General features: G+C 42.8%; 3 protein-coding genes and 1 pseudogene across 4 annotated transcripts; 2 read left to right on the top strand and 2 right to left on the bottom strand.

The window, feature by feature from the left end:
* Positions 1-4,763: 4,763 nt before the first annotated feature.
* Positions 4,764-9,671, top strand: LOC136544603 (sugar transporter ERD6-like 7). Of its 2 annotated transcripts, XM_066536708.1 has the most exons (18): positions 4,764-5,147; positions 5,283-5,345; positions 5,768-5,857; positions 5,946-6,005; positions 6,095-6,160; positions 6,330-6,395; positions 6,482-6,557; positions 6,631-6,695; positions 7,139-7,231; positions 7,309-7,389; positions 7,547-7,631; positions 7,701-7,744; positions 7,819-7,881; positions 7,953-8,012; positions 8,637-8,690; positions 8,897-8,956; positions 9,075-9,189; positions 9,365-9,671. In XM_066536708.1, the coding sequence occupies exons 1-18, from the start codon at positions 4,806-4,808 to the stop codon at positions 9,481-9,483; spliced, it is 1,602 nt and encodes a 533-aa protein (XP_066392805.1). In that variant the 5' UTR covers positions 4,764-4,805; the 3' UTR covers positions 9,484-9,671. The 2 variants fall into 2 exon arrangements, with proteins under 2 accessions (XP_066392805.1, XP_066392808.1); XM_066536711.1 differs by lacking the exons at positions 7,139-7,231; positions 7,309-7,389.
* Positions 9,672-18,064: 8,393 nt separating this feature from the next.
* On the bottom strand, positions 18,065-19,644 carry LOC136498861 (uncharacterized). The gene is made up of 4 exons (XM_066494578.1): positions 19,134-19,644; positions 18,894-18,972; positions 18,705-18,792; positions 18,065-18,615 (listed from the first exon to the last, which is right to left on the bottom strand). Exons 1-4 carry the CDS (start codon positions 19,614-19,616, stop codon positions 18,486-18,488), a joined length of 780 nt encoding a protein of 259 aa, XP_066350675.1. The 5' UTR covers positions 19,617-19,644; the 3' UTR covers positions 18,065-18,485.
* A 26,332-nt stretch (positions 19,645-45,976) lies between these two features.
* Positions 45,977-47,194, top strand: LOC136498868 (universal stress protein PHOS34-like). Its single transcript, XM_066494585.1, has 3 exons — positions 45,977-46,348; positions 46,438-46,544; positions 46,685-47,194. The coding sequence occupies exons 1-3, from the start codon at positions 46,126-46,128 to the stop codon at positions 46,925-46,927; spliced, it is 573 nt and encodes a 190-aa protein (XP_066350682.1). The 5' UTR covers positions 45,977-46,125; the 3' UTR covers positions 46,928-47,194.
* Positions 47,195-48,986: 1,792 nt separating this feature from the next.
* Positions 48,987-57,991, bottom strand: LOC136498878 (uncharacterized; annotated as a pseudogene).
* Between the last annotated feature and the right edge of the window lie 14,098 nt (positions 57,992-72,089).

The raw sequence follows: 72,089 nt of genomic DNA on the forward strand, positions 1-72,089 counted from the left end.
CATCTCCATCATTGATCCATCATCATTGTGAGATTGGGAGAGAATCCAAGTGCATTGCTTGAGTGATTGCATCTAGAGGCACTTGGTATTCGTGTTGCGCTGTGGATTTTGCTTGTTTCTCTTGGTGGTTGCTACCACCTAGACGGTTGGAGCAGCGGTGGAGGATTGGTACGAGTTGGTGATTGTTCGTGGCCGCCTTCGGTGATTGTGAGGGGAGTTGTACCTTCTCCGACGGAGTGCCGAAAGGTAACTCTAGTAAATTACTCGTGTCATTGAGTTACCTCACTTTTGGGTCGGTTCTTGCGGTGTCCTATCGTGTGGACGAGTTTTGTGAAACACCTCTTAGCCGCTAAACCACCAAGTGTTGGTCGACACAACGGGGACGTAACGTGTTGGCAAGCACGTGAACCTCAGGAGAAAATCGATTGTCTCTTGTCATTTGCATTCTCCCGGTGATTGGTTTGATCTTTATCTTGTGATTGGTTCATCCCCTACACGGCGGTATAATCACCCTACTTACTTGATTATATTCTTACAAACTAGTTGATACAAGCTCTTTAGTGTAACTAAAATTGAGAGCTTGCTTGATTATTTACATTCATCTAGTTGAGCTCTTTAGAGTAGCAAGTTTGTGTGCCTAAGTAATCATTGCAACTAGAATTGTTGGATAGGTGGCTTGCAACCCTTGTAGAGCTAGAGCAAGTTTGTATTACGCTATTTGTCATACTAATCAAATTGCTCTAGTTGATTTATAGATTTTTAAATAGGCTATTCACCCCTCTAGCCATACTAGGACCTTTCAAGGAGTAAAATCACAATTTTAATATAAAACAGGGATAAAAACGCAAGAGCCCTAAAAAAGAAACAATACAATTTTCACCTCCTCCCGCTTCCCCTCCCCTTCTCTCCTGCCCACCTCCGTGTAAGTGTAATATGTAGTGTACTCTGTGTAGGTTAAGGAATGCACATTGAGATTATGTAATATTATGTACCATGTTCCTCCAGCAGTCTATTCGTTTGGGTGTGGCTTGTCATAAATGATCGTAAATTTTCAGCCAAAACAGTATTTTTCTATCACACAAACCAGCCTGCGGTACTTTTTCACGAATCAACAATGATACGAACCAGCCAACCGAACAGGCTGCAGATTGTCCGAGCTTGAGCAGCAGCTGAACCGACATTGTGTACCATGTCCCTCTAGATTAATCAGCTGTACATTTTTATATTCATGATCAACATTTATGTATCATATGTCCCTCCAGATCAATCAGCGATGCATTTTTATATTCATGATCAGCAGATACGACTGTGGTTTTATAAGGTGGTGTTGTATTACCATGGCAGCTACATATCGTTGTCCTGTTGAAAATCAAATTTGGCCCACGGCAAAATTTTATTGAACAACAAATAATACTTTTTTTATAACCATGATCAGCATATATAATTTTGTTTTTATAGTTGTGTTACCATGGCAACTTCATATCATTTATTGAAAGGTGGCAACTTAATATCATTGTCCTGTTAAAATTCGAAATTATCCATAAAGCAACAATTGTAGTTTAGGCCCTGTTTAGTTGAGCTGTAGTTTTTAAAAAAGCTACTGTAAGCAGTGGACAGTGGAAAAACAGTTGTGGGAAAAGCTAAAGGCCGTTTGGTTAGAGCAGCCGTGAAACTGTAGCTTCTGTAAGAAATACATGTAATACCCCTGAGGGCCTGAGGATTATTTATATGCAAATTGCTCCTTAAAAACTATTTTGTTCACTTATTCATACTAAATGACTAATTTAGAAAGGAAATACCACATAAATAAAACAAATACTGCTGCTCCGGCCGTGAGTTGGAGATGGCCAAGCATCACATCCAGCACTCCAGCGAGTATAAATCAAAACCACTAGAGAACCAAAACAACTATTTTAAATGAAAAAGGGTCTTTTTAAGCTTGTTTTTTCAGCCGAAACAGTGTATTCTCTCCCAACAAATCAGCCAGAAGAGTGTTTTGTCTTGTTTTTACAGCGAAGCGAACGGGGCCGAACACTGCAAAACCAAACCAAATCATTACTGCTATATTGCCTCACAATTACCATGAGGTGTTCAAATTAGCATAGTCCCCTGTTATCTCTCACACGCACGTGAGTTGGAGATGGCCAAGCATCACATCCAGCACTCCAGCGCGTACGTCGCTTGCTGCTGCTCCGGCCTCCGGGCGATGCAGTTCGAAGCTCGTGTCCCTCGTTGGCATTTCGTCAAACATGCTCCGAGCGGACATGAGATCACCAGCGCTGACGCAGAGAAACGGGACTCACCGAAGCGTTGCGGGCATGCGTGCAGAGAAACGGGACCTGGGTCATGAGTGCAGATGCGTCCGCAGTAGTTTCCTCGCGAGCGGTTGGGAGCACCGGGCATGGCAACGCCGCTGCACTCGCGTCCGCGCACGCCGGTGGTGGAGGACCAGCTCCCTCGCAGAGCTCGCCGGGGGTGGAGGACCAGCTGCACTCGCGTCCACGCGCGCCGATGGTGGAGGACCAGCTCGAGCCCGCGGCGACGGAGCTCGCCCGTGACGGCGCTCCGAGGAGGAGGCAGAGCACACCCGCGACGGTGCTTGGCCGTGCCTGCTGCTCGACGGGGTAGCCGGAGAGGGAGGGGACGCGGGGTCGCCGGAGCCGAGCGCGGGAGGGGCCGCGGGGTTGCCGGATCGTCGCCACCGCCCGGAGAGGGAGGAGCGGCGCCGCCTAGACGCTAGACGGGAGGCGCTCGCGACGGTAAGATGTCGCAGAGGGGGAAGAAAGGAACGAACGAACCACCAGTGCCAGCTGGGTAATTTTCTGCCTCAAAACTCAAAAGCAGCTCAAAGCAAGAGAAGAGGTGGTTTCAGTTTTATCATGGAGCAAAAGCTGCTTTTACCTAAAAAAACAGTTGTAACTTTTCAACCCTTTAGTTGACTTTTAGTTTTTACAAAAACAAAAACAGAAAAAAAAAAACCCAACCAAACATGGCCTTAATTTTATTCACTGCATGATGGAAAGAGGAGCGGCAGATTGTCGTGATGGAAGGAGGAGCCACGGCCATCAGTTTTTTTTTTCGACCGTGCCTGGACACATATTTTATTAAGAGAGTGTAGAGAAACAAACAATACAAAAATTCCAAGGCCAAGCCTACTGAACGGTAACCCCAAGATTGTCAATCAACTACTCTGCAAATTACACATAAAGCACTACGGCCATCAGTTTTCCGAGCAATCCGCGATGGAAGGAGACAAGGAGTGGCAGATGTTTCACGGCCATCAGTTTTCTGAAATATATTTATGGCCCAGTACCACGTGAAATGATATGCGTAGTATATTTTCTATACTTTTATTCTCATTTCACGTAAAAGGTTAATATAGAGGTACTATATTTAGAGAGCCAAAAAATGAGCTGACTCAAACCTATTTAAATAATTAAGATGAAACTAATTCCATCGAAACAGAACACGCGGACCACACTAGCTGACCTATAACACTAATGGGCCTGAGCATTATTATATATATATTTTTTTGCAGGGATAGGCATTATATAGCTCACGACAGTATCCGGATTATGTTTAACATGCGGCGCCATCACACACACCCTCTCTGTATAAAAAAACGAGACCTAACCTAGCTTTTTTTTTTGAGAAACCTGATTTATATTTCACATATAAATCTTAATGTTTACATTCTAGCTCTTACAAAGACACCCTTGAAGGAAAGAAAAATCCCACTTAGTTCTTGCAAGATCCTCTCAGTCATTTTCGCCGCCGGCGGTCGGAGCAGCCACACCACGTGCTCCCGTCGCACCAAAAGATTGAAGAGACACACCGCACTTGCAACTTGAAGCCGACCTCCACAATGAAGAAACATCACAATTTTTCGTTGCCACCAAGAGCAGCACACCGAACACATTGACATGCTCTATAGTCATCAGACAACGACACAATCCAAAGGGGAACTAAACCACCAGAACAGGTGGGAAACAAAAGCCAACCTGATTTCTCGGCATGTTGGTAGACATACCTCCCAAGGCTCTCGTCGGGGAAGCCAGCATCAGTGCAAATGCCGACGGAGATGAGGGAAAGAAGAGAACCCGACGAGATCTAGAGCAGCCAGGTCCCTAGATCCGGCGAGCTCATACCTCTGCAGCTCTTCGCTGGCACCGAAGCACGCACCAGCAAGGTGGAGAAGGAGCTGGAGAACCTTATTCCATGGATGCAGTGTTGCCTCCACCTTGAGAGCACCACCTGGACCTACTAATCTTCGCGCCGCCGTCAACGAAACGAAGAACCCTAACCTAAATTAGCTAATAAGGCTAAGGATATGTACACTGGCCATCGATCCCATGGCTCCTCTCCACTTCCGGCACTGGAACGGTCGCTGGACGTGAGGAGGAGCCGATGAGATCAACGCCAGGAGGGAATCCCCACGTGCCCTTCTAAACTTGTAGCAAGGGGAGACGAGAGGAGTTGGAAGGGTCACGTCCTCATATTTGGTGCTGGACACTGTCCGTTGTTATGTTCGCTTGGCTGATAAGCTATGACTAAAAATATATATTGTTAGCTAATTTATTATGAGAAAAAAATACTGTTCGCAAGCCGAGCGAACATGGCGCTTGCGAATGGCCGGAGCACCCAGCCCGGTCAGCCCGATATTACTTGCAGAATAGTCCGGTTGATTGCGAATTTACACCTAGATGTTTTTTATTAAAAAAGAAAAATAGGCACCTAAATTTCTAAGAGAGGGCACCTGACAACGAGGTGTAGCTACTCCTCACACCCTCTCTGTTCCGCCAGGTATGGCTGCAACGCACCCTTTATCCGGCGCAGCATCGCCGCTGCTGCTCCACTGCAACGCCGCCCCTTCCGTCTCTTTCCGCCACCGCAGGCGTTGGCAGCGGCCGACTGCCACACGGCACGACGGCCGCGGCGCGCAGCAGCTGCCGCTGCTGGTCGCGCGGTCCCTGCCGGCAGCAGTGCCTCCGGGAGCCAATGGCGCGTGCGGAGCCATTGCGGCGTCGGGGCCAGGTGCGGCGGCTTGGAAGGCGCCGTACAGGGGAAGCGAGGGGCAAGGGTCGCTGTGGATGGTCTTCCTCGCCACCGCGGTGGTCGTGTGTGGCTCCTTCGAGTTCGGCACCTGTGTGAGGACTATGTTTTTATAAGTATAATACTTCATTTTCTTTATAAAAATCTAGAAAAAAAATCCTTCGGTCTTAAAGAAAATCCTGGGGAAGCATGCTCTTGATTCGATTCAAATATAGAGCACTGGTATGCAGGTGGGGTATTCTGCGCCGGCTCAAGCTGGAATTGTGAGCGACATTGGGTTGTCCAACTCCGAGGTTGGTTGGCACTTGACATTGGAGTATATACATATACAAATTATTCTTCTAGTGCATGGGTACTAATTATCTTATCTCTTTTGGCTGTGGATCAAATGAACTTTTGCGCCAACTAATGGTAGGTGGTAGCAGGCTAGATGCAGAGCAGCAAAAATCATTTTATTTGATCAAAGCAGAATATTAATTAACTGTGACTGTTTCACAAAAGTTTAGTTGGTCAAGTAGATAACTAGATACTATGATCTAAAATGTAACCAAGCTCATTCGCCAAAAAAAAAATGTAACCAAGCTACTGATTTCACCCTTTGATCTTGTTTTTTTTCTCTCTCTCGAAATTCAGTTCTTCGTTTACAAAATGTAATGTTGTACAGAAGGCCCCTGTTAGTTTTGACAAGAAATCATTTTGATTCATGTCCTTGTAGTATGGTGTCTTTGGATCTGTCTTGACAATTGGAGCAATGCTTGGTGCCGTGACTAGTGGCCGCCTGGCAGACATTCTTGGACGCAAAATGGTTAAGTAATTCAACTGCAGCAATTGATAAGTAAAATGGTTACCCTTATTCATCTTCACGACGTTTCTTCCATTTCCATTTATCACAGACCATTCGATTTGCAGCAGTTGTAGGCATTTTTGGCTGGCTTACTGTATATTTTGCCAAGGTATGCTCCTCCATCAGCCTATTTTCTTGCTTCATCTGCCGACTGCCATTTTGTAGCTGTAATACTGTCCTTCCTCTAATGACATGAAGGATGCTATGGTGCTCTATGCTGGAAGAGTTTTGCTGGGATATTGTACTGGAGTTCTTTCCTATGTGGTGAACATCTATAGTTCTTAATATGTACCTAAAATCTTCATTCTTATGTTTCTAAACCTTTTGTTTAAGAAATGGAAACATGTCCCACCCTCAAACGTTCTTAAAAAAAGTTCTATTTATCAACACCACACTCTATGCACTAACAATTCCTGGGGTTATAATAACACAGGTGCCTGTGTTTATATCTGAAATAGCACCAAAGGGTATCCGAGGAGGCCTAGCAACCTCAAACCAGGTCAGAGAAGTTGGAGCTGAAGTGCCTCTTATTATTTTTATGTAGTGAATTCTTAATAATTAATATGGGCTCTTTTGAATATGCAGTTATTCATCTGTTCAGGGTGTTCAGCTGCTTACATTATTGGAGCACTTGTTTCATGGCGCTCTTTGGTTCTAGTAGGTAATCACTAATATATTTACATGTATGTTGACAAATCGAGCATCAAGAGAAACTAATGTAGCATTTCATGCAGGATTAGTACCTTGTGCTGTCCTACTTGTGGGGCTTTTCTTCATTCCAGAGTCTCCAAGGTGGCTGGTGAGATGGTAACTGACTCTGCGTGTAGCATGGTTGTGTTGTGAAGTATTGTTTTTAATAATTTGATATATTGTTATAGGAAAATAAAACCATTTTCTGCTGCCCATCATTTTTCATATATTGTTAGAGGAAATATTTTTTCCATTTGATTTGTTGTTATAGGAAAATAATTTCATATATTGTTGTGACGGATGATTATTCTAAACCGTTTTGTTTCATAGGATACATGAATTACACATTCTGCACTCCTTGATTTTACCTTACAACAACAACATTATGTTACATTCATGACTTATTTCTGATTTCCACACATGGTTATCTATATCAAGATAATAGTGATGAAAATATGAAATATAACCTTTTTTGTGCACAGAAAACCTTGACTAAAATTGTAACTTCTAATTGTACACTTACTTCTAAAACTCAGTTTGATAATATGACAGGCCAACATAGGGAAAGAGAGAGAATTCCATGCTTCATTACAGGAGTTTAGGGGGGAAGATTCTGACATTTCTGAAGAGGCTACTGAGATCAAAGTTATTTATTCCGAACATAACTTCCATTTATCAAACAATGTAGATCATAAGATATTCAAACTAAACATTCTATCCAGGATTATATAGAATCAATTCGCCGATTGCCTAAGGCCAGGATTCAAGATTTATTTCAGAGCAAAAATATGTATGCAGTCACAGTAAGAATTTTATTCACTTAATTTATTTTCTTAGAAATACCTTATTTTTTTCTTGTAAGATAACAAAAATCCAGAAATTAATGGTGCCAGTCTGCCAGTTATTGTTTTCTGAAAAAGTCTGAAAGAAGTTCACTAATTCTGTGACTTTGATATTCAGGTGGGTGTTGGCCTGATGATTTTTCAGCAACTGGGAGGAATAAATGCCTTAGGTTTCTATACAAGCTATATTTTTTCCTCTGCAGGTATCCAAGCTAGATAATTTTTGTCCTCTTAAAAAATGAGGTATCTACAGCTATTTCTAAAAACTTCAGGGTTTTCTGGAAAACTTGGGATCACCTTGATTGGCATTATTCAGGTTCAGGTTTAGCCATTTTTTCAATAAAAGCTACTGGTCATAGGATTTTTCTATAATTGTTTTTTTTTTTTCAGATTCCAATCACATTCTTTGGGGCCCTTCTGATGGATAGGAGTGGAAGAAGAGCCCTTCTTTTGGTATGAACACTCTAAATCTGAGTTGATGTACAGAAAAGAAAAGCAGTGTTCTATGTGTCTTTGGTTTTCAGGTCTCTTCATCTGGAACATTTCTTGGCTGCTTTCTGACTGGACTATCATTCTATTTTAAGGTAACATGAGCATTTTAGCTCGTGAATTTACAGTATAGTTTAATGTCTGAGCTTAACAATCAAATGGTATAAATATTTATGAAAAAATATGATTAACTACTGAACTTTTAAAACATGATCTAGTTTGGCTCTGCCTATTGTTTCATTCGACTGAATTGATTTTGATTCCTTTTGTCAATTTTTGTTATCTGAGAGTACTAGTGTCTGCTCGCAAACTACAAAGTAGCTGCAGTTGTGAACATTGGACACTTCGAATTGCTGAAGCCCTGTTAATAAAGGAGGAATTCCCAGGAAGTGGTTTCCTCGGGGATTAGAAAACTTTTTTTTCCGAAATCCAACTGGAACATCAGATTTTATGCATCTTATATCTGATGATGATGAGATAAATGGTACAAGGACACTCTAACACGTGTGAGGTTCCACTGAATAACTGGATGGAAGTCTGGAAACATCAACAAAATGAAACTGACCGAATCAACATAACCAAATGATTCAAAAATCTGAAGTATATACTTGTTTGTTGAATTCTATGGCATATCAATGTATCTCTTTCTGAAAATAATGTAGTAAAATGAGTATTTACTGTTCCTCTTTTGTTTTTCTCTCTGTTCCATGATTTTACAGGCACAAGGACTGTGCACACAGCTGGTCCCTACTTTGGCTCTTTGTGGCATACTGGTATAGAAATTGCAATAATTGAAATTCCTACAATCGTGTAATTTTAAATGTAAATTCGTTACATATTCCATGACTATAAGCTAAATTTGTTATTAGTCTCTTGAAAGCTGATTGAGATCAACCCAATACATTTTGAAATGGATTCTTTCTGACAACACTGAACTTTTGGAGATTTTATTACATTGTAATCCTGCTTCCTAAAACAGGTATACTATGCGGCGTACTCAGTTGGAATGGGCCCAGTTCCTTGGGTTATCATGTCCGAGGTAAGAAAGTATCCTGTGAAGTTACTTTAATGATGATCATTTGTTTAGGGGTCTGTAAAAGGGGGCTCATGATATCTCCTGACCTACTGCCATGATATCTCCTGACCTACTGCCACAGATATTCTCGATCGACATGAAAGCAATAGCTGGAGGGTTCGTAACCCTGGCCAGCTGGATCGGTTCCTTTGCAATATCATACTCATTCAACTTCCTCATGGATTGGAACCCCGCAGGTAAAGTTCTTTACCATTGTTAGAATTGGGGAGTGAGGCGAGAAATAGGACAGTTATTGGCTGTTCAAGGACCAGTTAACTAATAACAGACGTTTCGAAAGGAAATCTTTTTAGTATAGCTAATAATTTAGCGTCAAGAAGTATCTGATTCGAAGCTATCTTCTTCTGTATGCAGGTACATTCTTTCTGTTCTCTGCAGCGAGCTTGGTCACTGTGCTGTTCGTGGCAAAGCTAGTACCAGAAACTAAAGGAAGAACACTAGAAGAGATCCAAAGGTTGCTCAAAGCCACATGAGTGGCTGGCATTCGCTCAGTAGGTAACAATTCATTCAAAGAATTGCTGTAAATATTCACATCTTGTAAATTCTTGTGCACAGCAGATGAATGATTTCGCCTCTTGTAAATTTTCTCCTGTATTTCACTCTCTTTGATGTGCTGTTTAGGACATAGATATGGTCTGCAACATATGCTCATCTTTGACTATTTCATTTTCTCTAAGTCCCAGGGACGAACTTCTAGTCCAGATATTGTTCCAGGTACGAGTTATTTTCACAAAAATACTTAGCTCTTAGTTCCTTCGCTGTGAAAAGTTCAACCAGCTTGTTGAAAACCTTCTCGATTGTGCCATGCCAGACCCACACGAGTTCACATCTGGTCAGGCCTAGGCACGGCTCATGTTCCACCTCTACTCATATGTTCTAGAAATGAAGGGTGAAAGGGCCTCTTGCTGAGTTGAGTTGGTTAGTTGCTGATTGTGGAGTTTTAGGATTTTCTCGTCAATGTCGAGATGGACAGAGGAGCATTTTTTTTTCACCATGAATGATGAGCATTATCCTTCTTCAAAACAACGCCATACATTCTGCTAATCCTGTTTTTTTTTTTCAGTAAAAACATAGAAACAACCACCTAAAAGGAGGGTGATTTGCAAAACTGGGACTCGAAATATCGGTTGTTTGCAGATTTGACACTAGATCCACATTCATAGACACAGATGAATCCACTGGTCATCCATCCGAGTGTTGTCATAATTAAGAGTCAATCTTTCCCGAGTGTCATTTTTTCAAAATTTTCCTAAAAGAAAGAGCACAAAAACAAAGATGATTTCTTTTTTTTTTTTTAGCAATCTCCTGAATCCTGATCGCGTCCAAGCTCCACCCGTTGAAATCTCTGGAGCCAATACGATTCGACTCCGTCTCCAAATCTCACTCTGCAAGTTTTGTCCATATATATCGTGTGGCCGTGCGGGTTTCGATTTGAAATTTTCGTCGTAGATTGATATATTCGATTCGACTAGACAACGACCTACCGTCGAGCAGGAATCCAGGAAGGTGATGACTGGTGAGGAGATGGCATTCGGACGGTGTCGCACCCTTGGCCGCCGGGGATCGCATTCGACGTGAGCACACAAGAGCAGTCAGTGATGAAGGTGCCGGCTGGGTAAACCCCTCTGCCTTGGCTACTTTTACTTTACCGAAGACTGGTCCGTTCCCAACAAAGGTTCAGCACTTATGTGCTTTCTCTTACACCGACTGACCATCAGGTCCTACTTGACATACTCAAATTGGAAAACGTAAATAGATGTTTACGCCAACCGCTTACAAGACACAGCTTCTATGGTCTTACATGTCGCCCAGCACGACATCTCCCCCCCTTGAGCTGCCGCTTGTCCCCAAGCTGGCGCATCTGGAAATCTCTTCTTGATAACATGGTAGTCTTCCCATGTCGTAGCTGATGTTGGCAGACTGGTCCAGGTGACCTTGACTTGAGGAATCGCCGTATTGCCTTTCTTCACCAATCGACGTTCCAGAATGGCTTGAGGTTTTGCCGCTGCTGCTTCCAAGTCTGTAGTCACTGGAAGTGTGTCATACACAGGAGTATAGTCTGCAATGAAAGGTTTCAGTTGAGAAATGTGAAAAACAGGATGAATTAGAGATCCTTCTGGCAATTGAAGCCGGTAGGCCACATTTCCAATTCGCTCTTGTACTGTATATGGTCCAAAGTACTTGTAAGCGAGCTTTGGAAAGGGTCTGTTAGCCACTGAGGATTGTGTGTATGGCTGAAGTTTGAGCAACACTGGATCGCCAACAGAGAAATGATAGTCCTGCCTTTTCTGATCAGCCAGCAACTTCATACGGTTTTGTGCCTTAGCTAGATTAGCCTTTAGGGCTTGTAAGTGCACTTCCCTGTCTGCAATGATCTCAGCGACAGTACTTGAGGTTGAGTCTGGGACAGTAGGAACCGCCCCAACATTTGGCTCATAGCCATACAGAGCCTTGAAAGGTGAGCATCCCAGGGAAGTGTGATAGGATGAATTGTACCACAGCTCAGCTAATGACAGCCACTGAGTCCAGGCTTTTGGGGAATCTTGCACAGAGCACCGGAGATATATTTCCAAACATTGGTTGACTCTTTCAGTCTGACCATCTGTTTGTGGATGGTAGGCAGTGCTTAGTTGGAGATTGACTTTATAGAGCTTAAAGAGTTCTTTCCAAAAGTGACTGAGAAAAACAGTGTCCCTGTCAGTGACTATTGTGCTTGGTAATCCATGTAGTTTGACTACATTGTCCATGAAAAGCTGGGCAATAGTTGCTGCAGTGTATGGATGTTTGACTGGCAGAAAATGTGCAAACTTGGTAAGCCTGTCTACCACCACCAAAATGACACTGAAGCCTTGGGATTTGGGTAATCCTTCTATAAAGTCCATGGACAAATCCCTCCATACACCCTCTGGAATTGGTAGGGGCTGGAGTAAGCCCAATAGATGATGGTTTGAGTGTTTGGACTGTTGGCAGACAGAGCATTGTTTGATAAAGGATTCCACATCTTGTTTCATACCTTTCCAAGCAAAGTGCCGTTTAAGTCTTTGGTAAGTAGCAGCAATACCTGAGTGTCCTCCAAGAGCACTGGAATGACAAGCAGCAATTATTTTGGTCTGTAGTGCTGCATTCTAAGCAATCCAAACTTTGCCCTGATGCCTTATCAATCCTCTGTCAAAACTGTAACCCTGGGCATCAGGACTGGAGATGGCTAACTTTGTCAGGAGTTGCTGGGCTTGAGTGTCTGTAGTATAAGAATTCAGGACTCTGTATCCAAGCCGGTTGTACTGAAGACACACTGACACAGCTTGTAATGCCATAAGATGTGCTACTCTAGAGAGAGCATCAGCAGCCACATTTTCTTTGCCTTGTCTGTATACAATTTTGAAATGCAGTCCCATGAGCCTTGTCATTGCTTTCCTCTGCATCTCAGAGTGTAGATTTTGTTCATTGAGATAGGCTAGGAATTTGTGATCTGTCACTATGATGAACTCTTGTCTTTGCAAATAAGCTCTCCACCTTTCCACTGCCATGATCAAAGCCAAGAACTCCTTTTCATATATGGATAAGGCTTTATGTTTCTCTCCCAATGCTTTACTAAGATAAGCAATGGGTTGACCTTTTTGCATCAACACAGCCCCAATACCATCCTGACAAGCATTTGTCTCAATGGTAAAGGATTCTTGGAAGTTGGGCAGTGCCAGGACAGGTGTTCTTGTCATTGCCACTTTAACACTGTCAAATGCTGACTGGGCTGCAGGAGACCAACCGAACTGTTTCAGTCTCAACAAGTTGGTTAGTGGTTTGGTGAGGACTCCATAACCTTTGACAAACCGTCTATAATAACCTGTAAGACCCAGGAATGCTCTAAGTTCTGTGAAGGAAGTAGGAGTTGGCCAATGGAGCATAGCTGACACCCCTGCTGCTGAGATAATATGGCCTAAATATTCCAAACTTGACTGTGCAAAAGAACATTTGCTCTCTTTGAGGAAGAGTTTGTGGTTTCTCAATTCAGCTAATACTTGCTGCAAATGATGTTTGTGGTCTGCCATAGTGGCACTAAAGATGAGTATGTCATCTAAGAAGACCAACACAAACTTCCTGAGAAATGGCTGCAAAACTTGGTTCATGATGCACTGGAAAGTAGCAGGTGCATTAGTGAGTCCAAATGGCATCACCTTGAACTGATAGTGGTCGTGATGAGTTTTAAATGCAGTTTTGTACTCATCTTCTGGATGCATTCTCACTTGATGATACCCTAACCTCATATCAAGCTTGGTAAAGAACTTAGCTCCATGTAATTCATCTAAAATCTCTTCAATGACTGGCATGGGAAACCTGTTTTTGATTGTGATGTCATTCAATTTTCTGTAGTCCACACAAAATCTCCATGTACCATCCTTCTTTTTGACCAAAAGGACCGGTGAGGCAAAAGGACTATGGCTATGAGCTATTAGGCCAGCTTGCAGAAGCTCCTGAACTTGTCTCTATCTCAGTTTTGTGCAATGGTGAATAGTGATAAGGTTTAGAATTAATGGGGATAGATCCAGGCAACAGTGGAATGGTATGGTCATAGGCTCTTTGTGGTGGTAAGGTTTTGGGATCAGTGAATACATCACTATAGGCTGAGAGAATGGCAAGAATTTCAGATGGTGGGGAAGTTGCACTTGGTTGGGTTGGATTGGTGGCTGGAACATAGTCGAGTAGAACAAAAGCCCAAATGTCATTGCCCTTTGTGGAGTTGAATACCTTAGTGGCTGAGATAGAGTGAAGTTGTAGAGGAGGGTCTGTGATTCCTTTCAGCTTTACAGGCTTGCCCTGGACCCAAAATTCCAGTGTTTTGTGGTGCCAGTCACACTGCATGGGACTATTGGATTGGAGCCAATCAAAACCAAGGATGGCATCATATGGATGCATATCCAAGACCACCATATCAGTAGATAGTGTATGGCCTTGACAATACCAGGACAATCCTTGTACCTTGCTGTTGGTGGTCATCCATTCACCATTTGCTAGCTTGACTTTTTTTTTCTTGAGTGGACACTGTAGGTAACTTTGTCAAAGCAACAAACTGAGAGCTAATGAAGCTATGGGAGCTACCATTGTCCACAAGGATGAGCATCACCTTATCCTGGACTCTGGCTTTCAGCTTGATACAGTTTGTGTTGTCCACACTGGAAATGGCATGCAGTGACAACTGACAAAAGTCTTCATGAAGTGTGTCTTCAGCTGCTAGTTGGTTGAGAACCTCATCAGATAGTTCTCTGTCAAGATCATTGATGACCAATGCATTGACTTGAGGCTTGTTTCTCTTAGGACATACTTCTAGGCGGCCAGGTACAAATTTGTCACCACAGTTGAAACAAAGTCCATTTGCCTTCTTGTAGTCCCTTAATTGCCTATCCTTCCACAGAGAAGTGAGTGGAGTGGCTGGCTTGGGTTCAACTCTTGGTGGCATGTATGGTTTTGGTTGACCGACATTTTTTTGATATCTACTCTTGCTTCTGTCATAGACCCCCTGTTGAATTTTAGCAATGATGGCAGCCTGATGCACTGTTGTGGGCATTTGACTCTCTACTGTTCCCCTGATTTCCTCCTTTAGGCCTCTGATGTAATGAGGTGTGAAGAACATGTCATCATAATGAGGGTTGTGCATGGTGACCGCGAACTGCAATGCTTGGAACTGAGTAGTGTACTCTGTCACTGTCCCAGTTTGCTTGAGATCCAATAAATCATTCATGGCTGTTCAATAGTCATCGGCTCCAAACTCCTCTTCCACGACAGCACAAAAATGATCCCAATCCCTGAAAGTATGGTTGAGCTTGTAAGCTTGGTACCACTTAGCAGCATTACCCTCAAAATGCAAATGAGCAGCTGTAATCCACATGCCCTCTGGCAGCTAATACAAATCAAAGTAACTTTGACAATTATCCTTCCAAATCTTAGGATTTGTACCATCAAACTTGGGAAACTGCATTTTGGGCATAGCAGGGCTGGGCAAAGTGTCTCTTTTCCCAGTTCGGTGTGAGTGTCTTCTGATCTTTAAAGTCTCTGCCTTAACTGTTTCTTTATCTCTGGCAAAGACATTTTGAAAGGATGCCTTGTCTCCAAACAACATGGATGCCCCATCATCATCCTCATAGGCAGCCTCTTGATCAAACTGTCTCATTGTCAACTGGGCCACCGCTGCCCCATTGGCTTTGACTTGTTGAGCAATCATGTGTTGTTCAGCAGAATAGTTATCCATGGCTGCTCCCCTGATATCCATCTGGGCTTTCATCTGCTGTTGAAGTTCCCCAATATCATTGACCCTGGTGAATAACAGATCGAATTGCTCCATGACCTGGTCCATGAACTGCTTCTCGTCGTCCACACTTCTGGCCATGGTGTCCAACAGAATTTGGGTTTGTTTCGATGGTTTAAGTGGAGCCGTGGTGACAGATGGACCGGATCCGAACCACGATGTGTAAGCAGAGAAGGATTTGGTGGAGGTGATGGAATTTTTGGAAGAGTGGAGAGGGGAAGGAGAAGGTAGCCGACACCCAAAACCGTCACTGACCCAACTCAACCCAAAGGAGGGACCTCTGGGATCTCGCGTCGAACACCCTGCGGGCGTGACAGAGATCAACCTGCCCACCGGAATTACGAGTTGTAGATCGAAGTAACGGGATCGAGACGGTACCGGGGAGGGAAGAACAGATGTGGAGCAGAAACGGCGGACGACGGTGATGGAGGAGGTGGGGAGGTGGTAGGACGTCGTACTGGTAGGACGCCGGTGAATGCGTCGGATGTGCGGATAAGAGGCGATGAGGAAGAGCGTTGCGCCCGTCACCCACGCCGAGGATAGAGTGTCTCTAATACCACTTGTCGCACCCTTGGCCACCGGCGATCGCCGTCGACGTGAGCACACAAGAGCAGTCAGTGACGAAGGTGTCGGCAGGGTAAACCCCTCTGCCTTGGCTACTTTTACTTTAGTGAAGACTGGTCCGTTCCCAACAAAGGTTCAACACTTATGTGCTTTCTCTTACACCGACTGACCATCAGGTCCCACTTGACAGACTCAAATTGGAAAACGTAAATAGATGTTTACGCCAACCGCTTACAAGACACAGCTTCTATGGTCTTACATGTCGCCCAGCACGACAGACGGGGACTGCCGGACGATCTGACCACCAACATCCTGCGCCGCCTCCCGCCGCGCAGCCTGGCCGTCTCCTGGTGCGTCTGCCGTGGGTGGCGTGACCTCGTCGACGCCCGCCGGCTGCTGCGCGCGGACCTGCTCCCGCGCTCCATGGGCGGCATCTTCATGCACTACTGCGCGCTCTACTCCCCGGAGTTCTTGGCCCGCCCCACGACGGGATGATCCTCCATCTCCGGCTCTTTAGCAAAACGTATTGCGGGAATACGTCATGGACTGCGGGTTAATTTGCCAAAATATACACGGGCTCTTTAGCAAAAAGAACAGCGAAGGGGTATATTTTAATCTGGGCCATAGATCTTAGATTGGACGGCTCAGCATGATATATATATGGCTAGCAGAAGGGGCTTACGTGGCACACGGCCGGAAAAAAAGAAAACGAAGGGGAAACAGTAATACGGTGGCTGATTGATACAAACAATGATGCTAAGATGTAGAGAACGAAGAGAGATACCTTGTGAAGGCAGTGGCGTGCGGCGGCGATGGCGAGGGAAGGAGGAAAAAATATAATTTACTACACGAGAGATTTTTCAAACTAGGGGCTCCCCATACGGTAGTTTTGGTGTGCTTTAACCAAGGGGTTGGTTGATATATATAGGAAGAAAAACTCCCCCCATCCACGTCAACTAGCGATATGGTACTAATTAATGTTACCCCCTCCACATTTACTAATGAGCCTAAATAATCATTAAAGCCTATTAGTAAATAAATGCATGGGCCTTTAGGATTTATTAGGATTATTGCACATGGACTTTGAGCTTTGGAAAAAATGAGAGATTTATTATTTTCGGAATTAATTAATTTTATGGATAAAATAATTCTAGAAAAGTCCAGAATTAATATTTAAGCCACGAAAAATACTCCGAGACCTTCGAAAAATTAGGGAAAATTCTCAGAGACAATTTGGAACATGATGAACCCAAATAAAGTATTTGGAGCTCATAAAAATATTGTTGGAAACTTGGAACATAAAAATTAAGGTGAAGGAGGTAGGAATTAAATTCTAGAAAGAAGCTAAAAAATTCCTAGAGATAGATATTCGTCTCCTAAACGTATAAAAAACACACATTTTGCACATAGAAACACGAGGTGCGACCGGCATGTATGCAACAAACACGTTTCTACCTTATGATAAATTTTAAATTAATGGAATTTTTTATTTTCCTATGTTTTCATGTGCACAAAAATTCACAAATAAATCATTTTAACTCTATTTTCAAAAGTGGCAAATTTTGGGGTGTTATAGTTGACCAGCACATTGTTGAAAAGGCATTCAAGATGATATTTTTATATCTGATGCTGTGCTTAATATATGGTCAGTCCTTGTTTTGAAATCATGTAGTTACCATCCTGGAAGTACTCCTAACATCCGAAATTGGTAGGAATATGTATTGCTATCTGTCTTACAATTGGGTCATATTGTCCCATATTTGGTACGCATAATGGTATCCAACCAAAATGTTATACTTCAGTTAACTATGATCCAAATTAGATATCCCTAATGATTAGATTTACCAAGATCACATTCCAGTATGCCAATGTATAAGCCCAGTTTTGTGTCATTATTTCAGCAATATCACCAAGAAGTCAACAACACTGTTTAATACAGAAATCAAAACTAATTCTCCACTATGACCATGTCTCCAGTGCCAGTGTTACTGAAAAACTGCGTACAATTCTATCTAGTGCGTGTGAAGATGACATTGGCATGCAAATGCAACTATGTATCAAATCCCTGAACATTGGCATGCAAATGCAACTATGTATCGAACCCAGAAGTCCGAGGTTGTTGGAAACAGTAGTAACGAGCACTAATTTGTGCATGAAAAAGTTAATATCAGGTATGAATTGCACAAATTGAAGGAACCATGAATCTAAAATTGCTAATAATTAATAGGTAACATCTGGAAAAATTGAAAAAAAAATGCAAGGTGAAACATTATGGTTATGTATGTATACCACAATGGAATAGCACAGTGCAGGAGATGTGAAAACTAAAGATCTAATATTGACTAACCAGCAGATCATATAAATTACCAATTATTACTAGAAGGAAAAGGATAACTGGGGTAAAAGTAAAACTCATGTTAATAGACATGATAAAACTTTATTGTCTGTTCATTTCTCAGGAAAGGATATTCAGTCATTTAACAAGATAACCAAATTCCATCATTGGTGAAGCTGGCAACCAAAGGGACTCTAGAAAATATTGAAACTGACAAAATCTGACCTACAAATGTAATGTGACGTGCTGTAGATTTTATTGCAGATCCATGCCAGGATCTATGTATCCAACAATTTATCTTGGTTCTGGCTTTCCATCTTGTTACTTTCCTCCCTTATCACACGCTTGAAATTACTGAGCTCAGCAGAGTCATCACCATACACCATCTTGATGTTATCCACACAAGCACTGAAGACAAAACTCCCAGATAAACCGAATCACCATTTTGAACTTGAAGAAAGACATGCAGATACGTAAACCAGGGCAGAATAGCAGACCTGCAAGCTTCCCGGTCAAATCTGCTGCGTGGCACACCAAAGAACTCATCAAAAACCTTTGGTTCCACCCTGCAGAAGGAAGGTCGGTCTACAATCGCAAGGCATCGGTCAGAATGGCATCCGCTGAAATTTGCATCACACAAAGTTTGTGGTACAAGCAGCATTATGAAGCCGTTAACAAGCACCTACCTTGGTAGATGTTACAGGTGCGGGTGGCCTTGTCGTAGTTGATGCACCATCCATCAGAGCCGATCATACTCCTGTACAGCTGCACGTATGATCAACATATTAACATAGTTGGTTGGTTAAGGCACAATAACGAATTCTACACTCTAATTAACCGCAATATCGCTTTTTTTTTTTTTTATCAAGAAACGCACCCTTTGTTCCCTGATACTGCAAAACGCTGCAGGTTGTGAACGGTGCTACCTGGAGGTCATCCTGATGGTCGGCAAAGATCTCGTCGGGAGTGGGGAAGTCGGGGCCCTTGTCTAGCTTGCAACACGCGCCGCACCCGCTCGCGCACTTCCACCGCACCAGCCTCTTCACCTTCGCCTTCTCCTGCAGCTGCTGCTGCGTATTCCCCTTCCTCGCCTCGCCGCCCTCCGGCCTCCGCGGGCCGCGCTCTTCTTCCAGCTCCACCGGGCGATTCTTCTTGGCCTCGCCCGACGGCCTCGGGCCTGACTTCTTCTTGCTGCTCGGGGTCTTGCTCTGCCGAGGCAGGGGCTGCGGCGGGCTCGGAGGCTTGGCCTCGCCCCGCCGCTGGCCCTTCCTCTTCCTTCCGCCCGAGGACAATGCGGCGACGGGGGTCAGCTGAATGGATATGGACCTGCCGCCGCTGGCGCCTGCGGCCACCGCGGTGGATGCCGCCCACGCCGACGCCGCCGCCCTGGCGCCGCGTAGCAGGAGCATCTTCGGTTTCCCCCTCCTACCTCGCTTATCCCCCGCTCTGCTTCCGCGCAAAGGCAAGCCCGATGACGCCTCAAACAGTGCTCGCAGTATCCCAATTCAGCCCAAGACAAACATTGTAGGCCCAAATGTGTGGATGTTATCAGAGGCCCGTAATAGAATGGCCAGCAACTGGAATTTTGTTTGCAAATATACCAAAATTATTACTTCATTTTATCCCAAGTCAAACCTTTTTATAGCTACAACTAAGTTAACTACACATAATTCATGATGGATTTTAATGACACTAGTTTGATCTTATAAATGTTGTTGGATTTTGTTGAAGTTAGAACAGCATAGTAGTAGTATAAACTAGAAGATATCTCCCACCTTGCTGCGGAAATCTCTTAAAAATAAAACCGTGGCATATACGAGTTAAATCATCTGTATATCTGTCTATATCTCTTAGAGTTGAAAGTGTAATCAAGCCTTAATTATGGGTTTTGGTGATAATGATCACGCAATTAGAGAACTAATGAGATTTATCGAGATGACAAGTAGGAAATTTTATATTCGAGGATGCTACACGAAACGGAGGAGCCCCCAATTATACATATAGATGCCTTCAAACTCAAAGGAGATTTAAATTCTTTTATATATTGAATTTGAGTATAGAAAAAGCCGTACTATAAAGGGGGCACAATGCTTAAGCTAATATGTGCTACCAAGTGCTCAAACAGCCACAAGCATCCTCAGATTCACAGCCAAGACAGTCTACACTTCACTATTACCCTTGTTGTCTTGCGAGATGTGAGCTCCGACTCTCCCGGCCCCTTGGGTGCGAGCTCCGACTTGCTCGACCTCTTGGGCGCGGGCTCTGACTCGCTCGACCCTTGGGTCACGGACTTCGTCTCGTCTGATCCTAGGGTCGCGGGCTCTGGCTCGCCCGACCCTTTGATCGCGGGCTCTGGCTCGCCCGATCCTTTGGTCACGGGCTTCGTCTCGCCCGACCCCAAGGTCGTAGGCTCCAGCTCGCCCGATCCTTTGATCGCAGGCTCTATCTCGCCCGACCCCAAGGTTGCGGGCTCCGGCTCGCCCGACCCTTTAGTCACAGGCTCTGTCTCGCTTGACCCTAAGGTTGTGGGCTTCGGCTCGCCCGACCCTTTGGTCGTGGCCTCATCTCGCCCGACCTCTTAGGTGCAGTGACCGTTGGGGGCTGGGGGTATATATACCTTTCCTTTTCCTTCCCAACGGTAACCAACGGGATCTCTTCTTCCTCACTTCAGCACACCCAAAATAGAGTAGAAGCTCTCTCCTTCTCTCACTCCATTGTTGACCTCAAGTCCCCAAGCAAATCCATTGATTTCCTATCAATCCTTGAGGAAAGAGGGTCCAAATTGATTTGAGAGTAGCTCCATTGATTTCCAAACTCTCAAGAGGACTTGGTTCACATTTTATCCGGCGGTTGTGTTTGTTACTTTTAGAGCTTAGCTTCTAGCTGGCTAGAGCGTCGCCCGTAGAGCTTGCCAACTTGTGTGGTAGGCTCGGGAGGTTTGTAACAACTTCTTGCAGCGAGTAAAATCACCTCTCATCTCAAGAGTTCACTCTCTTAACTTGAGAACGAGGTAGGGTTGCAAACCCCTAAGCCTTAGTGGTATACCTCAACAACATGGACATAGGCAAGCCTTCGTGGCGAGCTAAACCACGAGATAAATCCTTGTATCATCTTGTACTTGTGTTGCTACACTTGTGTTCTTATTGTTGTTGAGGTAATTTCTAGGATTGAGGCCGATCTACTTATGTGTGGTGTTCCCATCATTTTCAGCTGTCGATCTGTGATCTACTATCCTGTAGGAAGCTAAGAAATTTACCCGATCTAAATTTCGTTGGGTAGATTTTGAACTGTGAACTAATCTCTCCTGCAGGTACGACAGTGCTGCGCTCATGGAGCGGCAGTGCCGTGGGTGAATTTGACTTCGATTTGAGTTGAATTTTTACAGGCCCATTCACCCCCTGTAGGCGTTCCAGAGATCCTACAAGTGGTATCAGAGCGAGGTTACTTCATGTGCGCTTCACCACGTGAGGTATGGAGCCTGGGAGAGGATCTGGTGTTTGGAAGCCCATCAACGTCGATCCGAAGGACGTTGGGCTGCATGACACCGACAACAGTGAGCTTAGCGCCTCTACAACAAGCAACTCCATGCTCCTACAGCTAGAGGCAACCGATGTCGAAAAAGCTCAAAATGAAGAAGAAATAATAATAAGAAGAAGGGCAGCTATAAAAGAGAAAAGAGAAACAAGAGAGAAGAAGAAGAAGGAGCAGTAGCAGTTAGAAGAGAAGAAAGCAAGAAAAGAAGAAAGAAGACTCAAGAGAGAAGCTAGAAGAAAAAGAAGAGAAGCAATAAAGGAGAAGGAACAAGAAGCAAAAGCCTCCAATGCATCTTCAAGTGAGCTATCTAGTAGCTCCAAAGATGGTGATGATGATGAGTCCTACCAAGTGCATAGCAAGAAGGACAAGAAAGGAAATGGCTGGAAGAATGACGATAACAAATATGCTGCCGTATCCTTTAACTATTCTTCTATGTCTATGACTAACCATGATCGCAAGTCTTTCATCAATGTGCCTGCGAGCAAGTTACGTCATTTCAATGGAACTAACTTTGCCAAGTGAAAGCACTTGATGAGAGCCTATCTTATAGGTCTTCATCCTAGCATTTGGGAGCTTGTTTGTAATGGATTTGAGCCACCAGTTGATCCCAAGAATCCAACCTTGGAAGAAATGAGAATCATCCACCTCAATGGTCAAGCTACTAGTGTGCTACTTAGTGCCTTGGATGGTGATGAGTACAATAGAGTGATTGGTGTGGATGTTGCCAAGCAAATTTAGGATACTTTGCATCTTACACATGAAGGGGTTGATAAAGTGAGAAAGGCAAGAATTGATTTGTTGATGTCCAAGCTTAACCGATTTGTTATCTTGGATGGAGAAGGGCCACAAGAGATGTTTAATAGGTTGATGACAATGGTGGGCAAGATTAGAGGCTATGGTTGTGATGAGCTAGATGATCATAAAATTGTAAAGATTATGTTGGAAGCTTATTCACCTAGAAATGAGATCGTAGTCACTCTAATTAGAGACAAGAAGAAGTTTAAGTACTTCACACCAAATGATATACTTGGGAGGATCTTGACCTTTGACATGCAAAGAGAAGAAGCAAATGAGAGGAAGAAACTTGAATAATTGCAAGCAAAGTTAGAGGGCATCAAGATCAAAGATGTAGCTCTCAAGGCCAACAAATCAAGCAAACAAGGCTCTACAAGCAAGTCCAAGATCAACCAACAAGCTTCAACTAGCAAGGCCAAAGCAAGCAAGCAAGTTCAAGAAAGAGTAGAGACCACATCATCTTCAAGTGAAAGTGAAAATGATGATGATCAATATGAGAAAGTTGACGATGTTGCTCTCTTTATGAAGAGGTATCACAAGGGGCTAAAGAAGCAAGGCTACAAGGTAGTGAAGAGAAGCTTCCCAAACAATGAAAAGGAGGACATGCTACAATTGTGGAAGCACCGATCACTTCATCGCCAAGTGTCCATATGAGATCAAGGACAACAAATACAAGAAGGACAAGAAAGAGGAGAACGCTGACAGTAGAAAGAGTAAGAAGTATATGGAAGAGGTTCATATTGGGCATGAATGGGACTCAACTAAAGAAAAGCACAAGTGAAGAGGATGAGAAGGTTACAACTATTAAGGTCAAATGAAAAATGAATTTATACTGCTTGAGTTGATCTCTTTCGAATGGATGCCGTCTCTTTTAATCTTCATCAAGTGAGGTTGCCAGCATGTTGATATTGATCTTTATACTTGAGCATAGCCATCTTGAGCACGTGACTTGATTTCATTCATTAAATATGAATAACTCCAAATGCATCAAGTCACTTCCAACACTTTGTCCAATATAGATTTAATCCTCCACATCAATATGACCATCATAGTTTGATTAGTACCTCAACTAAATGCAAGTACTTTCTTCTTCACCCTAGCTAGGTTCTTTGGCCACCAAGCCATCGCTTGCCCTTCACCCTTGCTTAGTACATCGAAGCCTTTCCTTGCTATCTTCACCATCTCAAGCCATCAAGTCACATCTTATGTTGAATCATCCATTCTTTTGTATTGTCATATTTTTTATTTCAATTTAGCAAGCTTCAAATATGAGACCATTCCATATGCGATCCCTCATGTCTCATCAACTAATTTTTACCGGGCTTGCTTTCACATAGTACATGGAAATCCCATAATAAATAAGCCTTTGCATGAATTCCATTTGCATTGTTGTCTTATGCTTGAACTAGATTGTTTATACAATAACACATCATTTTGACTTTCATTAAGTACCTGTGAGATAACCTATTACCTATCCATACTTAGCAAATGGGTTAGACCTTTAATCACATTGTCATTCAATCATCCAAAACCCACTAAAGGGCTAGATGCACTTTTAATCTCCCCATTTTTGGTGACTGATGACAACTTGATTAAAGCTTACAAAAGAATATAAACATTTAAGCTTTTGGGTTCAATGATTTATTAGAGGCTTTCCCTTAATATGTGCTTATGATTAGAATTCACAAAATGACCTCAAATGTCAATTGCACATACTAAAACATATAGGAGACTCCCCCTAAATCATTGCATCCATGGGGTGCATGTGTGTGTGTGACAAAGTAAGACCATGATGCATATGACAAGATATATCACACAAGAATAAATATAAAGGCATCACATCAAATATTTTCATTCTAGCATACATAGTCCTTATGAAAATAAATATAACACATGTATGTCACACATAGCACTCATTACACATTTTCTCAAGTCCACAAGCCACTAATATAATATAAATAAAGATCATGTCTCAAGAGATACATAGATAAAGCATAAGTAAGTCTCATCTCAAACATGATACAATCTATCTCAAACTCAAGATACATCAATGAAACTCAAAAATAAAAACTACAGCCTGCAGTACATATCTTCAGGTATAAAGATAAGTAAATGAAACAAATATCCTGAAGCTTTAACCAGTCTCTCTACCCCTTTGTCATCTATCACCATAAAGGTCCAACAATAACATACTAAGGACAAAGGGGCTACAAGCTATCTCTAAAAGCTGAGATCACTCATCATCATCTTCATCTCTACCAAGATCCTCATCATCTGAGCATGTAGCACCGGCTAGATGAGAACCACCTGCACCAGACGGGTCATAGCCACCAGACCCGTAGTAGCCGAAACCACCTATGAGGTCACTCCACTAGTCTAAAGCATACTCGTCTATAGCACTAGGACGTGGTTGAGAGTGAGTAGGCACACAAGCTTGTAGTGGTAAAGTGTCAGGGTGATCTGGTGCCTACTGCTACTACTGTTGTTGCTGAAGAAACTTAGCAAACTCTATGTTGTACTTGCCCTGCTGCTGCTCCTCAGTCTTAGGCTCATTAGCTGCCTCATCTGATAGTGGAGACCTAGGAGGATCAAGCTAAAGTCTAGCAGCAATCTGCTTTAGAGTCCAAGTGTCCTTCCTCCTAGCCTCCTTCTCCTTCTGCTGACATGTCCGTATGTCCTTGCACATCCCAAAGATAGCATGGAACATCTTGTGAATAGGAGAAGGAGGACTGCAGCGACGTGAAGAATGTGAAGGAGCATGTGGTAGAGGAGAAGCTTGTCATGCTGATGCACCACCTATAGGTGCATCTACCTCTGGTGGTGCTGCTGCTCCTCCTGGTCCTGCTGGAGGTACCCCAACCTCAGGTAAGTCTGCAATAATCTTTAGGGCCTTATGTACCTTGTCATACTCAAAGGTATGCCTTGTGACCTGCTCAATCATGTGCATGATGTAGGGAGCAAAACCATAGCCCTTGAGGGGCCTCTCGCCAACGCTCCTAATCTCGCACCATATAAAGTCAAAGACACTAAAGGTTCGTGCATCAGGTGCCATCCTGTGGAGCAGGTTCCTAGAATAATCTGCAATATTTCCCTTATCTCCACCCTTGCAATCAATGGTCTTTCTGAATATCCTATCCAGGTATCTGTAAGTAGGGTGAAGACCTAGAACCTTTCACATAGCTCCTCTCTCACCCCCTGGTGGATACATGTAGGCGAGCTACTCTAGAGGCAACACCTGCTCTGTGTGGATCCTATCTTTTTGAAGACCATCATATGAGAGGTCAAGTAGAGCTGCAAAAGAATCATAATCAACACTGTACCACTAGCCCTTAGGCATCTAGTGCATACGCCTCTCATCCTCCTCAACATACAGAGTGGCATAGAATTGAGCAATGACCTTAGTGTTCTAGTCATGCTAGAACTCCATGATCTCATATACCCCTGTATGCTCACAAATAGCAATAGCATGATCAATGGAGGACTTCTATAAATCTCTAACGTACTGCCAGTCAATCCATTGAGACCTGTCAATCACTAAGTTCCTAGTGAGGATCACACTAGTGTAGAAGTCCATATGAAAGGTTGTCCAAAATTGATGATCAAACTGAATCCCAGATAAGCCCCTTGGATCAATTCTCCTCTCATCTCTAGCCCTTCTGGTCATGCCTTTCCCTCGATAGTCAACTCTAGATATATAAGAGGGTACACTCAGTGGATGTGTCTCAAGTAAGCCATAGTGCATACCCTGGCCTGGTTGGTGCTGAGCTAGAGGTACCTGTTGCTTCTCTATCTCCTTAGAGCTATCACCATCATCTGACCCCCTGTCTAAGTCTCTGTTAGTGCTCTTTCTCTTCCTAGTACTGGTCTCCACTCTATACTCTTATGTATCTGTGTTAGAGAAAGAACTGTTGTCTCCCTCTTTGTACTATGGAGCACCCCTAGTAGCTCTAGAGAGTCCCCTGCTGCTGCCCTGCTCCTGCTGACTATATTTGGGATGCATTTCCTATCTTGCCTTCTTGTGTTTCTCTAGTGCTAGATCATGCCTATGCTTGGACCTAGGCTCCTATCTTCCACTCATGGCTACTGTCCTGTATCCAAAGATTTGCAAAGAATTTTAGATACATGCCCAAACTATATCTTATTTTAGTTGAAATATAGAAATAAGAATAATCATCCAATGCTTTGCAATCACCTCAACCAAACTAGGCCACAAGGTTCACAAAACACAATAGACAATTAAACTTAGTCCTATGAACCAACCACCGAGAAGATTGAAACAAGGGAGCAAAACCTGCTCTGCTATCCCATACCGGACACGTCCGGTAGTATGAGCGGACAGCAACCCTAACCGAGGTCCTTTGCTCAATCTTCAACCAATCCAATCCAAACATTGAGCATTGCTTCTAGACAGGTAATGTAGCATCTCTACTGAAAGGATTTCAAAATCGTGCCCTAACCGCTTAGATCGGATGAGGTCTGGGATTAGGGTACCTTGAGAGAGTGAATGATGATGCGATTGAAAATCCAAGTCCCGGAGTCTTCGATCTTGATGCAAACTCCTCCGATCCAATCTCCCTCTCTTCCTTTTCATGGTGGAAACTCGAAATCGCCAATGAAGGTCAAGGAGAAGCAGTTGGTTGGCTGGAAGGAGGAAAAACTAACTTGGCCGAAGGGGTACCGGCCGTTTTATAACCCCGCTCTACCAGACACGTCCGGTATTTGCGGGTTGGATGTTCTTGTTTCAAATTTCATTCACCTAATTCCAATCCTCTTCTCTATCATTTCTTGATCCAAAAACATGTATGTCCTTGATCCAAATAAGGTATAATTACTTTTCTTATCCAAATGCCATAAGTATCACTTCTCTTTTCCGAATATTTGGCATATATAGATTTTGATTACTTGAGAGAGAGATTATGAGACATAGTAGATTGTGAACTTAAGAAAGCCATGTCATGTGTAATTAGCCAATCAAACAATCAAGGAGAGCTATAATTATCACATGACAAGGCTAGGTCACAAAGACCAAGATTCAAATAGTTTTTCAAATTCACACCACCTACACATGCTAGTTATGGGTTTTGAAAAACATCTCTCCTATGTCACACAAATACACATTCTAACATATAAAGGGCCTTAGATGCACATACAATGTAGGTATGTAAAAACATACCTTTGTCTTAAGCCCACAAGAATACCACTAAGTAGATACATAGCATGATAATCTTTATGTTGACCTTAATTACCAAATAATCATGCTATATACGAAATCAATTTTTCATCCAAAGGACTATAAAGAATGCTAGATAAATTTGTTAGTCCACAAGGTACAAAATAGAAACTGAGCTCTCCCTAAAAAAGTGCTTTGAGTAATTTAAATAATTTTCAACTAGCACTTTATTCTATTAAGAATTTGAGTCAATTTTCTATTTTGAACCGCAACCAAATAATTTGCCATATTTAAATTTGAGTTCAAGAGATGCTCATAGTTCACTTAGATTTGGTAAATCACAAGCTTCTTAGTAAATTAATGATATATGAAAATATATGGATTAAAGACCCAGTTGCAATCCAATTAGTGTTCTGGTTCCTGCAATACCAGACACGTCCGGTAGGTATACCGGACACGTCTGGAATACGCAGAACAGAAACACTTTCTTTCTATCCCTGGCCATACCAAACACGTCCGATAGTAATACCGGACATGTTCGATAGGTGCATGACAAAAATAATTAATTCGCTGCTTGTGATTTTTCGTTTAGGTCTATTATTTATTGTATACCTCCATCTCAACAAATGAATTGCTCTACTAGAGAGCTATTAAAAGCATCATATGACAAACATGATAATTATCAAGTAAAACTAATTAGCCACTTTCAATTTTTCACAAAAATGCCTATTTGTGAGTCATTGAGCACAAAACAAACAAAGTGGCTATCCTATAACGGTTTAAGTACTTGTTACCAATGGTGAAGATGAAGTAAATGGTATATTCATTAAATTATCTTTGGGTCAACCATATAGGAGATTATGATGAGAATTGATTGATAGATTGAGTGAATATTTTCAATTTACTTGCTCAACTACCTTGAAGCCTTCATCTCATCACCAAGTACCTACATCATTAACCTAAGCATGCTTTGGTACCCAACTCTTGTTGGGTCCTTTTGGGTTAGTCAACAAGTGCTTAGGCACCCAAATGGCTTTGGCACTAGTTTGTGGTGAACACATCACCTTGCTAGTGCTAACTCCATTTGTGGTCTTCCTAAGCATATCATTATAAACAAATGTGTTCGGCTTAGGAGCGTTACCATTTGGGCATTCATAGCTTAGATGCCCCTTTCTTCTACAAGCATAGCATATGCAGCCTTTGTTTGCTCTATGCTTGTTTTGCTTGTATGGACATCTATCAACCTTGTGGCCCATCTCATTGCATCCATAGCATCTTCTTGTTGCAACTTAGGCTTCCTTTCTTGCCTCTTTGTATATTGGGCATTTCTTGGTATGATGCCCCAATTTCTTGCTCATGAGACAAGCGCTTTGTCCATCACTTTTCTTTTGGTTGGTCAACTTGTTTGAGACCTTTTATTTGGCCACTTTAACCTTGTTAGCCCAACTCTTATGTGGACACATAGCCCACTCATGTCCATATAATCCACAACCATAGCATAACCTTTTTCTATGTTTCTTGCTCTTGGTTGTGTTGGCCTTACTTGAAATGTGATTCTTTTGTTGGGTTTTGGAGGAAGCAAGGTTTGAACCCTTCTCAAGCTTCTTCACCATGTTATCATGGTTATCTTGAGAAGGTTGTGCTTTCTCCTTACCCTTCAATCAAATGACATCTTTCTTTAATCTTTTTACCTCTTCTTTGAGCTCTATGTTTTTTATGAGATTTAGCTCAATTGAAGATTGGCTTGCTTGAGGAGCACACTCATTAGTATAAGAAATATTTAATTGAGATGGTGTACTAGTGAGTGAATGTGTAAGAGGTGGAGAAAATTTTATCGATGTGATCACAACCTCATGAGCTACCTCAAGCATGATGCTTGATTCTACTACTTCCTCATGAGAGCACTTTAGATGAACATAGTTTGCTTGTAGCACATTATATTTGCTTGATAGTTCATCTAGCCTTGCCTTGAGCTCCAAGTTTTCCTTCTCTAGCTGTGAAACACTAGAAGAGGAGTTAGTAACTAAAGCATGCTCAATTGATAATTTTTCATACCTTTCACTTAGAGCCTTTAGTTCTTCCATCTTGTAGATGAGAAACAATTCTTGCTTTTGAAGTGATTGCTCTTGCTTCTCAATTTCTTCTTCAAGCTCATCATTCTTTTCAACTATCTTCATGATGATGAACTTGTCCTTGCGGTTGAGATGATCAAGGTTGTAGTTGTCTTCAACTTCAACATCACTCTCATCTTGATCATCTACTTGTGCTTTCTCCTTTTCTTGATCTTTTTTGTTACTCTTCTTCTTGCTTTTCTTGGCCATGAGACACAAGTGATGAGTATCATGATATACTGAGGTTGACTCATCACTTGGTCGCCATCAGGCTTGAGCATCGTTGTAAATAGCTGCTTGCTACTCTGCTACCTTGGCCATACCAGACACGTCTGGTAGGCATACCAGACATGTCTGGTATGTGCAGGCAGACAACAGGTCATGCGCTGCTTGCACTTCTTGCTCTGGCTTGGCGCTCTTGAGGTCTTGTGAGGCTTCTTCGCTGCATGAAGACACAATGGACATACTTTCCATTGACTCGATCTCAAGTGCATCATCACATTTGGATTTTTCATATAACTCAACAAGCCTAGTCCAAATGATATGAGCACTCTCCAGAGGTGGTTGTCCATTAAAGATTGCCTCATCTTGAACCTCTACACTTAATGTACTCAAAATGACATTAATAGCTTGAGCATTGAGTTGCACACATATCTCTTCCTCTTTTGATAAATTTTTGTAGTTGCTCCAATTAACTATAGAAAGAGATATGCTTGCATCCACAATATGCTCAATAAGAGGGCTAATATCTCTAAAAGCATTGAGTACATGAATTGACCAAGGTAGAAAGTTTGAACCATCATTTTGGAGAAGCACCAGCTCCAACTCGATAGGCGTCGACATCCTTTTCTAACGGCAGTGAAGCTTTAGGTGAGAACCTCTCTCTGATACCAATTGAAAGGACCTAGGATGCCGCCTAGAGGGGGGTGAATAGACATTTCTAAAAATTAACACCTTTAAATGCAAAAATGATTAGTAAAGAGAGTTTCCAAAATGGAAACTCCAAATTAAGAGTAATACCACCCCTCACAAGTTATCCACAGAGTAAACAAGGTATAAAGAATATATCTAGAAGCTACAATCCTAAAACACAAAGTTAGAATAGAGAATAAATATTTTTAGCACAGGTAGGAAATACCGGATATGTCCGGTATACACGATTTCTACAGAGCAGCCCCAAACTTGCTCCTTTCGATTTCTATCTTCAAGCCAAACTGCAGATACCTACTAGAGATGACAATATACATAGAGAACCTACACAAGAGCTAGGAGCAACACAAATATCAAATGAAATGCGAATTAAGACACGATATTTATTTTATCGAAGTTTAGGACTCGTTTGAGTCCTACTCTCCATTGAGGGGGTTGTGGGCGACCCTAGCTGAAGGTTCAGCCCTAGAGGGTACCACAAAGGTCACTCTAGCCTAGAGTCTTTTCCAACTCCTTTTCCTCCTTCCACTAGTTGATTCCGAGGCAGGTGTAATCGACTGTTACAAACTTTCCTGAGGCACACCACAATCTCTCGGGTGCTCTTCGGCGATGCCTAGCCATCTAGGAGCGAAGAGTCCAAGAGTAACAAATACAAATCACGAAATAGACAATATACACAAGTGCTCAAGTGATGGCTTCTCTCTTTTTCAAATTCTCTCTTAACCCACAAATGGATTTTGCGATTTAGATCACACACTCACTAAGAGAGGGTTTGGGAGAGTTGGCAAGGCTCAAAAACATGTATTGCAACCAGCAGAATCAGCTAGCCTCTAAAGGTGGAGGCTTGGGGGTATTTATAGCCCTATGGAAAAACTAGCCATTTTATAGCCATTGACATACCGGACACGTCCGGTATGACTTACACTATGCCAATGGTAACTGAGTTACAGTAACGTTGTGAGGCGTCGGAACTCCTGATGAATGCTGGAACTTCCGACCGTCAGAACTCCCAACCCTCAGCACATTTGAAAACTATGGTAACTGAGTTAAAGTATGTGAGGTGTCGGAACTCCTGACTCATGCCAAAACTTCCGACCATTGGAACTCTCGACTCACGTTAGAACTCCCACCCTCAAGACATTTGAAAACTAGCCGTTGGCCTTTGGCTGTCCATACCGGACACATCCGGTATGAATATTAGACACGTCCGGTATGACCAAGACAGTGAACACTCCAAGTCAGTTAAGCATGAGATGTCAAAACTCCCGACCGTCAGAACTCCTGACTTACATTAGAACTTCTGACGAACCAACCCGAGAACAACAACATTACCATTGCTGGACAAATACCGGACACGTCCGGTATCAATACTGCTAGACCAACAAAAATAGGTTAGCGCTTTTGTCTCTCAAATACTCAAAACTCAAATGGGTTGGCATGAGCACTTATGAATAATTATCTATCAATATGTTGCATCCCTCTTAATAGTACGGCACACCTATTAAACTCAAGGTCAAATGAAAAACGAATTTATATCGTTTGAGTTGATCTCTTTCGAATTGATGCTGTCTCTTTTAATCTTCATCAAGTGAGGTTGCCAACAAGTTGATATTGATCTTTATACTTGAGCATAGCCATCTTGAGCACGTGACTTGATTCCATTCATTAAATATGAATAACTCCAAATGCATCAAGTCACTTCCAACACTTTGTCCAATATAGATTTGATCCTCCACATCAATATGACCATCATAGCTTGATTAGTACCTTAACTAAATGCAAGTACTTTCTTCTTCACCCTAGCTAGGTTCTTCGGTCACCAAGCCATTGTTTGCCCTTCACCCTTGCTTAGTACCTTGAAGCCTTTCCTTGCTATCTTGACCATCTCAAGCCATCAAGTCACATCTTGTGTTGAATCATCCATTCATTTGTATTGTCATATTTTTCATTTCAATTTAGCAAGCTTCAAATATGAGACCATTCCATATAAGCTTCATCAACTAATTTTTATTGGGCTTGCTTTCACATAGTATATGAAAATCCCACAATAAATAAGCCTTTGCATGAATTCCATTTGTATTGTTGTCTTGTGCTTGAACTAGATTGTTTATACAACAACACATCATTTTGACTTTCATTAAGTACCTGTAAGATAACCTATTACCTATTCACACTTAGCAAATGGGTTAGACCTTTAATTACGTTGTCATTCAATCACCCAAAACCCACTAAAGGGCTAGATGCACTTTCATGAGCCTAAGCAAATACCTCCTACTCATCTCCATCATTGATTTATCATCATAATAAGATTGGGAGTGATTCCAAGTCCATTTGCTTGAGTGATTGCATCTAGTGGTGCTTGTTGGTGTGGCTACAAATTTCTTGTTTCTCTTGGTGGTTGCCGCCACCTAGATGGCTTAGAGCAGCGGAGGAGCTTCGGCATGAGTTGGTCATTGTTCGTGGCTGGCTCCGGTGATTGTGAGGGGTCTTGTACCTTCCTCGGCGAAGAGCTAAAAAGTAACTCTAGTGGATTGCTCATGTCATTGAGTAACCTCACTTGTGGGTAGATTATTGTGGTGTCCAATTGTGTGGATAAGGTTGGTGCAACACCTCTTAGCCACCGAACCACCAAGTGTTTGTCAACACAACGGGGACTAGCGTGCTGGCAAGCACGTGAACCTCGGGAGAAAAATTGCTTATCTCTTACCATTGGTATTCTCCCAGTGATTGAATTGGCATTCATATTGTGATTGGTTCACTCCTCTACGCGGTGGTATAACTATCTTGCTCACTCTATTACTTTCCTGTAAACTAGTTGTAGCAAGCTCTTTAGTGTAATTAGTTTTGAGAGCTTGTCTTGCTTACTAGTTTAGTGTCACCTAGTGGAGCTCTTTAGTGTAGACTTATTGAGAGCTCTTAGTGAGTAGTAACATAGCCATTGTTTGTGCCTAGTGATCATAGCAACTAGAATTGTTAGATAGGTGGCTTTCGACCCTTATAGAGCTAGAGCAAAATTACATTTTGCCATTGAGTGTACTAACCTCTTGCTCTAGTGTATTTGTAGAAATTGTTATAGGCTATTCACCCCCCTCTAGCCATTTAGGACCTTTCAAGTGGTATCTAAGCCATGGTCACCGTTTGATTGAAGGCTTAACAACCTCGGTGTCAAAAGATGGCTCAAGTTATGTTCAACCATGTGGGGGGCAAATAATCAAGAAAGCACTAGCAAGCATCGCCATCAACAACAAGCCCTCCATCTTCGACACTCCATCAACATGCCTCATGGCAAAGCCTACTAAGGTAAAATATGATATGAGTGATGATGAAGATGAGAAGGAGGAGTACGCCAAGCAGGAGCTCATGGATATGTGTGAGCAATTGCACACTTGCTTTGAGATGAAGAGAAAGGAGTGCAAAGAATTACGCAAGAAAGTCAAATTTCTTGAACAATTCTTTGATGAGCTCAATGCTTCTCATGAGAGTCTAAAGGAAGACCATGAGCTTGGCAAGGTTCACACTAAGCTTGAAAAAGCTCACTCATCTCTCCTCGAGCAAGTCAAGAAGGAGGAAGCCAAGAAGGAGCAAGTGATTGTTACATGTTATGTGGGGCTAACATGTGATATTATTGATGAATCCTTTTATAAGCCAATTATTGTTTCTCCCACTAACCCCTCTTGTAGCACTATCACTTCTACTTTACCTTTGAGTGATGGTTTCACTTGTGATGTCTCACTAATGGTGGAAAATGAGACCCTTAAGAAGGAGGTGAATGAGCTCACTCATGCCTTAGGCAATGCCTATGGTGGAGATGCCTGCTTGCTAAAGTGCTTAGGTAGCCAAAGGTTTTCTCTCAACAAAGAGGGTTTAGACTATACCCCCAAGAAAGGCAAAACAACCTTTGTCACTCCTAAAGCTAGCTTTGTGAAGTGCAATGGTCGGTTTTGTAATAGATACAAGCAAGTTGGGCATATAAAGCAATATTGCAAGACTAACAAGAACAAGCAACCTAATGTATCCTTAATTAGATTTGATCCTTATTTTATGCCTATTAAGGGTGCAAATGGTATGAAGGCTAAGTTCATTAGTACACCAATTGTGGGCCCAAAGAAGAAGGCCATTTGGGTGCCAAAGACCTTGGTAACTAACCTTCAAGGACCCAAGCAAGTTTGGGTACCTAAAAAGAATTGATCTTCTTTTATACGTCAATTATAAAGCCGGAGGAAGGCATTGGGTGCTTGATAGTGGGTGCACACAACACATGATCGATGATTTAAGAATGTTCAATTCAATCAATGAGAATGAGAGCAATGGGATTGATAGTATCACATTTGGTGACAATGGCAAAGGCAAGGTCAAAGGGCTTGGTAAGATTGCAATATCTAATGACTTGAGCATTTCCAATGTGCTACTAGTAGAGAGCTTGAACTTCAACCTATTATCGGTAGCTCAATTATGTGATCTTGGTTTCAAGCGCATATTTGGTGTGGATGATATAGAGATCATAAGTGTAGATGGCTCTAACTTAATATTCAAAGGATTTAGATATGAGAATCTATACTTGGTTGATTTTAATGCTAGAGAAGCTCAATTATCAACATGTTTGCTCACTAAGTCTAGCATAGGTTGGTTATGGCATAGAAGGCTTGGTCATGTTGGAATGAAACAATTGAACAAGTTGATCAAATATGACCTAGTTAGAGGTTTGAAGGATGTCATATTTGAGAAAGATAAGCTTTGTAGTGCATGTCAAGCCAAAAAGCAAATTGGTAACGCACATCCTAAGAAGAGCATAATGAGCACATCCAAGGCATTTGAGTTATTGCACATTGACTTATTTGGACCAACCACATACACTAGCATTGGTGGAAACAAATATGGATTTGTGATTGTGGATGATTTTACTAGATACACTTGGGTGTTCTTTCTTGTTGACAAGAGTGATGTATTTACAACCTTCAAGACACTCATCAAGAGAATTCACAATGAATTTGAGAAGTGACAATGGAAGTGAATTTAAGAACACAAGAGTTGATGATTTGTGTGATGAGTTTGGAATTAGGCATCAATTCTCGGCCAAGTACACTCCTCAATCAAATGGCCTAGTTGAGAGGAAAAATAGAACCTTGATTGCTATGGCAAGATCAATGTTGAGTGAGTACAATGTGATTTATTCATTTTGGGCCAAAGCAATCAACACGGCTTGCTACTATAGCAACCGACTCTATTGTCACCCCATGATGGAGAAGGCACCATATGAGCTCTTGAATGGAAGAGAGCCCAACATAGCATACTTTTGGGTTTTTAGTTGCAAATGCTACATATTGAAGAAAGGCACTAGATTGAGCAAGTTTGAGAAGAAATGTGATAAAGAATTCATGCTCGGTTACTCCACTACTAGAAAGGCATATAGAGCAATATTGCAAGACTAACAACAACAAGCAACCTAATATATCCTTAATTAGATTTGATCCTTGTTTTATGCCTATTAAGGGTGCAAATGGTATGAAGGCTAAGTTCATTAGTACACCAATTGTGGGCCCAAAGAAGAAGGCCATTTGGATGCTAAAGACCTTGGTAACTAACCTTCAAGGACCCAAGCAAGTTTGGGTACCTAAAAAGAATTGATCTTCTTTTGTACATCAATTATAAAGCCGAAGGAAGGCATTGGGTGCTTGATAGTGGGTGCACACAACACATGATCGATGATTTAAGAATGTTCAATTCAATCAATGAGAATGAGAGCAATGGGATTGATAGTATCACATTTGGTGACAATGGCAAAGGCAAGGTCAAAGGGCTTGGTAAGATTGCAATATCTAATGACTTGAGCATTTTCAATGTGCTACTAGTAGAGAGCTTGAACTTCAACCTATTATTGGTAGCTCAATTATGTGATCTTGGTTTCAAGCGCATATTTGGTGTGGATGATATAGAGATCATAAGTGTAGATGGCTCTAACTTAATATTCAAAGGATTTAGATATGAGAATCTATACTTGGTTGATTTCAATGCTAGAGAAGCTCAATTATCAACATGTTTGCTCACTAAGTCTAGCATGGGTTGGTTATGGCATAGAAGGCTTGGTCATGTTGGAATGAAACAATTGAACAAGTTGATCAAATATGACCTAGTTAGAGGTTTGAAGGATGTCATATTTGAGAAAGATAAGCTTTGTAGTGCATGTCAAGCCAAAAAGCAAATTGGTAACACACATCCTAAGAAGAGCATAATGAGCACATCCAAGGCATTTGATTATTGCACATTGACTTATTTGGACCAACCACATACACTAGCATTAGTGGAAACAAATATGGATTTGTGATTGTGGATGATTTTACTAGATACACTTGGGTGTTCTTTCTTGTTGACAAGAGTGATGTATTTACAACCTTCAAGACACTCATCAAGAGAATTCACAATGAATTTGAGAAGTGACAATGGAAGTGAATTTAAGAACACAAGAGTTGATGATTTGTGTGATGAGTTTAGAATTAGGCATCAATTCTCGGCCAAGTACACTCCTCAATCAAATGGCCTAGTTAAGAGGAAAAATAGAACCTTGATTGCTATGGCAAGATCAATGTTGAGTGAGTACAATGTGAGTCATTCATTTTGGGCCAAAGCAATCAACATGGCTTGTTACTATAGCAACCGACTCTATTGTCACCCCATGATGGAGAAGACACCATATGAGCTCTTGAATGGAAGAGAGCCCAACATAGCATACTTTTGGGTTTTAGTTGCAAATGCTACATATTGAAGAAAGGCACTAGATTGAGCAAGTTTGAGAAGAAATGTGATAAAGAATTCATACTCGGTTACTCCACTACTAGCAAGGCATATAGAGTTTAGAATTTGGCTAGTAGTACTCTTGAGGAGGTTTATGATGTGGAATTTGATGAAACCAATGGTTCCCAAGTGAAAGATGAGAATCTAGATGGTGTGAGAGGCACCCAATTGGTCAATGCAATGAAGAACATGGACATTGGTGATATAAGACCTAGAGAGGTAATTGATGTTGAAGATGACAGGAATCAAGTGCTCTCTAACTCAAATATGCAAGCTAGTAGTTCTCAAGATCAAAATGAAGCAAGTGCTAGTGTTGACAAAGTATAAGATCAACAACAAGTGGCTAGCTCATTATCTCAACCAAGTGATCAATCAAATACAAGCAATCAAGTGCAAGTGCTCCTCCCAACCAATGTTGCAAGAGATCATCCATTGGACTCTATTATTGATGATATCTCTAGAGGTGTACAAACAAGATCTAGATTGGCATCATTTTATGAACATTTCTCATTTGTATCATCCATTGAACTTAAGAAGATAGATGAAGCTTTGAAGGATGTTGATTGGGTAAATGCTATGCATGAAGAGCTAAACAACTTTATAAGAAATCAAGTATAGGAGTTAGTTGAGAGGCTTAAGGATCATAATGTGATTGAAACCAAGTGGGTTTTTCGGAACAAGCAAGGTCAAGATGGGATAGTAGTAAGGAACAAAGCAAGATTAGTGACTCAAGGTTACACTCAAGTTAAAGGTCTTGACTTTGGAGAAATATATACCCCGGTTGCAAGATTGGAAGCAATTAGGATTTTGTTAGCCTATGCTTGTTCCCACAATATCAAGTTGTATCAAATGGATGTGAAAAATACATTTCTCAATGGGTACATTAATGAGCTTGTGTATGTTGAGCAACCTCCCGGTTTTGAATATGAGAAGAAACCCAACCATGTTTACAAGTTGAGAAAGGCTTTGTATGGATTGAAACAAGCACCAAGAGCATGGTATGAGAGATTGAGGGATTTCCTACTTTCTAAGGGATTCAAGATGGGAAAGGTTGACACCACTCTCTTCACCAAGAAGCTAGGCAATGACTTGTTTGTGTTGCAAATCTATGTTGATGATATCATATTTAGATCAACCAATCAAGATTTTTGTGAGGAGTTTGGAAAGATGATGGCGAGTGAGTTTGAGATGTCCATGATTGGAGAGCTTAGTTACTTCATTGGTCTTCAAATCAAGCAAATGAAGAATGACACATTTATGAGTCAAGGCAAGTACATCAAAGACATGCTCAAGAAGTTTGGAATAGATGATGCTAAAGCTATTAGTACATCAATGAGGACAAATAGAAGCTTGGATAGTGATACTAGTGGCAATATGGTGGATCAAAAAATATATCGGTCTACGATTGGAAGCCTACTCTATGTGACCACATTAAGGCTAGATGTGATGTTTAGTGTATGCATGTGTGCTAGATTCAAGCCTCACCGAGAGAGAGAGAGTCATTTGAAGGCAATAAGGAGAATATTGAGGTACTTAAAGCATACACAAAATGTTGGATTGTGGTATCTCAAAGGAGCTAGATTTGAGTTGATTGGATATTCGGACTCCGATTATGCGGGATGCAAAGTTGAGAGAAAGAGCACATTGGACACATGCCAGCTATTGAGAAGATCACTTGTGTCTTGGTCATCAAAAAAGCAAAATAGTATAGCACTTTCAATCGCGAAAGCGGAGTATGTTTCGGCCGATAGTTGTGCTCAATTACTTTGGATGAAGGCTAATTTGAGTGACTTTGAAATCAAATTTAAGCAAGTGCCATTGCTATGAGACAATGAGAGTGCTGTGAAGCTCGCCAACAACCCGGTTGAACATTCAAGAACAAAGCATATAGATGTCCGCCGTCATTTCATAAGAGATCACCAATAAAAGGGGGACATTTGTATTGAGAGTGTTGGCACCGATGGTCAACTTGCCGATATCTTCACCAAGCAATTTGATGAGAAAAGTTTTTACAAGCTAAGGAATGAATTAAACATACTTGACTTCTCAAATATGTGTTGATGCACCCCCATTATATGACATGCCTCTCCTTCGAGCAAAGCAAGGTAAAGTTGATTGACATGTCATTCATCTATTGCTAATAACTTGTTTAGTGCATCTAGTCATTCCTATCACGTCTTAGGTTGATTCATGAAAATCAATTGAATTTGATGCTTGTATGGTAACACTATTGCTTGTATGCTTAAAATAATCTAATGGTAGCATATGACATGTTTGTGGGCTTGTAAACCTAGTGTTTGATCTAGAAAGTGAGCTATAAGTGTTGAAATCAATGTGGTGCACGATAACCCTTATTTGGAGGTGTGAAGAAGCTTGCCCTTGGATCAAACCGAATTAAATATCTTTTGCAAGTGATCTAGATTAAACCAAATTTAGAAAAGGATCCTCACTTCACATGGTTTCACCCCAACCCATCTAAAATTTGAGCTCACCTTTTGTGCTAATTGTTGACAAAAGGGGGAGATAATTCACAAAGATAGTAAAGATAGGGGGAGCAAACAAATAAAATGACATTGTAAGGGGATCAATTAAAATTTAAAGCACACAAGTAGGGGGAGCAAGCTAATAAACTTGTATGTTGTATTTGAATGTGCATTACATATGTTTGCTTGCATGGCACAAGTTCTTAAATTTCATATCCATGCTTGTGTGGTGTATGCTAGATTATAGAAAATGATTGATGAAATGATATAGCATGCATAGAAATAGGAAGAGTAACTGGACTTGTGCTTATCTTGTAAAAACTAGACCCTTTCATATAATGTTGATCTCACGGGGTTGTCTAGTTTTTTTGTGAATGTCTAGTTACTAATGGTGCTAAGGATGGTGTATACTGGCAACTTCGATTGGTATCATGCTTCAAAGGTCCATTCTTTACACCTTAGCATTATTTGGTAGTCATTACTCTCCCGCATTTCCAATCCATGCATATGTGCAAGCTTTCAAATCCAAACTCTTAGCACATATATAGGGGAAGCTAATACTACCAATTTGGGTTAATGAAACTTGTCCATAATCTTTACACATGGTAATATGCATGGGCAAGCAACATGAATTCAAAAAGATTTAATTAAATATCTTTGTAAATAGATTGTCATCAATTACCAAAAAGGAGGAGATTGAAAGCCCTAGTTTGGTTTTGGATAATTAATGAAACCTAGCACTAACCTTTGTCATGAGTTGTGATATAAGCTAGGTTGGTGCAATCCAAGTGATTGAGCAAGATGAGGTCCATGGTGATGAAGGTGGACATGTGTTGATGACGATCAAGCTCAACTTGGAAAAGAAGAAAGAGAAAAACAAAAACCGAGAAGATCAAGACAAAGGTATATGATAGGTTTTTGTTTTGCACTCAAGACACCATAGAGGGTGTGAGTGACTAAGGATCGATAGCCGTACTATAAAGAGGGGAAATCTTTGGCTAAAACGATTTATCGAGTACCACTAGGTGACATGATTTTTGCGTATGCATTTAAGAACCTAGTGTGCTAACTTTGACCCTTGTAAAATGCTTTGAAAAATGCTAACACACATGCACACAAGTTCTACACTTCGTGGTTAGCAAGTTGGAAGCAAGGGCGAAGTGGTTGTGAACTTAGAAAAAGAAAAAGAGAAAATGGTCCACGACCGGACGCTAGCCACGGGGTGATCGGACTCACCCCGGGCGTGCCCGGTCAATTATAGGCGACGACGCTGCTTTGGTCGAGAGCAAGGTGAAGGACCAGACGCTGCCACCTGCGCGTCCGGTCACTTCTTTGGGCAAGCGGACGCAGGCGCCAGCGCGCAACCGGACACGTAGGGGCCACGTCAAGTTGTGGCTGACGTACGCTGACGTCAGCATCGCAGATACGCGTGAGAGAGCAAAGTAGCGACCAGACTCTGGGACATGTTCAGTCAGCTTGGACCTGACGTGTCCAATCTCGTTTTTCGTGCTCTAGACCCTCTCTGTTGTTGACCAGACCCTGGCGTGGTCTGCGTCCGATCAGACAGAGAAGCGTGTCCAGCTAGTGGTTGACACGCGCAAGCTTTGGCGCCTAACAGTCAAATTTGAATCACGTTACATGGCAAGCGTTGAGTGGCTCGGGAGTGCGACCAGATGCTGACCGGTGTGTCCGATCATCTCGCGGAACCCCCCTCTGTGACTCTAACGGCTCTATTCGTTTGGGGACGTCTATAAATAGTGTTTGGTCGGCTCTAAGGCAACTCTCTTGGTACTTTGATATTCCTAACATTCTTGTGAGCCTAAGCAAACACCTCTCACTCATCTCCATCATTGATTCATCATCATAGTGAGATTGAGAGTGATTCTAAGTGCATTTGCTTGAGTGATTGCATCTAGTGGCACTTGGGGATCATTGTGGCTGCAGATTTCTTATATCTCTTGGTGGTTGCCGCCACCTAGACAGCTTGGAGCAGTGAAGGAGCTTCGACATGAGTTGGTGATTGTTCGTGGCCGGCTCTAGTTATTATGAGGGGTCTTATATCTTCCCCAGTGGAGAGCCAAAAGGTAACTCTAGTGCATTGCTCGTGTCATTGAGATACCTCACTTGTGGGTAGGTTCTTGCGGTGTCTAATTGTGTGGACGAGGTTCGTGAAACACCTCTTAGCCATCGAACCACTAAGTGTTGGTCGACACAATAGGGACTAGCGTGTTGGCAAGCACGTGAACCTCGGGAGAAAAATTTCTTGTCTCTTGCCTTTGGTATTCTCCCGATGATTGAATTGGCATTCATATTGTGATTGGTTCACTCCTCTACACGGCAGTATAACTATCTTGCTCACTCCATTACTTTGTCACAAACTAGTTGTAGCAAGCTATTTAGTGTAATTTATTTTAAGAACTTGTCTTGCTTGCTAGTTTAGTGTCATCTAGTGGAGCTCTTTAGTGTAGACTTGTTGAGAGCTCTTAGTGAGTAGTAACATAGCCATTATTTGTGTTTAGTGATCATAGCAACTAGAATTATTGGATAGGTGGCTTGCAACTCTTATAGAACTAGAGCAAAATTATATTTTGCCATTTAGTATACTAACCTCTTGCTCTAGTGTATTTATAGAAATTATTATAGGCTATTCACCCCCCATTCTAGCCATTTAGGACCTTTCATCGCTGCATTTATTGAATACTACTTTCCGTGTTTAAATATGTGCGTGAATATTTCCCATAAAACTTCATCATAGCATACATGAATGGGCCTCCACTTGTAGTTGGAAAATACATAAATTTGAATTATTTTAAGCCCATAATAGAGGATATATTTTGAAGTATGCTATTAAATGATCTAATATTGGCATTAGGGGGAAGAGAGAGCCTATTTTGAATGCCAAATATTATTTTCACAGAAGGAAAAATGATCTTAAAAGTAAAATATTCCTTTGAAGCTTGAAGCAGGAATAGTATCACGCACTAATCAAATAATAGTTTGACTAATGCTCTTGTGAAGCATGAAGCTGGAGCATATGCCAGATATTTTTGAAAAATGAGAGGAAGTAACTTGAAGTTATAAATCAGAAGTTATGTTTACTACTAGTAAACTAAATATTTTATACTATCAAGCTACAATCTACGAGGACACATATGGATTCTAGTTTATTATATATTTGTTAAATAAAATAAGAAAAAAAATCCTCCATTCTCACGAAGAGAACACCTCATGAAGAAGGGTTAAGAACCTCATGAAGAGGATCATCATGAAGATAAAATCCAACACACTAGGCGCATGTATTATTAGTGTTGGGTATGCAGAACAATAAATCATCTCTTGTTTGAGAAATGACAGAGATAGAATAATCTCACATTATGAGAATATTGGGAGAAAATAATAGTTGTCGACAACGCTACCTCTATAATTGTAAATGTTTCTCTTATGAGAACCCTGGATCCTGAAAAACAAAGTCCATGGCAAAGTCGCCTGTAGCAATTATATCGGGTCAATGAAGAAAGCAATTGAGGTCGAATCTTCCTACTAAGAAGAAACAAATGTTCTGTTATATCTCTGGCAAATGAAATGAATGAATAATATGCAGTAAGTGGATTCTAAAAATCCATATAGTTTCCGAAGAATAAAAATCACAACATATATTAATTAAATCTCATACTAAGTATTAAAAAGTCTAAGGTAGAATATATTCCTGAATAAATATTGAAGTCTCAAGAAGAATATGTCCTAGAAAAAAAGAGTTATTGAACGACTTTGCAGTGAATAACATTATTTCATTATGTATATCACATAATAATCTCTCATAGTAGTAGAGAATATATCTCATAGAAGAGACATATTATTCGCTAAGAATGAGAACATCCTTTGAAGGAATTAATCCATGAAGGATTTATCGGTCGATTCTTGAATAAACACCATTAACAATCGAAGTGAATATAGACCTGAAGAGAAATAAAATGAGGAAATCTTATACACCATGAAGGTGTCATATAAACACTTAGAAAGTGCATATTGAAAAGCTAGAAATAAAGTGATGATATCCTCTAAATACCATAGAAGGTATAAGAAAAATAATGAATTTGGACAATTGAAATTATCCCCTAAATGCCAAATGCAAGACTAGATTTATCATTTAATGGTACAATAAAAATCCTGAAGATTTGTAGAATATATAATTTGAAAATTCACTAGGGAAGAATTATAAATATTCAAACTCTAGTATATATTTGATGCACTATCTAGAAGATATTGAATATTGTAAAGTATTTAACCCCATAATTCTCTGAAAGGATTTATTATCCTGAAGGATAAATTTTATTTGCTTTGCACAACTAATAAGTGGTCATTTATGCATGAAGCATATTGCTCTTGTTTATTTATATTATAATTCATAGAAGAATTACGAGCCAATATTTTAAAAGATATTTTGTGGTACTGCATACTATTATTAAGCACACATTTATGAAAAGTGTGGTTTGAACAATGATGTTCAAAGGATGGCTTTACGAGGATGAGCAATTTGATTGAATCTACCTCGAAGGTAAATAAAACCATTAGAATTACACAGATCAAGTAGATTATATTTACTAAAACGTTGAAGTTTATGTATTTATCATGAAGATAAATATATATTCATGAAGAATAGAATTCTCTAAAGAATACATGATCAAGAAGGTTAAATGTTATACTCTTTTTTCCTACGTGAGTTTTTACTTAAGGTTTCTCACACAAGATTTTTAATGAGACAATATATGCAATGCAATTAACGAATGCAACGTACTTTTTTCCTCCAAGAATCGTTTTTTCCCACTGGATTTTTTGATGGAGTTTTTAACGAAGCATATGCATATCGTGGTAATCGTCCAAGGAGGAGTGTTGTAAAACATACGAACTCTATCCTATCGCCCAAGGAGGAGTGTTGTAAAATATACGGACTCTATCCTAGAAGAAAAGGAGAGGAAGAAATCATAATCCTAATCCGTTTGTATATAGGCTCTTATCCAACTCTTAGGTCTTGGTAGGACTATATATACATGGGAACTCTATGTTGTAATTATTAATATTCGGAGAAATAAAGAATAGTCTTTCTATCTCTTGTGTTTATGTGTTGTACTTTTATCTACTGTTATTTTAATTATAAGAGATGAAGAGGAGAAGATTCTATCTGCTGGCAAGATTTTTTATAACACATTCAACGGTGACCTCAGACAGATTAGCATTCAGTCCTGGATCCGTAATGCTGCCGTCCTTCCTGAAGCGTTTATGAGAAAGAAATCAAAGTCTGGATGGCTTTTCCCTCGCACAAGCTTCCATCCGGCAACGAATCGAAGGTGCCGGCAGGTTGAACAGGCCCACAAGTAGTGGATAAGATCGCAGAAACAGTAGTACCGTACTAGTAGTAATCGATTCAGAAATCAGGAGTGGATGGTAGATATTTTCACTAGATCAACATCCGAAGCATATATATAGTACGTTCAATTCAAAATTATTCCCTCTATCCAAAATTATAAGTCATTCCAATTTGCTTAAAGAGTCGAAAACATCTCAAACTAAGCTAAATTTATATGAATAAGATAAGATAATAACTATTTATGATATCAACTAGTTATATTTTTATAATATACTTATTTGATGTTATAAATCTTTATAAAATTTTAATCAAATTTGAGATGGCTTTGACTCTCCAAAATTCTTGAAACGACCGAAACGGAGAGAATCTAAGAAGAGTCCCTTTCCTACATTTCCGCTCGGGGCAGAAACCGCGCGCGCGGAGGCGGGTAGAATGTGGTATGGCCAGCCCCAGCCAATGGGCCATCACGCCCTCGTTCCCTTATCCGAACCTGTCTCTGTCTCATGGAGATAGAGCACACAGCCCTGTCATCTGGCAGTACTGAGCCACTGTCGACATGATCAGCTTCTCCTATATAGAGTGATCTGAATTGGCTAGCTAGTTTGTCCGCATCGCCATTATTATTCAGCAACAGACAGGTGCTCGCCTTCTTCTCGATATAGTGCGCGAGAGAGTGCAGGGAGAGCTAGCTGAGTAGTCATCTTGCCAGCAAGAACAACTGCAGCTAGGATTGGGTGATCCATGGAGGTGGCCGGAGGAGGAGCCGCTGCTGTTGTTGGTGCGTCGTCCCCGCGGCGCGTGGTGGTGGCGGTGGACGAGAGCGAGGAGAGCATGCACGCGCTCTCCTGGTGCCTCTCCAACGTCGTCTCCGCGGCCAAGGCCGCCGCGGCGCCGCCCCCCGCCGTGGTGCTCGTCCACGCCCGCTCCCCGCGCCCGTTCTACTGCCCCTCCATCGACGGTGCCGGTGAGATGATTCTTCTTCTTCTTCTCCTTCTTGGCGTGTTGTTCTCGTGTCCTTATCGAGCATCTGTGACGACGGATCACGGTTCGCAGGGTACATCCTGACGCAGCAGGTGATGGACAGCATGGACCAGTACATGGCGTCCGCGGCGGACACCGTCGTCACCAAGGCCAAGAGCATCTGCACCGCGTTCCCCAACGTACGTGCCATCCTCCTGACCGGCGACAGCGTCCAATTATATTAGCAGTTTCGCTGATCTGTCATAGACGATCCGGCAGGCAGCTGAAATTAATGAAAACCAGAGAGGATTTGATTTTATTTGCCACGCTTGCATTGCAGGTGAGGGTGGAGACGTGCGTGGAGAAGGGCGACCCGCGCGACGTGATCTGCGGCGCCGCGGAGAAGGCCGGCGCCGACTTGCTGGTGATGGGCAGCCACGGCTACGGCTTCCTGCAGAGGGCGCTGCTAGGGAGTGTCAGCAACCACTGCGTGCACAACTGCAAGTGCCCCGTCGTCGTCGTCAAGAGGCCCGACAGCAAGCAGCAGCGGGCGCGCGGCGGCGCGAGTCTTGGCTCGCCTTGAGACTTGAGAGTTAAGCCTGGGTAGTGGGTACCACGCCCTCGCCTCGGTGAAACGTTGATGATGGCTCTGTCCCCTGTACATAGCCATAGGAGTACTTAAGCTTTGGTAGTTTCTTTGCTTGTATATACTCCGTATATAATATGATGTTCCCGATCACTAGCTGTCATTATATTGTCACAGTGTCTATAGTTATCGCTTCCAATTTGTATGTGATCTGCGAATGGAACATATTATTCCAATAAAATTTCCGAGCATGCAGCACCTTGCACCGCTACATGTCTTGTGCAGTTCTGCTCGCTGCACCGAGTTGCTTATGAAAATGCATGAAAGATCCTCGGCCTCCAAAATAAATTCAAGTAGCCGCAACCTAAAACAGCAAACTAACTAAGATAGAGGCAATTCCAGTTCAAAATATTCAAGAATAATAAAAAGTATATAATTCACTCTTCCACCTTGAAAGAGTAAATAATCCTAAATTTTCACCTAAATTGCCCGCATATGCCATTATTAAATAAACTATAATATATTTTAAACATATTGACATACATGACGTGTGCCACCGTACATATTAAGTATACTTGCATGCATGATCCGCAAGTATATAATTTATTTTTATAGTCACACAGCAATGACATTGACATTGAAACTTGAATTATATTAGTACTCTATGTAATAAATTATATAAGTTGCTATTTTATATATTTATATGTTTTGATTTGAAGGAAACATCATAACAAATTAGCATTGATAGTTTAGTTACAAGCACTCTTTATAAAGCCATAGTACACTATTACTCAAGAAAGTATATTTCTTCAAGGAGATTCAACATCTTAAGCATTGTGGTACAAGCTGAAACGATGCTTATGTTGTTGTAGTAACTGAGAGTATAGTCTAAGATCTCAAATCCATATTTTAATAAAACAGAAAAGGAAGTTTTGAATCAAAGGTAGAATAAGTACTAGAGTTCTAACTTAGCACGCAGAAAACAGGAGTGCTGGAACTAATAAGATCATGAGCCATAAAAGAGTTGACTTAACTGAAGTAAGTACTAAATACATATCGAAATGCAAGCAAAGCGGGAAAATATGAATATGGATGGAAAATCATACAGATTAATTGGTAATGAAGTTTATTACAATCAGATGAATATTGTGGAGTAGTTATAGGTATTGTGTTAAATATGAACAAATAAAGAAGAAAATTAATTTTGATAAGCTATGGTTGTTGAATTTATCCATGAACTTCTAGTTGTATACTCTTGTCTTCTAAGATTCTTGGTTGTGCAAGAGCAAGGATTGATTGAATACCTAGCGTGAATAATGGGCCATAATAAATCCTAAAAATTCCCCAAATATAAGTTTAAGATAATAAGATGAAGGTCTATTGCAATTTGTTTATTCAATTTATTTGACATGTACCAAGAAGGGCCTCTTTGGTATAGCTCCGCGTGCTCCGGCTTTGGACACTGTAGCTAAAACTGTAGCCAGAGCCGCGGGAGCCAGATATTTGAGCTTCGCCGGCTCCATAAACAGTGCATGCGCTACAGTGAGGGCGAAAAGGTGGAAAGATAAAACAGGCTCCAATGTACAGCATTGCTACAGTGTCCATGCGCAGTGTCTGTCAGGCGGAGCTGGAGCCGCGGGAGCGGTACCAAAGAGGCCCGAAGTATACAAATGTATCACTCATGTATATATATACATAGATAATACTAAATTCGTTCTAAATTATAGTTCGTTTGACTTTTTCGATCCCAAGTTTGACCACTCGTCTTATTCAAAAATTTGTGCAAAATATCAATTCTTTTGTTGTGGTTTGCTTTATTAACAAAAGTTCTTCAAGAATGACTCAAATTTAACTATGTTTGCACAAATTTTTTAAATAAGACGAGTGGTCAAATTTGAGGTAAAAAAAAAGTTAAACGAACTATAATTTAGAACGGAGGGAGTACAATATAAATTAATTGAATTCAGCAACTATAGCATGCTACCACGAATCTAACTAAGGTAAACCATTTTTTTTACTTTTGTCCTTTACACTCAATCACATTGCCTCATATGTACTGTGAATTTCTAATATAATTCGGAAGACTATATTACACTTGATGAATCCTTTCACTCTTCAGCTGTAGCTCCGCCACCGCCGCCTTTGATGAGCTCAAGCGCGGAGTCCACAATGCCTGGGAAGCTCTCACGGTGCTTGCCAATACCGACACTGCCGGAGAAGACATGGTAGCTCTCCAGCTCCGATGTGGTATCGGCGACGGACTCGAGCAGGCCCTCCATCCCCACTCCCCTCAGGAGCTCCATGTATCCGCCACCGCCCGAGCACGTCATCAACCAGAAAACCTGCTGCACCACGAACCGCTGCATCCGGGGGATCTTGACCTTCGGGTCCTTGTTCTCCCGCAGGATTGCCGCCAGCCGTTGCACATACGCCCGCTCCTCCAGCCGTTGCACATACGCCCGCTCCTCCACGCCGGCGCCGCGCAACTCGGCAGCGAATCGCTCGCCGTCGATGAACCTGCAGATCTGTGTCGTCAGGCCGACGCACACCTCCAGGACCTGGTCCCTGTTCGTCATGGTGACACCCAGTACCACCGGCAGCACCTTGGTCACCACGCGCAGCCGCTCCCTGTATTCCGGGCCCGAGTAGGCGCACAGGCTCCGCAGCACCCTCGCCGCGTTCAGGCGGTGGGCGTCGTCACCGTCCTGCAACGCCGAGACGAGCTGGAGCACGTCGGCTCGCTTGAGTATCGCCGCGCAACCCGTCTCGCTCTCCAGCGCTAGCATCGCCAGCTCCTTGCCGGCCCCATGGCCGAGCTCTCTCTTCTCGGCACTGACGAAAATCGACAGCAGAAGCTTGACCAACCCTCCAGTGCCCATGATCGCTTCCTTTCCGCTGTCGTCCATGGCCAGCTTCTGCAGCTGCCCGTGCCGCAGTATCCCACGCAGGTTGCTCACCAAGAACACGTTCTCCGCGACGCCCTGCCGCAGCGCCTTGCCTGTGTTGCCCGTCGTGGACACCAGCATCTTCACCACCTGGAGCGCGCGCTTCACGGCGCGCACCTGAGAGTCGGTTACGTGCTGGTTTCGGAGGAGATCCTTGGAATCCTGCGTGAAATCGATGATCTTGGCGAGCAGGCCGCGCGCGTTGCTGATCTTCCCGCAGTTGTCCTGGTCTCTGGCGAGCTTCTTGAGGATGCGTAGGCCCAGCAGGTTGAACGGCAGGTAGTCGTAGTCGCGGAGCCCTGGCAAGGGCCCACCCTCACCGGCAGCACCGTTCGGTTGCGGGTGCATGCCGGACACGGCCGCGCTCCGGCCTGTGTAGAGCAGGGACATGACGGACTCGATGGCGCCGGGGATGGCAGACAAGCGGAGCGCGTTCTGGCGCTTGCCGTCGAGCTTGCAGACGACCCCCGCCGCTGACTGGCGCACCTCCTCCTCGTCACGCCGCTTCCAGTTGAGCATCTCGACGAGCCGCTCGACGGACCGGGGGCTAAGTACCTTTCTGTCCCGTAGATCCGAGTAGGCTCCTAGCCCTTCAGTAGATGCACCGCAGCCAGTGTCGCGGTGTAGAAGAAGTCGTTCAGCGCCGGCGAGATGAAGTCCAGTGGCGTCGACGGTGACCCTGCAGGCGACGGCAGTGGTGGTGGCGGGCACATCCCGTCGCTGGCAGCACGGTCTTTAGATCGGTTTAGAGTTACTGTAGGTGGGTGTGGCGGCTCACGGCAAACCTCGTAGTCCGAGCCCTCGCCCCCCACCTTTCTTTTATGTGTGCTGTGCGACAGGGGCCCACCAACCGAATTAGAGTTGGGCTCCCCCGATCAGGGAGCAGAGATAGGGCCCAATAGGCCGTTGGGCCTATTGGTGGAGATTAACTAACATTCTCCTCCTTGATCTCATTCCATCTTTCACTTTCATGTTATTTGCTTTTGTTCATTACATTACAGATTAGCTCATAGAGCATGTCTCATCGTCACGGTCCATTGCCGATAGAATTAACAGCTACAACTTACTACTCTGTTCTGAAATAGATACTTATTTTTGGGCCTTCTTTTGTTCAGGAATATTTTAGGCTTTCCCTTAAACCCAAGCTAGCTACATGTTCTCTGAACACCATGTCCTCTGAACATGTTGGGTGGTAAGCCTTTTGTAAGCGGGTCCGCGAGCATCCTTTCTTTACTTATATGCTCAAGATTTATGACTTGATCTCGGACTTTATCTTTCACAACATAATACTCCATGTCAATGTGTTTGGCAGCACCACTTGACTTATGTTGTGAGCATCCTGTACTGCCAGATTATAATCGCAGTATTACTTTAGTGGTCTATAGATGTCGTCAACCACCTTCAAACCGGGTATGAACTTCGTTAGTTAGTTCACCTGCCCGTTGCCTCATATCATGCTATAAACTGTCATACATTGTGGACGATGTAGTGACGGTTTGCTTTGAGCTTTTTCATGAAATAACTCCACTTTACGAGATGATAGAAAATCCACGTCTGGATATGTATTCACTCTCGCATAATCAGAATCTGAATATCCCACCATGTGGAGTGAATCAGATCTTCTATATGTCATCATGAGGTCTTTCGTTCCTTACAATTAATGCAAGACTTTCTTTACTAATTTCAGTGTTCTATTCTAGAATTGCTCTAGAATCTGTCAAGTAAAACCCAGTAACAAATGCCAAGTCAGGACGCGTACATACTTGAGCATGTTGCAAGCTTCCGACAACTGAAGCATATGGAACCACTTTTACTTTATCGATTGAGCTCATATTAGTTCCTGGGGCATTGAAAATCCTCATATCTGTCGTCCTTGACTATAGGAGCAGGTGAGGGACTATATTTGTGCATACTGAATTTCTTTAAGATCTTTTCCATGTATGCTTTTTGTGACAGTCCTTATACCATTTTCTTCTATCTTGGTGAATCTCGATCCCTAAAACGAACGAGACTTCGCCAAGATCTTTCATATTAAATTTCTTTGTCTCCAGTAGTAGACTGACATCACTACTAGCAAGTAAGATATCATCTACATACAGGACAGGGAAGTTAAACTTCCCATTCTTAAACTTTGTATTGACACAATTATCCTCTACATTCTCTTTAAAACCCAAAATTCTTTATTGACTGATCAAACTTCAAGTACTACCGTCTTGAAGCTTGCTTTAATTTATAAATGGATTTCTTTAGACGGCATCCCATTCGTTCTTTTCCTTCCATGACAAAACCTTTCGGTTGTGCCATGTAAACATTTTCCTCTAAGTTTCCATTGAGAAATGCCGTCTTTACATCCATCTGATATAATTTTCAATCGTAATGTGCCACTAATGCCATTATGATTCTAAAGAAAACTTTACATGAGACTGGAGAAAATATCTCATTGTAATCAATCCCTTCTCTTTACATATAGCCTTTTGCCACAAGTCGCGCTTTATGTTTCTCTATATTCCTTTGAGAGCCAAGTTTTGTTCTGTAGACCCATTTACAGCCTACTGTTTTGACTTCTTTAGGAATTATTTCCAAATCCCAAACTTTATTGACATTCATTGTTTTCATTTCATCTTCCATGACCTCAAGCCACTTTGATGAATGATCACTTCTCATAGCTTCTTCAAATGAGGTGGGATCATCCTCCATTTGAAATTCCTCAGTGTTGTACACTTCATAATCAGCAGGAATAGCTGATTTTCTAACTCTTTGAGACCTTTTAGGGACCTCCACTTTTGGCACATCTTCTGTTTGAGGCTGTTGTTGCCCCCCCTCATGTATGGCAATAGGTTCTATAGAATCCTGAAGAACAGATTCCTCATTTTCATTCATTGTTGCCACAGGTGAAATAACAATAGGTGCTGGCACCATAGTATTTAGCACTATCAGTGCAGCTACAGCAGGTAGTGAGAAAATTGGCTCATGAATCATTAGAGTGAGCGCTTACACCTGCTTCACTTCAAGGTCAATTTCTCGAGCTACCATGCTCCCCTTCATCAATTCATCCTCTAGGAAGACATCATGTCTCGTTTCCACAAACTTTGTATATCTATCTGGACAGTAGAAACGAAAATATTTTGACTTTTCTGTGTAGCCAAATAAATGACAACTTACTGTTTTGGGATATAACTTTCCAATATTTGGGTTAAACACTTTAGCCTCAGCAGGGCTCCCCACACACACGCAAGTGGTTAAGTGAGGGTGTTCTTTCTGTCCACAACCCATACGGTGTTTTGAGCACCGACTTTCTTGATACTCTATTGAGAATATGAATGAGGTTTTTAACGCCTCCATCCACAGGCTCAACTGTAAGGTGGAGTAACTTATCATACTGCCCACCATATCCATTAGGGTACGATTGATTCTTTTAGCTACTTTATTCTGCTGAGGTTCACCCGATATAGAATACTGGGCTACTATGCTATTCTTTTAGGGTATGCCGACCATAGTACTCCACCACGGTCAGACCTGACTGTCTTTAATCTTTAATATCTTAAATTTATCCAATACATCTTTTCTTTCTTTGATTGGATAAATATAGTCATAATGGGAGTAATCATCTGTGAATGGATCATAACCATCCACACTCTTTACAGGAAACTGACCACAGATGTCTGTGTGAATAATCTATAAAATTCCTGCGCTTCATTTAGCATCTTTCTTTACATACTTTTCTTTTATGCATTCTCTGCATTGTTCTTAATCTGAGAGCTCTAATGGAGGAAGAACATCATTCTTAACTTGTCTTTCTATTCTTCCCCTCGAAATATGGCCTGAACGATAGTGCCATAATTTCGATAACGCATCGTGAGCTCTCTTATACCACCATTTCCAGAGTAACACTCTGTCACTAGCTGCTTTATCAGCTGAGTAGCATATGTCTTTGAAGTGCCAGTGAACTGACTCTTTATTCTATCGTGGTACTTAGTGACCGTGTCACATTCTAATATTGAGCCTACAATTACAGGTTTAATCATGTTATTTATCATAGCCAAACAATTTTTTATTGGTAGTGACCCACTTTCTATGCTCAAAAGTCATAGGAGATCTTTTGAGATTCAAAATCCCTTTCTTTAGTTGCCCAAGTGGCATCTTTTGTCTCCCTCACCGGTGCCACAAACTCAGTGGAATACGGTGAGGTGACTACCCAGTCCACCTTAAACAAGATGAGAAAACCAGGTTAAAACTTTTCTTAACATAAAATAACATCATTTGCATGCCTTGATTCCAACGTTAGTCAAAATCAAAACATACAATTATTCTTATACACTAATTCTACATCACCGTTGGGCAGAAATAGAATTAATACATAAATCTTTTACTTTCACAACTGTTCTTACACACTAATTCTACATCATCGTTGGGCAGAAATAAAATTAATGCATAAATTATTAACTGTTATCAACATTCTTATACACTAATTCTACATCACCGTTGGGCAGAAGTAGAATTAATGCATAAATCATTAACTTTTATAATTGTTTTCATGCACTAATTCTACATCACCGTTAGGCAGAAGTACAATTAATGCATAAATCATTACAATTATGATATTGTTATTAACAACGTTGGTCAGAAAATAACAACATCATAATCATATCAAAACTCTTTTTCTCCAATACCACATTGGTTCAAAATAACTGGAGAATCAATAATTTCTTTAGCAGCGGAAAAACTTTCTTTTTCTCCAATTAAATACCGCATTGGTTTAAAATAACTGGAGAATAAACAACTTTTCTTTAGCTGTGGAAAAAATCACTTTTCCTTGAATTTTATCCATAGGGAAAAATGCTTTTTCTATTTTTTTTAATCCATTAATCAATTTCCAGGAAATAAACATTACTGGAAAACTTTCTTTTTCTCCAGTTAAATATCACATTGATTCAAAATAACTGGAGTATAAACAACTTCTTTAGCAGCGAAAAGATTTTCACTCAATTTCTTGAATTTTACCCACAGGGAAAAATTATAATTACTTTTTCTATTTTTCTTTCGAGCTATTTTTCATTTTCCAGAAATTAGCAATTACTGGAAAAGAAAAAATCAAAAACTGATATGGATTCTTTCACTGTTTTTGGCCTAACAGCCAAAGCGGCCCATGGCCCACGTCGGCGCTCGCGCTGTCCCGCGCGCTCCCCCCGCGCCCAGGCCGCAACCTGGGCCTGGGCCGGGAATCCGGCCTCGCGCGCACGCCCGCCTGGGCCGGTGATGGGCCGATCTGATCTGTGCCGTTGATATCGATCCGACGGCCGGGCGCTCGTTTCGGGCGGTATAAAAACCCACCGACGCCGCAGCCGGTGCAAACCCTAGCTCAGTCTCTCCGCTGCTCTCTCTCTCTTCGCCCTCTCTCTTTCTCAACGCAGCGAGCACAACCGAGCGAGCAGCGAGCGAGGACAGCAGCCATGGCGTCGTCGTCGGCCCCCTCGCCGGCGTGCGCGCTCCCCAACGGGTGAGCGCGCCGCCGTCGAGCGGCCTGGCCGCGGCGCCCCCTTTGCCGAGCCTGGGCAAAACGGCTCCCCGACTCGGTCTTCTTCTCCCACGCCGCGCGAAGGTTCTCGCGCGGCGAGGTAGGACTGTCCCCCTTTTTTCCCCCTTTTTCTCCGATTAGGATCTTGATTCTCTTATCCGAACCGAAAGAGGGGATTAGGGTTTGGATTTCTTTGATTCTTTCCTTTCTTTTGATTATTTCCTTTCTCTTATCCGAACCCGCGGCTCCCCTGGCCTCTCTCTTTCTCTTTCTCCTCTTCCTACTCTCTCGCGCTGCGGCGGACGAGCGGCGGCCACCTATGGTGACCGAAGGAGGAAGACAAGATGGCGCCGCCGTGGATCTCCTCGCCGACGTGCGTGCTCGCCTGGTTGCGGAGCACGCCGCCGTCGAGTAGTCTCGCGACGGTGCCCTGTTGTTCGCGCGCGCCAGGCTACCCAGCCCGGCGGCTCTGTCTTTCTCTCGTCGGCCATAGATTTGGTCGACGGCAGTGACAGGACGGCCAGGCTCCAGGTAGGTAGCCTCATGACCGTCCTCTTTCTCTTGTAGGGTTAGGGTTCGAGTGCCGTCCCGATCCGATCTGGATCGGGCATTTTCTTTGTTTTTCAATCTGAAACCCTAGATCTACACCCTAGGCTGACGAACTGCTAGGGTTCTTTGTTGAAATCGTGTCCACGTTTTCCGTACCCGATCTAGGGTTAGGGTTACACAGAGTGAACCTTGCTCTGGTACCATTGTTAGGATCGATGTGAGTACCTTTCTGTGTAACCCGTAGATCCGAGTAGGCTCCTAGCCCTTCAGTAGATGCACCGCAGCCAGTGTCGCGGTGTAGAAGAAGTCGTCCAACGCCGGCGAGATGAAGTCCAGTGGCGTCGGCGGTGACCCTGCAGGCGACGGCAGTGGTGGTGGCGGGCACATACCGTCGCTGGCAGCACGGTCTTTAGATCGGTTTAGGGTTACTGTAGGTGGGTGTGGCGGCTCACGGCAAACCTCGTAGTCCGAGCCCTCGCCCCCCACCTTCCTTTTATGTGTGCTGTGTGATAGGGGCCCACCAACCGAATTAGGGTTGGGCTCCCCCGATCAGGGAGCAGAGATAAGGTCCAATAGGCCGTTGAGCCTATTGGTGGAGATCAACTAACAGTACCGAGTACCGACCTTGCGCAGCGTATCGCCCGCCGAGTCCACCTTCTCGGCGAACTGCTCTAGGATGCGCACGCCGATGAGCTGCTCCTCCAGGAAATCGGACAGGATGAGCTCCACCGCGAAGGTGACGAGGTACATGTTGATGCCGTCGAAGATGCTGCCAGTGACGCACCGGGAGTAGGCGTCGTAGAAGAACCGCGTGAGGGACACGTGACCGTACGCGCCCAGCTGGCAGTCCTTGCTCACCTGACGCCTGACGGAGCAGCTCGCAGGAGAACTTCCATGCCCAGTAGGCCTTCTCCAGAAGGAAGAGCACCGCCTCCAGCAACGCCAGGGTGTAGAAGAGCAGAAGCGCAGGCCTCATGTTGCCGCTGCCGCCGAAGTCGTGCTTCTAGAGGCGCATCAGCGAGAGCACGACGCAGGCCAACGCCGAGAGCACCTGCAGCCAGTTGAGCAACCGGCCGATGTTCCTAGAGGTGAACACCTGGCCGGTGTAGGGGAGCAGCGACACACCATTTGGCGCGTGCCCAGTGCGCTTCTTCATGACGGCCGCGATCTGGTTCTGGAACCTCGCCGACGTCGTCGCGTCGCCGCTGGCATCTGCACCGTCCGCTGCCGGCTGGGCCAGGGAGTGTACGACGCGTCGGAAGAACCGGGAGCTAGAGCGCAGCGCGCCGCCCGCGTCGGTGGTTTGCGTGGCGTGCTGATGCGGCTCCTGTTCGTCGCGGCGGCCGCCGCCGCCGCCGGTATGGTCGACGAGGGCGTGCAGGATGCGGCGAAAGAATTGGGAGCTGGAGCGGAGCGCGCCGCCAACGTTGGAGGTTTCCGTGGCGTGGTGCTGCCACTCCAGCTCGTGGCTGCGGCTGAAGACGCGCGCGCCCTCGCCGACGAGGATCACGGTGATGCACCAGAAGTCGGTGATGTTGAGGCTGCCCACGAAACCGCCGAGTAGCACGACGGTGGCCCACACGAAGTCGAGCTTCCCGAGCCCGCTCGCCGCCTTCTCGAGGATGGCCACACGGAGCGCCAACAGCGTGAGCTGCTTCTCCGGCGGGTCGCTCCTACGGTCCTACCATAACCAGCGCTGCTGCCACTGCGGACACTGCCGCTTCCAGGCGTCGGCGTCCACGACTCGGAGAAGGGCGCCGACCCGCTGCCGCCGGGGTGAACCGTGATGTCAAGCTTGATGCTCGGTGGCAGATCGCCGCCGCCTTTCTGTGACTTGTCGCCATTGGAGTCGCGGCCCTTCCTGTACTTCATGGCGCCCGACGTGTATTCAGGCTCACCGGTTATTCCAAGAAATGGAGCAGCTGCCGCGTCAAATAGAGCGCATGAATTCGAAAGGAATGGAGACGCGGCTCTATATGACGATTGTTTGTAGGTTGGGACATGGAAAGTTCCGCGAGGAGTCGACAGTTCTTGGAGCGAATTCAACAAGGATTTAGCGTGAACAGTCAAATCGCGCAGGAGGGAACTGACGAGAAGGAGCTCATAAACGGTAACGTTGGGAATTTGGAAGAATTCAAGATTGCATGGCTCGAACCATTCAGGATTGAACCCAGTTGTAAGAACAAGTGGACAATAACAATCTGGCAGTTTAGAAAAAAAAAAGAATGAAAGAAAACTGTGGAAAGGAACAGGGGCGGATCCAACGGTACCCTCTACCCATACTGGAACAGTTGAACCCCTGTAGAGCCTCATGAATTTTATGCAAAATTCTATAGTATAAGGGAATTGGGACTTAAGATCGAGCAGCAGTGTTGTTCAGCCCCTGAAATATTTCCTAGATTCGCCGTTGGAAAGGAAGGTTCTTCTTAACATCTGATGAAAGATCTTTCGAGTGGACATCGCCTAATTGTACGGTGATGATTACATCTGCCAGTTTTTTTAACGGCTAGCAGTCTTTTCACTCTCAAGATAAGTGCAATCTCTAGCTCATTGGAACTGCTCTTCCACCCTGTCGTTGGCAGCACTTATACAGATGATAGTGAAGCCCTTGAAGAGATATCCAGGCCAAAAAAAAAAAAAGAGAGAATTAGGAGCTAGCCTTGAGTGCTACCCATGTTATTAGGTTGGAGGTTTTCTTTGAGCCGGAGTTGAAGACTTGTTATTCCTGACGATTCCCAATACCTAGATGTTATTAAGGAGGACTCGGTGACTTTCCTCAATGTAGTTCTGGTTGACGGGGCTCCAATGTTAGGAATTTAGGTATTTTTATGATTAATTTAATCTAAAAAAAATAAATTCATGATAATAAATATGTGCGTGTGTGAACTACTAGTGGCAACTATGACGAACATACTGATCATGTTTAAGAGCCCAAAAACCATACTGAACATAGAGACGGTAAGATTAGAAGTATACCTAGCGGAGGGACCCATACTCAAGGGTGTAATATCCTAAAAATTTGACCTAATTTAAAAATCACTAAAAATTTGAACTTTTTAAAACTTTGCATAGGAACTAGAATATATAACCAACATAGATAATATTTACTAAATAAATTAACAATAGGAAACAAAATTTGATGTGTGAAACTTGGTGTGTGAATGTTTGCTTGACTTGTTGAACTTATGGTGGTACACTTTTGCATACCCATGCATTCAAATTTGAATTCAAAATCATTTAAATATATGCATATATGATCTGGGAAAAAGAAAAGAGAAAGGAAAATAAGAAAAACCACTTTGGCTTAATCTCTCCCCTCTCTCCCTTTCGGCCCGCAGCAGCAGCCCATTCCCTCCCTTCTCCCTTTCCCTTCTCCCGCACGAGCCGGCCCAGCCAGCGCCGTAGTAGCCGCGGCCCAGCACCGTCCCAATGCTCGCCCGCGCCCCTCCCTTCCCCCTCTCCTTCTCGCTAACGCCCGGGGTCCGCACATTAGCTTCGTTGTCCACCTCATGGCCGGTAGCCGTACGCGGCACAGCCGCGCGTCAATGCCCCGCCAGCTCCACCCGGGTGCCAGCGGAGGTAAACGGCGACACGATGCGACCATGGGACCCCATGGCGCCCTCTTTTCTCCTCCTCTCCCCTCTCCTCCCTCACTGTGAACTCATCAACGCTGACGCCATGGTCGTCTCCGCGCCGAGCCGCCGGAGTAGCCGCCAAGGCATTTCACCGTGCGCATGGGCAAGCACTAGCTGTGGCGAAGTAACCCGATGAGGTCAACCACGAGCGTGCGTGGTGGATAAGAGTGGCCGGGAAAATATCTCACCGCCGGGACACTGACCTAGCCGGCCTATAAATAGGCTCGGCCGACGATGCTCTCACCTCGTCCTCCCCACCATCTGCTCCGTTGAGGGTAGAAACACACCATCTCCCCCTCTCTTCCACCTCTCCCCTCTTCCTCTCCACCTTTCCCCAATTTCCCTCAATTTAGGAGTTCGCCGACACCATTAGTGCCACCTCCCCTCTTCTTCTTCTCCGCTACGTGCTTGGCCGATTGGAGTGACCGGTGAGTTCTCTAGCTTCTCCTCTTCCTTTTGCGGTAGCTAGTTGATAGTCTATGCCTCTGTGCCGGGCTACCGTTGAGCACCGTGCCCGTCGAGCCACCATGGCCAATGACCTTCGTCGACCAGGGTCTGGCCAAGCACTACACCACCACCACTACACTCCCCACTCACTCGCACAAACGAACACATAGTTAGTTGTTTAGGTTAGGGCTTTTAGGGTCAAGTTCACTGCACGGCGCTGCCGCAACCTCTCTGGCGAGCCGCTGCCACCACCGTGGGCACCCGCTGCCATCGGAGACCCCACCACCGGCTGTGGTGTGACCCCGTGAGCACCGTCCACTACTCATCTGTCACCGCCGAGGGCTGGCACCACTGGCGTAACCCACTCCAGCGAGCTCAGCGCCTCCTCTGTTTTCGTCATCGACACGGCCACCGTCTGACGAGATCCTAACATACCGGTATGTTAAGCCTCGGGTCCAATGGTTCCCGAACGAAGAAGACCCCCCGGCCGACCCCTTTAGGATCACCCAGGGGCTCGGGGGCTATGCCCATCGGTGAAAGGTCCTAATATGGCTAGAGGGGGTGAATAGCCTATTTAAAAATCTACAAATCAACTAGAGCAATTTGATTAGTATGATAAATAGCGAAATGCAAACTTGTTCTAGCTCTACAAGAGTTGCAAGCCACCTATCCAACAATTCTAGTTGCAATGATTACTAGGCACACAACTTCCAAAGTTACTACTCACTAAGAGCTCTTAATCTTGCTACTCTAAAGAGCTCCACTAGATGAACTTAAAATGACAAAGCAAGCTCTCAATTCTAATTATACTAAAGAGCTTGCCACAACTAGTTTGTAAGAATATAAATGAGTGAGTAGGGTGATTATACCGGTGTGTAGAGGAGTGAACCAATCACAAGATGAATACTAAATTAATCACCGGGAGAATACCAAAGGGCAAGAGACAACCAATTTTTCTCCCGAGGTTCACGTGCTTGCCGGCACGCTAGTCCCCGTTGTGTTGACCAACACTTGGTGGTTCAGCGGCTAAGAGGTGTTGCACGAACCTTGTCCACACAATTAGACACCGCAAGAACCTACACACAAGTGAGGTAACTCAATGACACGAGTAATCCACTAGAGTTACCTTTTGGCACTCCACCGGGGAAGGCACAAGACCCCTCACAATCACCACGATCAGAGCCGGAGATAATCACCAACCTCCGCTCAACGATCCTTGCTGCTCCAAGCCGTCTAGGTGGCGGCAACCACCAAGAGTAACAAGTGAATCCCGCAGCGAAATACGAATACCAAGTGCCGCTAAATGCAATCACTCAAGCAATGCACTTGGATTCTCACCCAATCTCACAATGATGATGAATCAATGATGGATATGAGTGAGATGGCTTTGGCTAAGCTCATAAGGTTGCTATGTCAATGCAAATGGCTAAGAGAGTGAGCTTGAGCCGGCCATGGGGCTTAAATAGAAGCCCCCACGAAATAGAGCCATTGTACCCCTTCACTGGGCATAACATGGGGTGACCAAACACTCTGGTCATATTGACCGGACGCTGGCCCTCAGCATCCGGTCACGTGATACACGCCACGTGTCTCCTCTCTTTGAATACTGTTCGCTCGATCTCAACGGTCAATAGTCGATCGGACGTTGCGGCATAAGTGGCCGAACGCTGAGCCTCCAACGTCCGGTCATTTCCAGTAATGTTCCAGAAACGAATTTCTTTGACCGGACGCATCCAGTCATGCTCGACCGGACACACCCAGTGTCCGGTCACTCAGTGACACCTCTGTGCACGATCATGTTAGTGTGATCGGACATAGCCAGCCGGCGTCCGATCGATGACCGACGCTGCGCTTTTTCTGCTGCTACTGACTGGACACGCCGATCCTTCAGAGACCAGCGTCCGGTCACTTACAGTGACCTCCATCTTTTCTGTCTAGGGTGCCGGTGGCACCATCGGACTATCTGCACTCTATGGGCAGACACTCTGCCAGTGAGGTTTCTAACCCTTGCCCAAATGTGCCAACCACCAAGTGTATCACCTTGTGCACATGTGTTAGCATATTTTCACAAAGCATTTTCAAGAGTGTTAGCACTCCACTAGATCCTAAATGCATATGCAATGAGTTAGAGCATCTAGTGGCACTTTGATAACCGCATTTCAATACGAGTTTCACCCCTCTTAATAGTATGGCTATCTAACCTAAATGTGATCACACTCGCTAAGTGTCTTGATCACCAAAACAAAATAGCTCCTACTATTTATACCTTTGCCTTGAGCCTTTTATTTTTCTCTTTCTTCTTTTCCAAGTTCAAGCATTTGATCATCACCATGCCATCACCATCGTCATGATCTTCGCCATTGCTTCATCACTTGGAGTAGTGCTACCTATCTCATAATCACTTGATAAACTAGGTTAGCACTTAGGGGTTCATCAATTAACCAAAACCAAACTAGAGCTTTCAATCTCACCCTTTTTAGTAATTGATGACAACCCTTTCACAAAGATATGAGTTGAAATTTAATTGAATACATGTTGCTTGCCTAAGCATATTTACCATGTGTAAAGGATATGGACAAGTTTCATGAATCTCAAATGGTAGCAATTGCTCCCCCTACATATGTGCTAAGAGTTTGGATTGTAGCTTGCACATATGCTTAGATAGGAAATATAGGAGACAATGTCTACCAAATGATGCTAAGGTATAAGAGATGGACCTTTAAAGCGTGATACCAATTGGAGTGCACCAATATACCTTTCTTAGCACCATTAGTAACTAGACATACACAAAAACTAGAATACCCCATGAGATCAATATTACAAGCAAGGGTCTAGTTTCTATAGAATGAACATAAGTCTAGTTACTTTAGCCTATGCATGCTAGTTTTTCATTTCATCATTCAAGCCTATAACTAGCATCACCACACAAGCATGAATATTGAAATTTAGAACTTATGCCATGTAAGCAAATATATGAAATGCACATTCAAATGCAACATACAAGTTTATGAGCTTGCTTCCCCTACTTGTGTGCATTTTTTTATGATCCCTTTACAATGTCATTTCATTTGTTTTCTCCTCCTATCATACTATCTTTGTGAATTTCTCTCCCCCTTTTTCAATAATTAGCAAAAAAGATGAGCTCAAATTATAGATAGGTTGGGGTGAAACCATGTGAAATGAGGATCATTTTCCCAATTTGGTTCAATCTAGATCACTTGTAAAAGATATTTAACTCGGTTTGATCCAAGGACAAGCTTCTTCACACCTCCAAATAAGGGTTATCTTGTACCATGTTGAGTTAAACACTTATAGCTTATTTTCTAGATCAAACACTAGGTTTACAAGCCCACAAACATGTCATATGCTACCACTAGATCATTTCAAGCATACAAGCAATAGTGGTACCATACAAGCATCAAATTCATTTGTTTTCATGAATGAGCCTATTCAAATGTAAAATATGTCTAGATGCACTAAACATGTCCTTAGCAAGGATGTATACCATGTCAATCAACTTTTACCTTGAATTGCTCGAAGGAGAGGCATGTCATATAAATTGGGGGTGCATCAACACATGTTGGAGAAGTCAAGTATATTTAATTTATTCCTTAGCTTGCAAAACCTCTTCTCATCAAGTGGCTTGGTGAAGATATCGACAAGTTGATCTTCGGTGCCCACACTCTCAATGCAAATGTCCCTTTTTTGTTGGTGATCTCTTATGAAATGATGGCGGACATCAATATGCTTTGTTCTTGAATGTTGAACCAGGTTGTTGGTGAGCTTTACGGCACTCTCATTGTCATATAGCAATGGCACTTGCTTGAATTTAATTCCAAAGTCACTCAAAGTAGCCTTCATCCAAAGTAATTGAGCACAACAACTACCGGCCAAAATGTACTCTACTTCGGCGGTTGAAAGTGCTACACTATTTTGCTTCTTTGATGACCAAGACACAAGTGATCTTCTCAATAGTTGACATGTGCCCGATGTGCTCTTTCTCTCAACTTTGCATCCCGCATAATTGGAGTCCGAATATCCAATCAACTCAAATCTTGCTCCTTTGGGATACCACAATCTAACATTTTGTGTATGCTTCAAGTACCTCAATACTCTCTTTGTTGCTTTCAAATGACTCTCTGTTGGTGAGGCTTGAAATCTAGCACACATGCATACACTAAACATCACATCCGGTCTTGATACGGTCACATAGAGTAGGCTTCCAATCATAGACCGATACATCTTTTGATCCACCTTGTTGCCACTAGCATCACTATCCAAGCTTCCACTTGTCCCCATTGGTGTACTAATAGCTTTAACATCATCCATTCCAAACTTCTTGAGCATGTCCTTGATATACTTGCCTTAACTCATAAATGTGCCATTCTTCATTTGCTTGATTTGAAGGCCAAGGAAGTAACTAAGCTCTCCAATCATAGACATCTCAAACTCACTTGCCATCAGCTTGCCAAACTCCTCACAAAAATCTTGATTTTTGACCCAAATATGATATCATCAACATAGATTTGCATTACAAACAAGTCATTTCCAAACTTCTTGGTGAAGAGAGTGGTATCAACCTTTCCCATCTTAAATCCCTTAGAGAGTAGGAAATCCCTCAATCTCTCATACCATGCTCTAGGTGCTTGTTTTAATCCATACAAAGCTTTTCTCAACTTGTAAACATAGTTGGGTTTCTTTTCATCTTTAAAACCAGGAGGTTGCTCAACATACACAAGCTTATTGATATACCCATTGAGAAATGCACTCTTCACATCCATTTGGTACAACTTGATGTTGTGGGCATAAGCATAGGCTAACAAGATCCTAATTGCTTCTAATCTTGCAACCGGGGCATATGTTTCTCCAAAGTCAAGACCTTCCACTTGAGTGTAACCTTGAGCCACTAATCTTGCTTTGTTCCTTATTACTATCCCATCTTGATCTTGCTTGTTCCAAAAGACCCACTTGGTTTCAATCACATTATGATCTTTAGGCCTCTCAACTAACTCCCATACTTGGTTTCTTGTAAAGTTATTTAGCTCTTCATGCATAGCATTGACCCAATCAACATCCTTCAAAGCTTCATCTATCTTCTTAGGTTCAATGAATGACACAAATGAGAAATGCTCACAAAATGAAGCCAATCTTGATCTAGTTTGCACACCTCTTGAAATATCACCAATGATAGTATCCAAGGGATGATCTCTTGCAACATTGGTTGGTTGAAGCACTTGCACTTGATTGCTTGTATTTGATAGATCACTTGGTTGAGATGATGAACTAACCACTTGTTGATCTTGCACTTTGTCATCACTAGTTCTTGCTTGAACTTGATCATGAGAACCACTAGCTTGCACATTTGAGTTAGAGAGTACTTGATTCTTGTCATCTTCAACATCAATCATCTCTCTAGGCCTTATATCACCAATGTCCATGTTCTTCATTGCATTGACCAATTAAATGCCTCTTACATCATCTAGATTCTCATCTTCCTCTTGGGAACCATTTGTTTCATCAAACTTCACATCATAAACCTCCTCAAGAGTACCACTAGCCAAATTCCAAACTCTATAAGCCTTGCTAGTAGTGGAGTAACCAAGCAAGAAACCTTCATCATAGTTCTTTTCAAACTTGCTTAATCTAGTGCATTTCTTCAATATGTAGCACGGCATTTACAACCAAAAACCCGAAAGTATGCTATGTTGGGCTTTCTTCCATTCAAAAGCTCATAAGGTGTCTTCTCCATCATGGGGTGACAATAGAGTCGGTTGCTATAATAACAAGCCGTATTGATTGCTTTGGCCCAAAATGAATGACTCACATTGTACTCACTCAACATTGATCTTGCCATGCCAATCAAAGTTCTATTCTTCCTTTCAACTAAGCCATTTGATTGAGGAGTGTACTTAGCTGAGAATTGATGTCTAATTCTAAATTCATCACACAACTCATTAATTCTAGTGTTCTTGAATTTACTACCATCGTCACTTCTAACTTTCTTGATGGTTGTTTTAAACTCATTGTGAATGCCCTTGACAAATAATTTGAAAGTTGCAAATACATCACTCGTGTCAATAAGAAAGAACACCCATGTATATCTAGTGAAATCATCCACTAATCACAAATCCATATTGGTTTCCACCAATGCTAGTGTATGTGGTTGGTCCAAACTAAGTCCATATGCATCAACTCAAATGCCTTGGTTGTGCTCATCATGCTCTTCTTAGGATGTGTGTTACTAACTTGCTTTTTGGCTTGACATGCACTACAAAGCTTATCTTTCTCAAATATGACATCCTTCAAACCTCTAACTAGGTCATCTTTGATCAACTTGTTCAATTGTTTCATTCCAACATGACCAAGCCTTCTATGCCATAACCAACCCATGCTAGACTTAGTGAGCAAACATGTTGATCAATTGAGCTTCTCTAGCATTGAAATCAACCAAGTATAGATTCTCAAATCTAAATCCTTTGAATATTAAGTTAGAGCCATCTACACTTATGATCTCTATATCATCCACACCAAATATGCACTTTGAAACCAAGATCACATAATTGAGCTACCGATAATAGGTTGAAGTTCAAGCTCTCTACTAGTAAGCACATTAGAAATGCTCAAATCATTGTATATTGCAATCTTACCAAGCCCTTTTGACCTTGCATTTGCCATTCTCACCAAATGTGATACTATCAATCCCATTGCTCTCATTCTCATTGATTGAATTGAACATTCTTAAATCATCGATCATGTGTTGTGTGCACCCACTATCAAGCACCCAATGCCTTCCTCCAGCTTTATAATTGATGTACAAAAGAAGATCAATTCTTTTTAGGTACCCAAACTTGCTTGAGCCCTTGAAGGTTAGTTACCAAGGTCTTTGGTACCCAAATGGCCTTCTTCTTTGGGCCCACAATTAGTGTACCAATGAACTTAGCCTTCACACCATTTGCACCCTTAACAAGCATATAACAAGGATTAAATCTAATTAAGGATACATTAGGTTGCTTGTTCTTATTAGTCTTGCAATATTGCTCTATATGCCCAACTTGCTTGTATCTATTACAAAACCGACCATTGCACTTCACAAAGCTAGCTTTAGGAGTGACAAAGGTTGTTTTGCCTTTCTTAGGGGTATAGTCTAAATCCCTCTTTGTTGAGAGAAAACCTTTGGCTACCCAAGCACTTTAGCAAGCAGGCATTTCCACCATAGGCATTGCCTAAGGCATGAGTGAGCTCATTCATCTCCTTCTTGAGGGTCTCATTTTTCACCATTAGTGAGGCATCACAAGTGAAACCATCACTCAAATGTAAAGTAAAAGTGATAGTGCTACAAGAGGGGTTAGTGGGAGAAACAACAATTGGCTTATAAAAGGATTCATCAATATTATCACATGTTAGCCCCACATCACATGTAACAATCACTTGCTCTTTCTTGGCTTCCTCCTTCTTGACTTGCTCGAGGAGAGATGAGTGGGATTTTTCAAGCTTAGTGTGAGCCTTGCCAAGCTCATGGTCTTCCTTTAGACTCTCATGAGAAGCATTGAGCCCATCAAAGAATTGTTCAAGAAATTTGACTTTCTTGCGCAATTCTTTGCACTCCTTTCTCTTCATCTCAAAGCAAGTGTGCACTTGCTCACACATATCCATGAGCTCCTCCTTGGCGTACTCCTCCTCATCTTCATCATCACTCACATCATATTTTACCTTAGTAGGCTTTGCCATGAGGCATGTCGATGGAGTGTCGAAGATGGAGGGCTTGTTGTTGATGGCGATGCTTGCTAGTGCTTTCTTGATAGATTTCTTATCATCGTCACTAGAGCCATCACTATCCGAAGATCCATCACTATCCCAAGTGACCACATAGCCTCCACTCTTCTTCTTCTTTTGGAAGATCATCTTCTTCTCATTCTTTTCCTTCTTGTCCTTGTGCTTCTTCTTCTCATCCTCATCATTATCACTACTGTAGGGATAATCCGCTACAACATGATCGAAGCTCTTGCAATTGTAGCATCTTCTCACATATTCTTTGCACTTGGTGTGATCTCTTCTCTTTCTTGCACCATAGCCCTTCTTCTTTATGAATTTTTCCATCTTGCGCACAAAGAGAGCCATAGCTTCATCGGCAATGTCACTAAGATCATCATCATCACTTGATTCTTTCTTGGACTTGCCCTTGTTCTTGGATGATGAGCTAGCCTTGAATGCTACACTCTTCTTCTTCTTGTCTTCCTCTTCATTCTTATCATCCTTGTCAACCCCTTCCCTTTCCACACGGTATGTCTCTTGTGTCATGACATCACCTAGTACTTGGTTAGGGGTGAGTTCCTTCAATCCTCCTCTAATGATGATCAATCTCAATGTCTCAAATCTAGGAGGTAAGCATATCAAGAACCGATGAGAGACATCATCATCATTGATCTTCTCTCCCAAAGCCTTCAAGTCATTGACAATCACATGCAAACAATGGAACATCTCCGGAATGCTCTCATCATCCTTTATCTTGAAGCTTGTCAACTTGTCTTTGAGAATGTACAACTTGTCACTCTTCACCACCGGTGTGCCCTCATAGGTCTTCTCCAATCTCTTCCACACCTCATAAGCTCTATCACAATTCTTGATTTGCTCAAACACCTTGGAGTCAATGGCATTATATATGGTGTTGAGAGCCATTATATTGCATTGTTTGTTGGCCTTGTCTTGGTTAGTGAGGTTGTCGGGATCAATGATGGCATAGTCACTCTTGGTCACATTCCACACTTGGTCATTGATTGAACTAAGATACTTCTTCATCTTTCTCTTTCAATAGTCATAGCATGTACCATCAAAGAATGGTGATTTGCCCCCCACATGGTTGAACACAACTTGAGCCATCTTTTGACACAGAGGTTTTTAAGCCTTCAATCAAACGATGACCATGACTCAGATACCACTTGAAAGGTCCTAAATGGCTAGAGGGGGGTGAATAGCCTATAACAATTTCTACAAATACACTAGAGCAAGAGGTTAGTACACTCAATGGTGAAATGCAATTTTGCTCTTGCTCTATAAGGGTCGCAAGCCACCTATCCAATAATTCTAGTTGCTATGATCACTAGGCACAAATAATGGCTATGTTACTACTCACTAAGAGCTCTCAACAAGTCTACACTAAAGAGCTCCACTAGGTGACACTAAACTAGCAAGCAAGACAAACTCTCAAACTAATTACACTAAAGAGCTTGCTACAACTAGTTTTCGGGAAAGTAATGGAGTGAGCAAGATAGTTATACCGCCGCATAGAGGAGTGAACCAATCACAATATGAATGCCAATTCAATCATCGGGATAATACCAATGGCAAGCGACAAGCAATTTTGCTCCCGAGGTTCACGTGCTTGCCGGCACGCTAGTCCCCGTTATGTCAACAAACACTTGGTGGTTCAGTGGCTAAGAGGTGTTGCACCAACCTTGTCCTCACAATTGGACACCACAAGAATCTACCCACAAGTGAGGTTACTCAATGACATGAGCAATCCACTAGAGTTACTTTTTAGCTCTCCGCCGAGGAAGGTACAAGACCCCTCACAATTACCGGAGCTAGCCACGAACAATCACCAACTAATGCCGAAGCTCCTCCGCTGCTCCAAGCCGTCTAGGTGGCAGCAACCACCAAGAGAAACAAGAAATCTGTAGCCACACCAACAAGCGCCACTAGATGCAATCACTCAAGCAAATGGACTTGGAATCACTCCCAATCTCACTTGATGATAAATCAATGATGGAGATGAGTAGGTGTTTGCTTAGGCTCATGAAAGTGCATCTAGCCCTTTAGTGGGCTTTGGGTGATTGAATGATAACGTGATTAAAGGTCTAACCCATTTGCTAAGTGTGAATAGGTAATAGGTTATCTCACATGTACTTAATGAAAGTCAAAATAATGTGTTGTTGTATAAATAATCTAGTTCAAGCATAAGACAACAATGCAAATGAAATTCATGCAAAGGCTTATTTATTATGGGATTTCCATGTACTATGTGAAAGCAATCCTAATAAAAATTAGTTGATGAGACATGAGGGATCGCATATGGAATGGTCTCATATTTGAAGCTTGCTAAATTGAAATAAAAAAGATGACAACACAAATGAATGGATGATTCAACATAAGATGTGACTTGATGGCTTGAGATGGTCAAGATAGCAAGGAAAGGCTTCGGGGTACTAAGCAAGGGTGAAGGGCAAGTGATGCCTTAGTGGCCGAAGAACCTAGCTAGGGTGAAGAAGAAAGTACTTGTATTTAGTTGAGGTACTAATCAAGCTATGATGGTCATATTGATGTGGAGGATCAAATCTATATTGGACAAAGTGTTGGAAGTGACTTGATGCATTTGGAGTTATTTATATTTAATGAATGGAATCAAGTCACGTGCTCAAGATGGCTATGCTCAAGTATAAAGATCAATATCAACATGTTGGCAACCTCACTTGATGAAGATTAAAAGAGACGGCATCAATTCGAAAGAGATCAACTCAAACGGTATAAATTCATTTTTCATTTGACCTTGAGTTTAATAGGTGTGTCGTACTATTAAGAGGGATGCAACATATTGATAGATAATTATTCATAAGTGCTCATGCCAACCCATGTGAGTTTTGAGTGTTTGAGAGACAAAAGAGCTAACCTATTTTTGCTGGTCTAGCAATACCATCACAAGTTAGTCCCACATCACATGATATGATCACTTGCTCCTTCTTGGCTTCCTCCACTTTGACTTGCTCAATGAGAGAGAAGTGAGCCTTTTCAAGCTTAGAGCGAGCTTTGCCAAGCTTCTCATGGGCTTCCATTAGCCTCTCATGACTAGCATTGAGCTCATCAAAGGATTGCTCAAGAAATTTTACTTTCTTGCATAATTCTTTGCACTCATTTCTCTTCATCTCATTGCAAGCGTGCACTTGCTCACACATATCCAAGAGTTCCTCCTTGGTGTACTCCTCCTCCTCATCATCATCATTATCATCATTCCTATAAGCATCACTTTCACATTCATCATTATCACTCCCATCATATTTTACCTTGGTAGGCTTTGCCATGAGGCATGTCGATGGAGTGTCGAAGATGGAGGGCTTGTTGTTGATGGTGATGCTTGCTAGTGCTCTCTTGATAGATTTCTTGTCATCATTACTAGAGTTATCACTATCCAAAGAGCCATCACTATCCCATGTGACTACATAGCCTCCACCTTTCTTCTTCTTTTGAAATGTCATCCTCTTCTCCTTCTTTTCCTTCTTTTCTTTCTTATCATTCTTGAGCTTCTTCTTCTCATCTTCATCATTGTCACTATTGTAGGGACAATTTGCTACAACATGATCGGGGCTCTTGCAATTATAGCATCTTCTCACATACTCTTTGCTCTTGGTGTGATCTCTTCTTTTTCTTGCACCATAGCCCTTCTTCTTCATGAATTTTCCCATCTTGCGGACAAAGAGGGTCATAGCTTCATCATCAATATCACTAAGATCATCATCATCGCTTGATTCTTTCTTAGACTTGCCCTTGTTCTTGGATGATGATGAGCTAGCCTTGAATGATATACTCTTCTTCTTCTTGTCTTCTTCTTCCTTCTTGTCATCCCCCTCCCTTTCCACACGGTATGTCTCTTGGGTCATGACATCACCTAGTACTTGGTTGGGGGTAATCTCCTTCAATCCTCCTCTTATGATGAGCAATCTCAACATCTCAAATCTTGGAGGTAGGCACATCAAGAACCAACGAGAGACATCATCATCCTTGATCTTCTCTCCCAATGCCTTCAAATCATTGACAATCACTTGCAATCGATGGAACATCTTGTCGATGTTTTACCACCGATAGCCTACCACGGGGGTACTCGGGATAGTTGTTTGGGCTTCGGCAAATAGCGGAATTCGGCGGTTACGCAAAGAGACTCACGATTTATACTGGTTCAGGCCCTCAACTTGGTCGAGTAATAACCTTACGTCCAGTTTTGGCGTTAGCCTATTTGCGTTGTATTGCTTTGAGTATCGGGTATGCGTTCTCCTCCTACAATGGGTACCCTCACCAGCCCT

This window comes from Miscanthus floridulus, chromosome 1 (assembly GCF_019320115.1).
Source record: "Miscanthus floridulus cultivar M001 chromosome 1, ASM1932011v1, whole genome shotgun sequence".
Lineage (NCBI taxonomy): Eukaryota > Viridiplantae > Streptophyta > Magnoliopsida > Poales > Poaceae > Miscanthus > Miscanthus floridulus.

Excerpts from the sequence above, each read along its gene's own strand:
- LOC136498868 (XM_066494585.1), top strand. The coding sequence starts at position 46,126 with ATGGAGGTGGCCGGAGGAGGAGCCGCTGCTGTTGTTGGTGCGTCGTCC. Across the intron at positions 46,349-46,437 it reads CCCCTCCATCGACGGTGCCG|GGTACATCCTGACGCAGCAG; the intron begins GTGAGATGATTC and ends CACGGTTCGCAG. Across the intron at positions 46,545-46,684 it reads TCTGCACCGCGTTCCCCAAC|GTGAGGGTGGAGACGTGCGT; the intron begins GTACGTGCCATC and ends CTTGCATTGCAG.
- LOC136498861 (XM_066494578.1), bottom strand. The coding sequence starts at position 19,616 with ATGCTCCTGCTACGCGGCGCCAGGGCGGCGGCGTCGGCGTGGGCGGCA. Across the intron at positions 18,973-19,133 it reads ACCATCAGGATGACCTCCAG|CTGTACAGGAGTATGATCGG; the intron begins GTAGCACCGTTC and ends TCATACGTGCAG. Across the intron at positions 18,616-18,704 it reads TTTGACCGGGAAGCTTGCAG|TGCTTGTGTGGATAACATCA; the intron begins GTCTGCTATTCT and ends TTTTGTCTTCAG.
- LOC136544603 (XM_066536708.1), top strand. The coding sequence starts at position 4,806 with ATGGCTGCAACGCACCCTTTATCCGGCGCAGCATCGCCGCTGCTGCTC. Across the intron at positions 5,148-5,282 it reads CCTTCGAGTTCGGCACCTGT|GTGGGGTATTCTGCGCCGGC; the intron begins GTGAGGACTATG and ends ACTGGTATGCAG. Across the intron at positions 6,161-6,329 it reads CTGGAGTTCTTTCCTATGTG|GTGCCTGTGTTTATATCTGA; the intron begins GTGAACATCTAT and ends ATAATAACACAG.